Source organism: Lacerta agilis, chromosome 16 (genome assembly GCF_009819535.1).
Source record: "Lacerta agilis isolate rLacAgi1 chromosome 16, rLacAgi1.pri, whole genome shotgun sequence".
In the NCBI taxonomy this organism is placed as follows: Eukaryota; Metazoa; Chordata; class Lepidosauria; order Squamata; family Lacertidae; genus Lacerta; species Lacerta agilis.
The window spans coordinates 20,840,267-20,912,355 of NC_046327.1; the positions used below are offsets into that span (position 1 = coordinate 20,840,267).

A 72,089-nucleotide genomic window follows, 5' to 3' on the forward strand; every position below is an offset into this window, starting at 1 on the left:
TAGCTGAAGAGATTTTAGCAGTTATCGGCTGGTGTGGAATCAGAGATTTCCTCTTGAGGTGCAAAGGTATAATCAGTTCATAAAACACAAAAAACTTGTATTTTAGAAACTTGGGGTAACATTAAGAGTGTAGCGACTTTATACACTTTGCTGTATAATGCAGAAAAACCCTGCTTGTTTGTTTTTTTATCTCACCCTCTATTTATAACCCGTGAATATAATAGCTTTCCCACTAGATGCTTCTTTTAAAAATGTACGTTAGTATTGCTTGGGGTCATGTTTTTCATCAGTTTGTAGAAGATTTGCAACGTAGGGAATTTAATTCCATCTTTCCTGTCCAAACCGACAGCGTTGTTTGCATAAGGCTCTGATCACAAAAAAATCTGGAGGGCATATGATGGTATTTGGGAATCTCATGGAAGGGATGCATGCAACATCACTGCAATTTGGATTCACATTTATGCAAGCCAAAAACAGTAGTAGCTGGGATTTCTCCAACATTAGGAAAATCTAAACTGTCTCTCATTATTCAGTGGAGTCATTCTCCTCCTCAGATTTACTGGTGGAAGTCTCTTGAAAACCACGTTTTGTAATGTGGATGTTTGCCTCCACAAAATTAATTTTTCCGTTCTGGATTTGTCCCATCACTTCCTGTAGGCAACAATGAAAACTTTGATCTCTTTGAATGCAATTAAAGGGCAGCTATCTACCCTAAAGTTCAGCAGCGACCGCTTCCTAAATAATTACATTTTCCATATGTGTATTCCTAGACAGACATCTGAATCACTGCTGGCTTTTTGTATTTTCAAAGGGAATTTCAGCCATTGCTTCTTTGCCCTGGCAGGACTTGTGCTGCAACCTGTGATCTTTCTGCACAGAGTACAACCTGAACTAGGGCAAGTCTCCACAACACCTCATGCATTCCAACAGCAAACTTTACATCGTGCCCATCATTTCTTTTGGTTAACGTGCAGCCAAAACAAGAGTTCAGGTTGAAGTCAAAAGCTTGCTTACTACTATGGCTTTTCAATTAATCCCACAGTAAAGGTATTATGGTACTGCTCATTGTATTCTAATTTTATTGTGCACGCTGCCCAAGAGTTTTACAATTAAGCCTTCTGTAAACCTTTCTTAATAAATAAAAAAGTACTGCTGTTCACATTTCGCAATGCAAATTTGGAAAGTGGGGGAAAGAAGCCTGCTTCAACTTATTTATTTGTGGCCTGCACAGGCAAAAATACAAATTACAGTTCTGTCAATAAATAGTCAGAGGAAAATCAAGTTGTAATATTACTTTTATTCTCAGGTTTTTGTCTTGGGTGAGAATATTTCTTCTTTTTTTCTTTTTTCTTGTAAAAAAAGAAGTCTGTGCTGTAATATGGAGAATTAACAGATAAGCTATAAGTATAGCCGCCGCCCCCCCAATGCCCCTTGCTGAACAATCACCACCCATGTTACACCAAACACCCCTTTTTGGCCTTCCAGAAGTGAATCAAAGGTGGGTCAAAGAGAAGAAAATCCTTTGAGGAATTAAAAACAGCACACGTTTTCTTTGGCAGCACTGCGGTGCGTATCCAGGAAACAGATTTTCCTGTCATGGAACCTAGGAATAGAAAACGTGACTGATTCCAAGGGCAATTCCCCAGCAGTTTTAAGAGGAATAGATTGATTGATTTTGTTGTGCCTCACAGAGCAAAACCTCACCCTCTTCCCAGTAAAGCTGGCAGAGGTCTTCCACCGATACTACCACAACAGGATCTTGTCGAGACACTCTGCCAGCCAAAATATCTTTTGTCTGGCTGCAGTGTCTGTATTGAAATGTCCTGCATAGCAAAAAAATGTTTAAAAATTATATTTGCTCTTAAAAGTTCTCAGACAACTGCAGCAAGTGTTTTGCCTCAGCCGCTCCAGTGCGATGTTGCTGAGTGTTTTTAGTTAATAGCCTGAAAAACAAGGACTAAATGGCACCCATGTTTAGGCTGACATCAGGAAAGAGACAATCTCCCATTGCTGACAAAGATCTACTTTAATAGGTGCAAAAAAACCCTTCATTTTGGCCTTGAGAGGGAAAACTCATGTCAAGTTGTGCTACTCCTTACACAAGTCAGAGCTACCTAGAAAGTTGCACTGAAGAATGAAGGTACACTTAGAAAACTCATCTCAACTAGTATTTGCCAGAAATTCAGTGGTGCTGAAGCCTGGTTAAGCACTGCTGTTTTGGCACTTTCCCACAGAATGACCAAGTTTTGCTGAAGCCTACTTAAGGCAAACCTAAACAATACATTTCTGAAGCCCAAACTATTTTACTAGGTGATGTTGCACCAAATTCTGCTTGTGAACATCTTCTTAGCACATGCTCCTGGTGCACTAAGGTAATTAAGATCTGGGAATGTTCCACTTAAGTTCACACTAGACCTGAAATTGCCCACAAGACCCAAAATACAACAGAAAACTGCAGCCAATCCCCCAATTAACCGTGTACACAACAGTTGTCGAATGGAGTGACTTTGAAGTGGGGGGTGACGGACATCTTTCAACACACACCTACAAAAATTAGCCACTGGGATTCAAAAGTTCACTTATAACACCAGACACATTTGTTGATTAATGTCCCCTTTTCAACCACTTTTCAAATGAGGTATATCTTTTCCTCAGCTAAACTTAAAATTCAACAGCTGTTTTATGATTTCCCCACGGAAATCCACCTCAAATTTACATGTTAAAATGCCCCTACATTTTAAAAAATGTGATGTTTACTTGTAAGAGTGGATATTACAGATTGTTGGCTGCATTTTTCAAACAAGGGAATAATCTCGAGGGTTGAGTAGTGTGGTTGCCTCCGTTCTGTGGCTTTCCTGAACCATTCCAGTAACACCAACAGCTTCCACTGATGTGCTGAAGGTAGACTGTGTTGCAAGATTGGATGGTGGTGTCATAATTAAGTTTCCTAATCCAGCAAATGTGGTACAAATGCTGCTCTAATCATATGGGCAGAAGGTGCTGCCATTGTCAGAATGGCTTAAAGTGTAGTGCCATAACTATACATAACTCAGGCGATGTTTAAAGTGGGCCCCAGACTAATACATTCTTTTGAAAACAAACCACGTTTTGTAGGACACTGCACCAATCCCCACCCCAGCATGATGGACATTATGAATAAAGCCAGTGTGATCCATAGTTGAGAAAAGGAAAAAACTGAGGTCAACTTCGTTGCAACATGAGCTGCATTTTAGCTGCTGGTATTCCAGTGCTTAATTTCAATACACTGAAGGTAAACTGAATTGCTTTCTCTAGGCTCCCAAGTGGCTGGAGGACTGAGGCGTGTCCATCTCCATGCTGCTCTTGCTCCTTGTCAATTATTTCCACTTCAATTCAATTATTCATTTTTCCCCCCTGGTCAATTATTCTTAGCATTGTTTAGGGATGAATGATTCCTGGCTTACTTCACAGCTGTCCACTCAACTGGATACTCCACAAGCAAAGTTTAACTAAAGCTGTATTCCCCCTCTCCACCACATCAACCTGTTCCACGCACAAGAGGGAGAAAACTCAAAACCACACTTGCTTCTTTCAAGTACTGCTTCAACAGTTGTGGAGGCAGAGGCATCCCCAGGAGAATATGTGCTAGTGTTTATTTAGGTGGATTTTACCATGAAACTGCAGTGAAATTGAAGATTGTGTGTTTGTGCTTGTGTGTGTGTGTGTTATGTGTATGTATGTGCACAAAACAGGCATTTAAACAATAGATACATACATGCATTATTTTGACATCACATCCAGAACCCAGCAGCTGATTTAGCACAATCTCCATGCTGAACTTTGTACCCAGTGTCAAAATAATTCTAAACTGCATAGATAATTAAAAACTTAGAAAAATAAAGATTAACACTTAAAAAAAACCACACAAACAAACAAATTGCTGAACAGCAGTGAACTTCAGCAGTGATCCTCTTTCACATTTGACAGACTTGGAAACAGAGTGCCCCCGATACTGCTGTCATCAACGGCAGCTGCGGCTTTTAAACTGCACATTGAACATAATCCCTGAGAAGTTTTTCAACCTACTCTGTTGGCAAGCAGCTCTTCGCTAGAGAATGATCCTGAGGCTGAGGGTCGAGTGATGAATCCTTTAGTCCACCATTCATCTGCAACTTAATATATTACTTTAAAAACCATTTCACTTCTGGGGTTAAGTTATATGTTCAGTCCCTGGGAAAGCATCCATCTGAAGAGGTATTTTCCAGTTTTGATTTCACGTCCTTTTCCACAGCACATTACAGCCACAGAATTATTAATTTCTTCCTATGGGGAAACTGAAAGAAAGAACAAGAGGAAGTTTATATGCAAGAAGGAAATCATAAACATTCCACATATTCATAATTGTCACAAGCAGAGCATTGCCTTTTAAGAGCAAAACTTCTCACATTGTACTTCTCAAAGAAATTAGGGCGTCTATCCATCAGACAAGGCTAATGTTCCCATTTGTAAAAACTTGGGAAGTTACCAGGAAGACTTAGGCAAACACCCCTACTACAGTTCCTATAAAACAGTGTTAAGGACATGTAAAGCCAATTCAAAACACACACACACTCACTCACACACACACACACACACACCTCTCTCCAAAACCACTTTTGTTTTTATCATTCTCAGATAATGCTCACAGTTGGAGATCTTAGTGGCAGTCTCAGCTAAGGGTGTGTGGGGTTGACCATCTCGAGTTTTAAAATAAGCCCTGTAATACTCTTCCCCCTGTTTGTGGCTGGTTATCAGTAGGTGGAGTGCAACTCACTTGCTGCTAGTAGATAGCATCGCATTCTTTGCCAGGCCTGGGATGACCAAGTCCTTTAGCAAACCGCTGGCATATCTAGTTTCTGCTATCTTGGTAACCAATGTTTCCTGGATTTCCACACAGCTCAGCGGTCTTGTTAGTGCTGAGCTGCTGACTCAAGGAAGTTCCTAACAAAACTGACCAGAGGGCCCAAGAAGCCTAAAGACTATTCTCAGCAAAGCAGCAAAAAGAGAAGAAGTCATCGTTTGCTCCCCAGGCCTCTAAGGGACAGCCAAACATAACCCAACCAACAGGAGGAAGGAAGAATACTTCTTGTCTGCAGAGCAACTAGCCTACATTCTACAGCAAGTATTTTCCTTTCCCCAAAGAAGCTCAAGGGGCTTTTAGGAGCTTATAATCAATATCCAGCTGATCCCTGATCCAGACCTTCTTATCCAGATTTTGTGGTGTTATAACTCTGCCTTGCTGAGATTTACTCAACTCCCTCCCTCCATGCTGCCTCCAACACATTGAAGACAGCAAGCAGATGGAAGCCAGCCTTCAAATTCGCCTCCAAAGCAAACCAAGAGGAAACATAATTTGTGCAGGAAGAGACTGTTCCCCTTAAGATTAAACTGAAGACAGGAGCATGTTTTTTAATGGGAAAAGACTGTTCATACAGTTGAAGATACTTGAATAAGAAGCATGTAGTTTGTGGCAAGCTGAAGCTCACAAACTGGGATACAGATTTGTCCCCACTCCTGCTCACCAGATCATAGAGTTGGAAGGGACCCCGAGGGTCATCTAGTCCAACCCCCTGCAATGAAGGAATCTCAACCAGATTACAAATGACAGATGACCAACTGTCATGTATCGGCAGATATGGGGAACCTGTGGTGCTCCAAATGTTGCTACAACTACAACTCCCACCTTCCCCGTCCATTTGCCATGCTTGCTGGAACTAATGGGAGTTGTAGTTCAGCAAATATCTGGTTGGCCAAAGATCCCCCAGTCCTGCTCTCCTGTCACCCATTTCCCTCTGCTTCAGGAAATCAATTTAAGTATTTCTGTTCCAAATAATTTCTGAAGGAGGGAGGGATGCAATTTATATACAAATATTACTTTCTTCTTCTTCCTCTTGCTGCTATGTGATATTAGTGTGTTGGTTTTATATTTGATTGGATTTAGCCGATTACGTTTGTGTGATTGTATATGCACTTTAATCTACCGTAGAACCTTTTTAAAGGCAGAAGGGCAGGGTGCAATTTTACCATTGTTATGGATGAGAACCACAAGAGTCATCAGTATGTGCAAGTACATGCTTAGAGAAAGGGCACGGTTATTCTTCAACAAGCAAAATTAAGCAGGGAAATCTGCACTTGTTGCGTTTAGGTGAACTGATGTCAAGCACTTATTAGGGAGAATTTTCTCCCCAACTCACCTGCCAGCTCCACCACCCTCCCCACAAACTAAGCCAGGATATATGAAACGTTTGAATTATTCTCGAGGACAAAAGAGATCCACTTCTGTCTGCAGACAACAAAGGTTTCTGATCCCCAAGCCTGAGCAGAACCCAGACCTGTACCAGGCTAACAAGACAAACTAAGCTTGCAGCTAAACTAGCCAGATAAGTATCTGCACACAAGCGCAGAACAGAAAGGCTGAGTAGACTTAGCTGATATTTTTGCTTTCCTTTCATGTGAGCAATTTCATTACACAGTAATGAATTTTTCTCCACCACATTCATTTCCCCGCCCTCAATTGTACCAGTTATAAAGCAAGCGTCTAACTTTCAGAGGATAATTAGGAATTATTATATGTAGGGTTGTAAAGTTGTATCCATCTCACTTAATCAACAAATGCTTTAATTAGTAGGTGACAATGTTAAACTAAAGGGGCGGCACATTTTACATGGATGGGGCTGCCTACTAGGAACACACCATGCATTGTGTAGAGGTCATTTTGCTTTTGGCATTGCTGTCATATGGATGCTCTTTCTTTTCAACATTGAATAGCTTTTGCTTCTTCAATTCTACTTTTTTTTTACTTCATTATCTCAAAAAGTACTTAGTGAAGTTTCAGTAGTACAGTGGTGCCTCGCTAGACAAAAAACTCGCTAGATGAAGGCATTCGTCTAGCGGAAGGCTGCCCCGCTAGACGAAAAAGTCTATGGGGGTGCCTCGCAAGACAAATTTTTTTTGTCTTCCTTATTTTTTTTCGTTTTGTGGAGCGCGGCTGTCATTGCCGCTCCGCAAGACAAAAAACCTGCTAGACGAAAATTTTCGCAGAACGAATTATTTTCGTCTAGCGGGGCACCACTGTATACAAAATTAGTTAAATGTACTAGATTGTAAGTTTGTGGGCAGGGCTTGCCTTTCGTTTTAAATTTTTGTACACTACCTTTGTACATAGTATTATTATTAAACAGATGACCTAAGCAGCTGATCATTAGAAGGCAGACAATTAAACAACTAAAATGCTGGAATCCGAGATGGAGGATGTGGCATTCGGTTTTCTGTCTATTTTGAAATAAAAAGGAGAAAATTTTAATCAAACTGTGCCCCAAATTGAGTTGTTTTATGGAATGAAATGTATATGCATTTCTCCCTTTCCCCTCAACCAGTAATATACCGTATTTTCCGGCGTATAAGACAACTGGGTGTATAAGATGACCCCCAACTTTTCCAGTTAAAATACAGAGTTTGAGATATACTCGACTGCAGATTCTCCACCCGGCGTATAAGACGACCCCCGACTTTTGAGAAGATTTTCCTGGATTAAAAAGTAGTTTTATATGCCAGAATATACAGTATTTGTAATAAGCAATAAGCCATGACAGTATCAAAACAAAAGACAATCATTTAATTTTGCTAAGGAAGATTAATTTGGGAACAGATTTTTTGTTCTGCTGCTACTTAAAGAGTTACTATAATAGTCAATGTTATCTCTAGCTCTGGAATTTGCCAAGGAATAAATGTTATAACCAGCCAAAGGTATTCCTCAAGGAAATACCAAGAGCTTGTGAGCAAAACAAAGAAATTGTGGCTATTTTGGATCCCAATCATTATCTGACTGAGAATGTTTTATTTCAGGCTTGTTCACACATCCATATATTATCACCTGGACTCTTTCATGGCTCTTCAGTTAGTTAGTGTTTCCACTGAAAAGTACTGTTTAGAATTGACAACAGTAACATGACAATTTCTACCTGCAATTATTATCTCTAAGAGCTCACACATGCAAATAAACAAGTTATCTTTCTATGTTGTATGTAAACTTGCCCTGGAAACAAAGTGCAACCCTTAGGCCCAGTGGCATTGTGTGTGTGTGTGTGTGTGTGTGTGTGTGTGAGAGAGAGAGAGAGAGCATGCAAAATTATTAGGAGTGCAAAATTTCAACACCCAGTGCTGCCTCCATAAAGCTGTGCGCTTCCATTGCTGAGCTCTGTTGAAAACAGCTTCTCCCTGCGAACCAGGAAGTGACTCTCCAGGCAATGGAATGACTCTTCTTTTCTTATCTTTGTGGCTGTAATCTCCTGCGTGGTGCTGTTAGGCAGTTTAATGTGCATGCATACTCTGTCCGTTTCCCTCCCTCCCCCACCCCCTCCATGTGGCCCCGGGCCCTGACAACCCATGCTACACCACTGCTTAAGCCATCTTTCCTATTGCTTTAATGGCAATCAAGAGATTAGCAGAGAAGCTAAGGATATTCTCATTGCAAGAATGGCAGGTCTCTTCCCTGCAGAAAAGGCCAACTGCAGGTGCCTTGCCCTTGCAAACCCTGAGTAAGCCCTGAGGAACACAGCGACAAAGTCAAAACTTACCCGAGTTGCCAACAGTTCCTTTTCAGCGGATATATCTTTCAGCTACATCTCAATAGCGACCACACCGAGAACAATCTTACATTCACCAATGGGTCCAAACAAGTGCACAATACAGGTCCACAGAGTTCTCAATCCCAGCGCATCGCTGTCAGTCAACAATGCTCTCATTTCCGGGCTTATGAAGCAATTAAAACCACCCAGAGTTTTCAGACTGTCTTGTATACAAGTTCCAAGAGCAGCACAGGATGAGGATGCTTTGCTGTGTTTCTTGCTTCAATAAGCCTCCGGACAGAGTTCTTGGAAACACACCACTCCAACCCCAGCCGATGGTAAGGATCAATTCAGGCAGGCTACAGATTTGTGTCCACCCCAGCGCACAGCCTTTCAGCACACCAACTCCCATTAATCTGTGTGTTTGAAGAAGACAGAACAGAAATTCTCAAGGTTCATGGTGCTAAGAATCCCAAAATATATATTCACTGGCCTTCTGAATGGTAAAACCATTATCAAGAAAATCAAGGACAGTTAGGCAATTAGCAGGGAGAGCACCGTTGTGCTCCTGTCTTTCTGGCCGTCTTCTCACAGGCATCTGGTGGGTGACTGAGAGAACAGGATGCTGGACTAGATGTGCCATTGGTCTGATCCAGCCAGGCTCTTCTTAGAAGAAGAGAAGAGTTTGGATTTGATATCCCGCTTTTCACTACCCGAAGGAGTCTCAAAGCGGCTAACAATCTCCTTTCCCTTCCTCCCCCACAACAAACACTCTGTGAGGTGAGTGGGGCTGAGAGACTTCAAAGAAGTGTGACTAGCCCAAGGTCACCCAGTAGCTGCATATGGAGGAGCGGAGACGTGAACCCGGTTCCCCAGATTACGAGTCTACCGCTCTTAACCGCTACACCACACTGGCTCTTAGGCAAAACATGCGTGTTTACTTGGCATGAGAAAATGCCTGGCTGAAGCAGACTGCCTGTTCAACTCAGCATTTGGTTTCCAACAGTAACCATCTCTGGGAAGTTCACATGCAGGGCATGATGGTGACTTGACAACCATAAGAACAGCCTGCAGGATCAGGCCAGTGACCTCTCCAGCCAAGCATCCTGTTCTCATAGTGGGCAACCAGATGGCTCTGGGAAACCCGCAAACAGGTCCTGAGCACAAGAGCACTCTTCCTCCCTGCACTTTCCAGTAACTGGTATCAGAAGCATAGTAAAACACAGCCATTGTGGCTTATCCTATTTGTCTGACCCTCTTCCAAGGCTTCCAAGTTTGTAGCCATCACTGTCTCTTGTGGACGTGAATTCCAAAGTTTAAACTATGCCCTGTGCCAAGAAGTACTTTCTCCTGTCTGTCCTGAATCTTCCAAGATTCATCTTTATCAGATGGCCCAGGGTTCTAGTATTATGAGAGAGAGAGAGAGAGAAACATTTCCTATCCACTTTCTCTGTACCATAATATAGTTATCCTGCATCTGTACATGTCTGTTATCTTCATCTACTACTTATTTTGTTTGTTTCTTGCTTTATCTAGCCCAGGGCAACCCAAAGCAACTTACCGGTACAACCAAACAGACAGATAATAGACCCTACATAGATTCATTAAAAAAACAAGAGGAAAGAGAAATACTGTACATTAAAAACATCCTGCTCACTTCTAGAAGGCCACAGATAGTTAAAGGACAAAGGCTTGGTTATACAGGAAGGTTTTTAGGAAAGTATTTAGGAAAGCTGTTTGTTTGCTATGCATCTGGACATGCCTTAAGATACTGCCAACCAAATTTTGCATGGTGGTTCCTGAGCTCAAGGAGCACGTTTCTGCCTGTTTGGATATAACTGGACACCATTCCGAATAAAGATTGTGGACTGGACCTTTAGAAACTGCACTGATTTTTTGCTTTCTTAAAATTCCTGAGCAATTCCAGGTACGAGGTTGCTAGTGTCAAAATGTATTTGACAGGCAAATCTATCGTGAATCTCTTAAAAAAATATTTTTTAAAAAAATTAATTGAAAAATTCAACAATAATACATACATTTTATAAACACTCATTCAAACACACTTTCATGATAAAAACATGAATCTCAACAGAGGTTGTCTGAGTAATAACAGGACAATGTATTGGTTGATTTTATTAAAACCCAACCTTACTTACAGGTAAGCTTATTAAAATCTACATATGCATAAAGCCATTCCATAATGTTACAATTTGAATAATGATCAACCACTCAAGTTGCAATATTATTTTTTAAATTCACAGGTAATTTTATTAGGAGGATTTTATGGGTTGCTGCATCGAAAACAAAGGAGACTAGTAGGATCTTCGGACTTATTGACAGTTAAAACTGAATGTAAGTCACCTAGAGGCAGCTCTGTGTTAGGCAATTACCAAATTTATTATTTACTTTAAAATGGCTTCATAATTTATTTAATAATGGCTTTAATAGCTTAATAAGTCCTGGTACGTTATGGGAATGAACAAACATTTATTATAAATGAGCAGCTGAAGCAAACAAACCTACGTTTGCTTTGGAGGATATTTCAAAACGGTTTGCAGAACCGCAACTTTCTTAATCCCAAATCTAAACTGGACACTACTTGCCCACTCTGTGCATTACTGACATAGTTCTTTCATGCACATGTCATCAGAGCAGTGTGGGCACTGGTTCTCATGCAAAAATAAACCATGTGCCGCTAACTGCGAGATGCTCCTTAGTGAGGTTCTTTTTCTGCCGTGGTTGACGTTTGCCCAGAACAGGAGTTGCAAGCGGATTTCAAAAGCACAGATAAACGGAGGCTTTTAAGGTGTCAATTCTGCAACATAAATAAGCAAAACAAAACAAGGAACCCTCATGAAATACTCACCCTCCACCAAAATTCAGCATTGCTGTAGCGATCTAGCCTAAAAAACAAACAAACAAACCTAACACTGCAAATACCTTCCCATTCACAAAAGGAAAACAACATAGCTGTACCTTTATTTCCCAAGCTGTGTTGTCCAGGTCCCACCAGTAATCAGAAACATCTCTGGGCTGTACATTTCCAATAATGCTTAGCAAGGGCTTGTTTGATTAAGGGGTGTTTGGTGTGTCCTTATATAGGGGCAAAGGCAGGTGTCTTCCAGAGGTTACTTGGAACAAGGGCTGATCACTGTCGGTGTAGGGGGGTAAACCAGAGCCACATTCACTCGCTCGTTACCGTTCTTCGGACAGATGATCTCAGTCACTCCCTCTGGCCTGGGCTGACTCAGCAATTCTCCTGCGGGGAAACAAGGTAGAGGGTGTTAAGACGACCATGACACATCTTGCCCCAGGTCTCAAGTCACAAGAAGGGTAAGTTCCCAAGCATGGATAAGGAAAACACAACTCAAGCGATCATTAACTGCTTGAAGAGACGTAACGTAATGCAAAAATGTCACCCGACACAATTATCGTATTGACAAACTGAATGTCTGAAGGATTATAAGCAAGACAAAAGCAAGCAGCTGTCATCATTTCCCCTCTCCAATCACCTGTACCACCAGACAGATGGATTCTAGAGATCTTTATCTAGAATCTGAACATTTCATGCGTGCACTCCCAAAGTCTAATGAAAGAAAGGCTACAGAGAAAAAGAGAGATTGCCATTAGGATTTAGGAGTAGATGGGCGCTGACTCAATGAAGGCTTTAATAAATGAATTAAACGATACCTGCCATGAGCAGAATTGGTAAGAGCCAGACACACAGTCACACTTTAAACCCCTGCCTACCTAGGGGTGCACTGAATTCAGTCTTCCTTCTCAATGGCCTCGGAAGAGAGCCATGGAAAGTGAGAGAGGCCCTCCAGAAACCCTCTGCAATTCCACATGCCTTTGGATTCAAGCACTTTTCTTAAATTCTTCTAGGGATCAGACATTTGTAATTTCCCCTAGGAAATTATCTATTTTCAGCCCAGACCTTTCTGTGCTAATGGCTTGCAACCATTTCTCCTCCTCAAATTATTGTTTCTTCAGTGCAATCGCAGAGTAAATAAAAAAGGCAGTTGCCTGTTTCTAAGGAGCTGCTGAACACCTTTCAACAGTGTGGGAAGATAACAAGAGGGGGAAATAAATGAGAGAGACTATGGTAACAGGATAGGTGAGTAAATGCAGACAGAAGAGGTGATTTTTGATGAGGAGGTTTTCCCAGGTAGGCCTGGGATCCAGATGCTGACATCTCCCTCCTTTAGATATTTAATAATTAAAGGTCTTGATCTATATATCCCCAATAACTGTAGGCTCTCATGAATGCATTCCAAATCTTTTGTTGTATCTGTTCTCCTCTGGAGTCTCTTTAGTTTCTTTGGGTTGCATCCAACACAGTTACCTGTACACCCTCAAAAGCCGCCCCAGAGGGCACAGGAAGAGGAGAGAATTAACACAACTCTTCAAGTCTTTCAAATGTATTTCAAACAATGTTATATAAAAAAATACAGTAGCCAACCAGTCTTATTAGCTGATAATGAGTCAACATTTAAATCAGCTAATAATAACAGAATATGTGTACAATGCTTCCAAGTGTACAGGGCACTTTATAGAATTAATACCAGCAAAGAAAAAGAGGGATTATGACCTAATAGCTCAGAGTCATGGGTTCAAGTCCCATGTTGGGCAAACGTTTCCTGCATTGCAGGGGGTTGGACAAGATGACCCTTGTGCTCCCTTCCAACTCTACACTTCTATGATTCTATGATCTAATGAGCTTACAACCCGGAGTGCCATATTGCTGGATACAATGAAAGGAGAAGGGAATACAAATTAATGTGTCAGACGTCAAGTGGGGGAGACTCAAGTTCAAATCCCAGCTTTGACCATGAATCTCACTTGATTTCTTTTGGGCCAGCCAATGTCTTTCTGCCTAACTTACATCACAGAGTGTCATGGGTGTAAGTGAGGAGTGGAATGTGGGGGGAAGAACGCGCCATGTACACTGTGTTGTGTTTGTTAGAGGAAGGGTGGGACACAATAGCATTAAATAGCACTGTTACGAGAAGGGGGGGGGGAATCCTCCTCCCTTATTCCCTAAGGAAAGAAAACAATAAAGACAGAAATATTTAAGAGTTTGAAGATTCTTTAGTTTAAAGGATGGAAGATGCTGTTCACACAATTTCATTTGATGTTCTGTGCTAAACAAGCCAGAACAACATCCTCAGCAATTCCTGCATCCAGCCCCACAACTTCCAGGGCAATTTAAAGATTTCAAAGGATGGAAAACCCTTCCACCTAATTTTCCCTCCGGTAGTTAATTACGGTACTAATTTGTCCAGACTACTGTGACATTTTATTTCATGAAGCAATAACTAGCTTTATGTAGGGTTTGTTATTGCATTTCGCCACTTCTGAATAATCCCCCGTAAAAAAGGACATGATTACCCAAGGCAATATGAATGTTAACAGCCTGCAGACACAGCTTGCACTTTGGAGTCCCCAGAATGGGTGAGGATAAAGAGTTTGATAAGGAGCATTCGTCCTTAAAATGGCAAGCACATGCGATCCTAAAGGAGCCTGTCACATTTAAGACTCAAAAGAAAACTTGAAGTGGGTGGAGACAGTTGTGACAAGCCATAGATATTAACATGGTATGCCACAACTTTCCCCACATGCAACAGTCACCACTGGAACTTATCATCTGTCTTTCCTATTGGGGAGCTCTGGCTTGCTCTCCCTCTTCTGCATTTGCATCCTCTCTTTTGTTCTTGCTCATGTTACTGACATAAGCTGGCCTTGCAAATAAGCCCAGAGAAGCTACAAGCCGACAGAATTTTTTTAAAAAACCACTGAAGCCTCTACGTTGCCTGTGATCAGAGCTGTGTGTGTGTGATGGCAAGATCCCACAGGAATGCAAAGGGGGGGGGAGCACAAAAAATAGTACTGGGTGCACAACTTGGCTTCTCGTGACACTCAGCTTTCATTAAAAACAACAACACCCCAAATTCTTAGTCATTGCAGATGTAAAGATATGCTTGAAAGTGGTCCTTTCCAATTCTACAATTCTATGATTGCGCACGCAAGCACACACACAACCTTTCCAAAGGTCGTATTAATCTCAGGGTTGGGAAGGTCACATCACTTTGGGTGGGGTGAGGCTTGTGTTTTGACAGGATGATCAAGGGTCCTCTGAGCTCTCTCCCCCTCTTAATTACGGTAAAAGAAAACTAAACTGCAGCTTCAAGCAGCTGATTGACTGTACTCAGCAGCTTGGCTGCCTTTCTTTTGAAAATGTGGGACAATGGGAACAATGGTAGGTGAGGATATTACATTTTTTTGCAGGGGGGGGGGAGATGGCTGCCCCACCCCCTGACCACTTTGTCAAAAGGTATGTCTCCCCTCCCAAAAGTGAAATTTAATTTACCAGCCCACCCTCCCAAGTCTCTGATATTCTTCCCCTCTAACAGCTTGGAGAATAACAAATGGTCCTATGAAAGGGCTGTTGTTGTGTGTGTGATTACCCTCGGTTTCTCTGAACAAGATTTTCCGCAGTTAATGTAGTAGACGACTCACCCTCATCCCTACTTGCAGAAGCAGAATAATATATTGATTCATTTCCGCGAATAAGTTTTAAAATGCATAATAAATTAAGCAAAATCAATAGTGCAAATCCGCTCAATTTGCATCATTTATACTGGGGGCGAGGAACCTGTGGCACTCCAGATGTTGCATCATGCTGGCTGAGGCTGATGGGAGTTGCAGCCCAACATCTGGAAGGGTATAGCTTTCCCACTCCCCAATTCGCACAGACCACAGAAATCCATTTTTAATTTGCAGGATTTTTATATTTGCAGCACAGAATACTCATAACCCAGCCGACCTTATTAGGCATAATATAGCTTATACCTATTTGAGTCATTAGTGTTGCATATGGTATGCAGAGTGAGCGGGTGCAGATTCGTCTCCTGCTGCCATGTTTTTCCCCCCATTTTTTCCTTCCATTTCCCTTGCAATTCTGAAAAGTACACTTGGCACCTTGGCCAGAGTTTGTTTGCTTATTTGATTTCCGTACTGCTGCTCCTTCCAACTGGGAATCTGGACATGTCAGTGACCTATATGCTGAGGATGATGATATGTTCTGGTGGAGGACGCCACATACAATTTAAGACGAGTTTAATAACAGCCGCAGCAGCAGTGGCGTCTGGGATGATGACCACAATGATTACATTTCTGAGTAGCATGCAGCACCCTTATTTGTTTCTCTGTGGACTGTTTCCCCAATCACATTATCAAGCCTACCACATGCCCGAGTAATCAGTGCCAAGCATTATATAAACTCATCTTTTAAGGGGGGGGGGGATAACAATTTTCCTGTTCTGCTGAACAGGAACAGTGGAGTCCAAGAGGAATTAGAAATGTTCTGCAGATGAAAGTCAAGAAAGGTCACATTGCCAGAAGGAACTCTTGGCTCCTTTTCCTCTCAGTGCATTAAGGGAAAGCAGGGGCACAGGGCAGGAAAGAGAGAAGGTGGCACACACACACACACACACACACACATATCCCTCCAGCTTTTTTCATCGAGGAGACCTTTTGCAACCCGTCTGTGTTTGGATAGTACATTCTTTCTGAGGCATGTCACACACAATTGGAAACCCCAGCCCCTGACTGCAAGCTGTTTCATAAAAAATGAGAGATGATACAGAAAGTGAAGGAGCTCTTCTATTGCCAAGCAATAGTCTCCCTCTAACCCACCAACCCACCCACAAAAACACCCCAAGAACCCAGAGGTACAGACTGAATATTTTTTTGCTCTTTCAACACTGGGATGCCAAGTTGTTTTACTGCTTTTATTTTTGCATGTGGAATTGTATTGACTTTTTAAACTGCTGTGCCTCTCGTAAGAAAGGAGGGGGGACGGGACAGAAAGAAATATTATAGTAAGTCAGGGTTTCCTAAAGTGGTCAATACGGATCCCCTGGGGTTGATGGGACTGTGCAGGGGATGATTAAAGATCTGGGGCTGACAAGGGCCGAAGGGTGGGAAAGAAGTTTATGAGGTATACTGCAAAAAAAATTAGAAATTATGAGCCTCGGGCACGTACAGAGTTCCTTCTCAATGAGGAACCTCTGTATTTAATAAAATGATTCCACAAAACAACCGCATCAGACCATTCTGCTTTACTGCTAAAAAATTGTGTACACGGGTACGCTTTTACTTTTTATTACTGTATTTCACTTTTTTAACATTTTATGATTCCTAGTGATGTCAACTGGAGATTAGTAAATGTTGATTACTGTACTTTTCCGTGTATAAGCCTAGGTTTTTTTTCTTTAAAAATTATGTTAAGAAAAGGGGGGCATCTTATACATGGGGCAATTTCCTCCCATTTTCTTAATTTGGAGTCCCCCCAATAGGGGGCTTCTTAGGGGGCGTGTTATACACAGAAAAATATGGTATATGCATTGCTGATATTCCTTGACTGTATTCCATTTGCATTCCTAAGATTCTGGGTAAAGGATGACTTTATCAACTCATCAAGGGGTCCATGAACTCAAAGGTTTGGGAAACCCAGTTATAAACAAACAAAACGGGTGAGCCACTTCAGTGACTGACCTCTTGGGAGCCAGTTCGTACATCCATATTCAATACCTGTCTTACCAGCATGAATGAGCTCATTGCAAATTCATCGGCACAAACAGGACTTCTGTAGCATCGCAGACACAGTACTTTCTCAATGATATTACAGTGGTACCTCGAGTTACAGACGCTTCAGGTTACAAAATAAAATAAAAAAGGTTACAGACGCTTCAGGTTACAGACTCCGCTAACCCAGAAATAGTACCTTTGGTTAAGAACTTTGCTTCAGGATGAGAACAGAAATTGCATGGCAGTGGCACGGCGGCAGCAGGAGGCCCCATTAGGTAAAGTGGCACCTCAGGTTAAGAACAGTTTCAGGTTAAGAACGGACCTCCAGAACGAATTAACTTCTTAACCCGAGGTACCACTGTAAAAGGCATTTCAGTCCCTATCTACTTTTCTGGGTGTGGGTCAAAATATCTGCACTAAGGCCAACCACATTATATGGAGCCTTGAGAAAATGAGGGTCTGAACTGCATGGCTGGAGCCAATACTGATGGCGGTTTCAAGTAACTTGTGGAGATTCAGCATATGGAACGAAAGGGGCCTGTTGCTGGTTATAATACAGAAGGAGAGTGTCTGTACAGGAATTATAACTTACACACATAAGCACACAGTTCACTATGACCCTCCTCTCTACCACACACACATTGCACTGCAAAATTATTACATTTTACAACTAGTAAACAGAGGCAGGGCAATCATGCTGCCTCAAACTGTACTGCTTGTACCCACTTAACCCAGCATGCAAAAACGCCTTATCCCAAGGGAAAATGCTGTTTGAAAAGCTCTAGGTTGGACTTAAGGTAATTGCCAGGCCACGCAATTTTGCCAATGTTGATAATGTATTATGTAACTGATTTAGAAAGCACTTATTGCTGATGACTGAGCAAGGTCATCAGACTCTTCAGCTGAGCTGCTTCTGTCCTGCAAGAATGTCCATACAGAGGGTGGAAAACAAGACAGAAATGAATTATGGGGAATATAAAATTAATGCAAGGAGGATAGAGATGCAGTTATATTATCCACCCACTTATACAACAGGAACTCCACAAGTGCAACGAGACTTTGGCTTCTCTCCTCCACCTGCACCCTCCCCTGGCCAAAAAAGTGAACCAAAATAAAAAACCTGCTCCAGGGGTGCCCAAAGCAAAAGGTGCTCATTACCGACCATAATCACAGTTAATAATTTTACTAAGATCATAAGCTAGAAATAATTGTGTACCTATTTAAATACGCTGGAAGCTGCCCAGAGTGACTGGGGCAAGCAACCCAGTCAGATGGGCAGGGTTCAAATAATAAACTATTTTTATTTTTAATACTTCAACATGGTGATCTCCCCATGCAGTCTGAAGGAACTGCGCTGACAGATGAAAGGGGGCGCGGGAGCGGTAATAGTGTTTTACATCATGAATGTTACCTCAGTGTATGATCAATTACTGCTCAGTGTCAGACACCTTGCCTCATGACAACGCTGGATTTCTCCAGGTGTGTCGAACCGAGGCAATCAGGGCCAGTTCCACTGTCCAAATCAGTGACGTCTGGAATAGATTGGGCTGCCATCTTGACTCAAAAGGCTGTCCAACGTTACTGAAATGCAGACAAAAAAATCTGCTCCAGTTTCTTCTCTCCTCCTACTCTATCTTCAACCCCAGGTTTAGGTCTCCTCTTCCTGCCTTGGGACCTCTGTAGTCTTGGCCTCACCATTTTCAATCCTCAGATGTTTTCACAAATTTAAGTTCCCAAAGCTACAGATGGAGAGTATGTGGTTAAAGCGATTACCATTTCAGGAATGTGTACGGGCCCATTCAAAACATAGTCTTGGGTGCCATAGAACTCATCTCCCTGAGCATCTCAGTTTCCCTTTGTTTTGAAAGTTATCCTTTATGGGTGCACAGATATGCCTCCAGGTGAAAACAGACTACAACTGACGAAAATTTCAAGTGAGTTTGGGCGACGGGGGCTTCAGTGCTCCTGCAAAACTACTTATTCATCCTCATGTCTAGCAGCAGCAGAATTATTCTACAACTTTTACCATTTTGCATAAGTTATGCTAAAAGCATGCATACTTGGCATAATTTATTCAGAAGTCAGCTTTCCGCCTTGCCCCAATTAACACATATATACCGTATGTAAATTACAGAGTATGCACGGGCCAGAAGGAATCTTTGCTGCACTGGACGGAGCAACAAGAAGACATTCTGGCACCCAGGGCAGAAATTCCAAACCACCATTTTGCCATAGTGGTAAAAAAATAAAATCTAAATAAATATTTTGTTGGCATTTAAAGGGTATCCCAAAATATCTGTCTGCAGCAGGCCCCTCCTCACTGTGCCTAAAGATATGATTGGTACAGCGTAGATCAAAACATTGAAAGGAACTGTAGGCAAAGAGGCAGCTCTTCCTCTCTGCCAAATCTCACAGACTGTCTTTGCTATATCCAGCTACAGCATCACTGAAACAAGTAACATCTGGAAACTAAATAAATGTGTCGGGGAACCTGTTTGTGTCCAGGGGCACAGCTGCCCCTTCAAGTTTCAGCAAGTCATGGCAAATTATCGTCAGACATTCATCATTTATGACCAAAGTCGCTTTCATACTGCATCACCAGCTGCAATGTTATCACTGAAGATGAACTGGAAAGGTGCAACAGGAGAGAGGGAGAGAAAGAAAGGGGAGGATTCTGAGACCAAGCAAAATAAAAGTGGAAGGACCCACTGGACCTCACAGGGAGAAAATAGGTTCTGAGAGAAATCAAGAATGGGGTTCTCATAGTCAAACACACTACTTTGACCACTGCTGCTTGTGTGTATGCAGCCAGTAAAACATCTAACAAGCAACCACATAAAAAGGCAGTGTAAACAGAAGAGTCCATTTTGAAGCTATTTAAGAATTGTTTTTTTATCATTTAACGCCTTGGGAAAAGAGGCCATTTTATGCCCCCCTTTTATAAGAGCTAATTTTGCTTTCCTTGAAGTAGTACTAAGAACTTCCAGCCTTTAAAGGATTTCTGCATCTTAGTCAAGACTATAGGCGACCTGAGAACAGGGGTGTGGCAGGGGATGTTTGGAGCATTCGACAGAGGGGATGTGCAGTGCTGGGAAAGGGGTGGGGGAGTAGAGTGAGTCACATTCATCATACCTTGGGCTCTTATCCACAAACTAAACCAGGAATTCATTCCAAAGTCTCCCTCTCTTCTCTTGGACGTCACCGTGGTTCAATCAGGGAGGACACAACTACAGTAGGGATTCAGTTCTGCTTCCTAATCTTTCAACCTCTGTTATCCAAGGTGAAAAGCATCACCAAGGTGATGATTAGCACTGGATCCATGACTACGTCACACAGTTACCAAGAGACAAGATCTGTGCGCACCAAGACTCCAGAAATTGTTCTAAAGCTCATTATCTCAAAGATTGACACTGGCATTGCAGGCCCCGGAAGACATTTTCATGAGTTCTCCAGACATAAGGGAGGACTTGCATGAACACACCCATGTCTTTAAAGGTAACAGAAGCAGCAGCCCTGAATATGAATGGCAGATCTACTTTCTCCTCCAACTACACTTTCATAACCTGAGACACAATCTAACCTGCAGCACAATCATGCCACATAACTTTTATGAAACAGTACTGCTTCAGACGACAGAGGACGAGATGGTTGGACGGTGTTCTCGAAGCTACTAACATGAGTTTGACCAAACTGCGGGAGACAGTGGAAGACAGGATTGCCTGGCGTGCTCCGGTCCATGGGGTCACAAAGAGTCAGACACGACTAAACGACTAAACAACAACAACAACTGGTTCAAACTGCAGACGGGACATGCTGGATCTGAAAACCACCTTGGAAAACTAGCAAGTCATTGCCCAACCCCCACACAAACCCAAATTCCAGCCTGTTATTTTAGAACAAAGGGCAGCTCATAAATCATTTTCTATACAGATAAATGACATTTCAAGACTGCCATGGCCCTGACAGTTGCAGTATTTTGCAATGCACATGGATGATGCATTCTTAGGGAGGCTGGGAAGCGAGACATTATGGTAGGCAGGAGTGTTTTTCGAAATTACTTACCACCTCACATGCACTTTCTATAACAGCCTATCCCAAACCTGGTGCCCATCAGATATTTTGGACTATAACTCTAATCAGCCCTAGCCAGAATGGCTAATGGTCAGTGATGATGGGATCTGTAATCCAAAACAAATGGAAGGCACTACGACAATGAAGATTGCTCTATACATAATGCAATCAATGCTGCTGCAGAAATAAGCACCACTATGCTTCTGCATTAGTGTTAGAGGACTGGCCAAATGCGTGCAATAATATTGCCACTTAAAGGCCTTTCACATTTCTCATTGAGTTAAGTGCTCTCTCTCCCCCTTTTCTCTGTACAGTCAAGTTAATGGAGCATCTCTATATTCTCTCTCCGTACCATCTCTGTGTCGTTTTGTACTCTGCACTGAATTCAAAGACTACAAGTTGGATGGTGGAATTATCATTGAAAGTGGTAACTCTTTGGTAACTCTCCAAGGATCCGTGGATTCCCTGGAACAGAGTTTGAAGAGCCACAGGTCTATCGTACTCTGAAAGTCGTCATAGTTCCCACTGAGGAGGTAAAACCAATACAGTCGTACCTCAGAAGTCGAACGGAATCCGTTCCGGAAGTCCGTTTCTCTTCCGAAATGTGGGTGCCGTGGGAAAAATTGTGTTTATTTGATTCCTATTCAAGAGAATTACTTTATATATAGTCAATATAGGCACAGAGTTAAATTTTTTAACATTTTCTAATGGTGGTGTGCCTCGTGATTTTTTTCATAAAACAAGTGTGCCCTTGCCCAAAAAAGGTTGAAAAACACTGAAGTACACAACTGTTTCCACCTCTCTTTATTGTGGGAATGGAGAGGGAGTGCAGAAAAAAGCTTGCTCTTCAGTCACTGTGAGGTAGCAAGTGATACTCTAATAGGCCTTGAAAGTTCGCACACACATCTTTAAACTTTAATAGAACAGTTACTTAAGCACAGGTAACATACACCTGTCTCGGCGGTTACATTTCACTTTCTTCAGGAAGCTAATGGATAACAAGAGGGAATACAAGAGCATGGAAGGGAAGGATGTGGGCATAACTCAGGATGTGCTGGTAGTTTTTCACGCTACAATTACTGTTTTACGACTGGTATTTTTAATATTGTATTTTATTATTTGAAGTTCACAAAGTGCCCAGAGAATCATGCCACCGGGCAGCCTACATAAATATCACAAATAAATAAATCAAGGCATGGCACCTTACAAATACAGGGATGAACCCTGACCCTGCCTTTCCAGGGATGGGAGGCAGGTTTTGGCATTGTGCTTGCCTCAAAAAAGATCTTGCCTCAAAAAAGATCTGTTGCATTCAGATGAACACATCTCATCTGAATAAGCCCAGATATGTATGAGTGCTTTTGCCATACAAGCAGTCCCTTCACTTCTCCTTTCATACAAGCAAGTGGACAAACAAGCCAGAAGTTGCCCAACCAACTTCTGAAACCATTAACCTGTTTGGAAAAAAGCAGGAAACTATAGTTTATGGAACATTTCCCAGTTTGCATGAGGAGGATTTTATCCACATTTGCTCATTTTATCCACATTTGGTTATTATTACTCAGCTTTGAAGACAAACATAATTTTTTTCCAGACAGTTTCAGGAAAAGAGTTCTGCTTATGGCATGTATATTCCTCTTGCTTTTGCCTCTAGTAATCAGGTTTGGCAAGTTTTTTAACTGTTTCGATATGAACGTTTCATGTTGCCTCTGATAGACACCACGAGAAACAATGCTTCTCTCAAATTACTTTGAACTTTCTTAAAAAAACTACTCAACTGTCTCTAGTAATAAACATAAGGTGAGATGTTCATGGTGGGATCAAGTGACAGATCTATTTTGACAACATAATACTGTGAGGTAAGAATCTAAAAAGATGCTCAGACAACTTTTCAGATCACGATTTTCAGATTCTTGCTCTCAATGTATTCAATATGCTGGGAGCACTAATTCCAACAGCCTAATCTCCAACTATGGAATACGGTCTTGAATAATTATTACAGAAGAGAAACACCAGCTGCTTGTTGTAGGTATTCAACCCACTGCATGTGAGCAACACACATGTGGCTCACAAGTAATGAGTGACACAAAACTCAAACCATCTTATTTACAAAATGTGACATTCACACTGCATTCTAAACCTCTTCATTGTTCTCATATGAAATCAAGATCAGCTTAGCTCACAGATGGGGGCCAATCTTAATTAATGATGTTTGGCATTGTTCTATTATGTTTTATCACGTTACTGTTATTTATTGTTTGTAAGCCGCTTCGGCATTCATTTGAACGAAAGTGGCATAGAAATATAACAAACCAAATCAAACATTTATAACAGTGCTTTTGCACAGCTCCAAGTTCTCCTCCACGTATTTTAGTAAACATTGCAACAGAGTAAGTCTGATCTCTAGACCACAGAAAAGGGACTGTGACTGAGAGAGAGGAGCTTGTCTAGGGTCAACTTGATGAAATCTGAACCAGATATTTCCTGGCTCCCAACTCAGTCTCTCAGCCCCCAAACTGCCCTAGTTCTCTGAAACAGCAACAGTGCTAATAGTAGTCCCAACAGAAGAAATCTGCTTCTCATTACATATATTTGAATGGTTTTTGTAAAGGAATGCATTATGGGGACAGAGCAGGCAAAGAGGTAGCGCTTGTCACCCATACCTACGGCATTTCAGTTTCATCATAAAGAGAAGCTTAACATTAATTAATGCAATTGCAAAGACTACAGATCTCCATGTATTTAAGGAGCTCCTGTTCACAGGACCTTATCTCTGAATGAAACTCTCCTTTGATGAATGGAGGTTCTTCCTGTGCACCGAGCAAGACATTGTGGTAGATAATGCCATATGCCTGCAATAGATGTTCAGCTTTAAAAAACACACACACACACACACACACATTGTGACTTCCTAATGAATGTTGATTGTTGGGGAAGAGCTTTGATATTTCTTTTCTTGTAAGCAGCAAAGGAGTGTTTCTTCCCAGAGAATGCTTGGAAGGCACATGATGAAAATCTACCACTGAAGCTAAGCAGGACTTGTCCCATATGCTGCCCGGATGGGAGACCACCTGGGGTGCTGCATGCATGCAAGGCACTTTCTGAGCTGTTCAAACATGAGCAGGGTGTGAGAAGTGGCATAAATAAAGGCATTTCTAAGTATACAGAACCAAAATAATTGTGTAGGAAGTCTTCCAAAGCGATACTTATTGGAATGAGATCAACATTACTTTTGTCATTGTATTTCCACCTCCATCTGTCGACGGAAAAAGTAGTGTGCTGCCCGGGCTTTCACAGATGGGCTTTTAGAGAAATGCTAGCAAGCAAGTAATTAGTGGATCTTAAAATAGGGAGGAGTGTGTGCATAACCTAGTACGAATAAGCAGAATGCAGGTTTAGATGAGACAGCAAAATTTAGAGGTAACATAGCACAGCAAACATGAACATCGCACATGAAGTTGGATGCCACTGGCCTGGGCATTTAGTTTCAGTCAATGCCCTCGTCTCCCCCAAAATAAAACCAACAGGCACTGGGGTAGGTCTAAAAGGGGCATTGAGATTTAAAAGTGATTTAATAAGTTTACAATGAAAAGGTGACAAGTAATAGGAGGCATTTCAGAAAATGGCATTAACGAGAACAAAACCGAGCATAGGAATGCAAGGGTTTTTTGTTTGTTTTTTTAAATGACTACTGCCCTCTCATCATTGTGGTATTATTGGTAAGGGTAACCTCATCCTTTATATTTGAATAAGCATTTAAGAGTCTGCCCTACGAAGCCCTGTAAAAATGAAAGTAATCTATATGAAAGACAACAACACTGAAATTTCTGAAAACTGGAGGTTTGAGAAACTAGCTAATTCTGAAGCAGAACCCAACATTATGAGTGAAGCTTCATTTATGTTTATTGAGGAGCGGAGGGAGGCCAGCTGTTCCCTTAGCATACTTAGCAACACCATTTAAAGCCAGAGCCCTGTTCTCATGACATACTGAGGGTGAATGGAGGAGATGAATGTGCAGTTGGTTGCATACTGGCACGAAGTCGACTAAGTGTATCCCACTGTATAGGCCTTGCTTTCTGCAGGTGGGAAATCAGGTTTCTAGTTCACACAGAGAGCCCCATTCCTATGCATATACAGTTGTAGATTGGGGTGAATGCCTGCCGCTGTGATTCATGTTCTCTGTATATGCGTTCACTTACCCTGGAGACCTCTTTGTACAGGACTAGGGTGCCAGGACTACCAATGTTCTCATGCTGGACCAAGGATGAAAGGTGAGCCGACGATGGGTTAATGTACTTTAGTACAAGCGCCGAGATCTGAGACAGCCTAGTGGTCAAGTATGCAAATGCAAATCTTTCATTGGTATTAACTCGCAAGTTAGTCTTAAACAAACCATTGCCTCTCGGTCTCAGCCAAAGCCCAGTTAGTGGCTGCTTCAAGGTTTTGTAGGAAGTACTGAGATACTGTACAATATGAAATGCTTTGAGCAGCAAAAAATATAAATAAAAAATATAAATGCAATATAAATGCCAAGCATCGCCTCTCATGTGCAGCTTTAGAAGTATTATGACTGCTGACTACTATTTTAACCTATTTTGATCTATTTATTCAGATTTATTACCTTGTCTCTCTCTCTCTCCTCTCTCTGAGACAGTGTCAGCAACAACCATTTTGGAATACGAAAATCATGACATTTAAAATACATATTCTATTATTTATACACCCCGGTGTCTTCAGTCTTTTCATTCATATATATATGTCTCGGTGTGTAGAATTTTTTAAAAAAATTAAGTGAAGTTTTCACAATACAATTAAAAGAACTAACCTACAAGAAATACAGAAAAGAAACTAAAAACTGTTTTTTTCCTGTTTATATATTACAATGCTATAATTAAAACATCTTGCATCATTTCCAGAAAATACCAAGATCAGATATTGGCTAACTTCCAGAGACAATGAACTGAGAGCTGAGCAACAGCCACTAGGGACACTTATATGCCTCATGATTCTTATCCGCTATATAAAAGGTGCCCTTGTACTGCCTACAAAAGGAGAGGAGAGGTTTCTTTGCTATAAAGATTCAAGTTCCTTCAAGTCTTTGCAAGGTCAAAACCTGCAGTCGTAAATCATAGCCGGAACAGACCATATAATCTACTGAAGCAGCGGCAGGAGACCCTCTTTCAGACTGAGGGCCGTCCTCTCATATGTGAAATGTCTGGGGACTAAATGTCAACATGGGGCAAGGCCTGAGGCAAAAGTTAGCAGAGCACCAAATGGAAAATTTTACATTTGTACAACAGTCTACTTTCTACACAGACTCACACACCCCTCTCTTATATTCCACCCAGGCCAGCAAGTGGCATTATAGGAAAGTGCTTGCAGCGATGCATCCATGTTGCCCCCTTGATCCCTTTCCTTCATGGTTAATAAAATCTACCCAGCAGGGCATGTTTGGGTGGGTTCGGGATGTGGTGAATGCATCATTACAGGATGAGGTAGTTCCCACTGTTCTGAAAGTGGTGGTGGCACAACCACTCCTAAGAAAGCGCACCCAGGAAGAAGAGAAGAGTTTGGATTTGATATCCCACTTTTCACTACCCGGCTAACATTCTCCTTTCCCTTCCTCCCCCACAACAAACACTCTGTGAGGTGAGTGGGGCTGAGAGACTTCAGAGAAGTGTGACTAGCCCAAGGTCACCCAGCAGCTGCATGTGGAGGAGCGGAGACACGAACCCGGTTCACCAGATTACGAGTCTACCACTCTTAACCACTACACCACACTGGCTCTTCCTGTCCAAGTTATTGGCCGGTTTATAATATCAGTGGGTGTTTCTTCTAGAGTTTGGATGGATGCTTTTATTGTTCCCAAATCAATGTTATTGTTCTTAGAGCTTGTTCTATCCTGTTTTACTGTTTTGACGGCTTTATGCTCTGAGTATCCTATACAATCGGCGACAATGATGATCGTGATTCAAGGACACGTCCCAGTTAGGCAAAGCCATTGAAAGAGGATGAATAGTAAGTCTAGTGAAGCGTGTGGCCTGGGAAGAACTGTGCATGAGGGCAGGGTGTCACCTGAAAAGAGTCCTGAGGGCCAGAAAAGAGATTCTGGAGGGCCACATTTAACCCCTTGGTCTGAGGCTGGACTAAAGTAGCACCTACGTTATCAATATGGACTTCAAGGGTAGTACTGCATACAGCACATTGCGGTAGTCTAGCCTTAGAATTTTAAGTGATTCTGCCTCTTACCCTTGCTTAGAGATGTGAAGGCCTGGGGAAAATCCCAGAAAAAAAATGGGAAATAAGCAGCCACACTTTTGTTCTGTTTTTTTGTTTTTGTTTTTTAACCTCCAGGCTTTCACATCTCAACCTTTGCCTGATCAACTGAGCAGAACCTTCTTGCCTTCTGCACTTTAGGCTTCAAGAACTGACCACAAGGATCTGGATTCAGGCATGTTTGTTCACGGCCTTGAAAGATACACATTTGTTGCACATGCAAAAAAGAAAAAAAAAATACACATACAATGGAGCAGAATAACACCTTACTCCGAATCTTAGCAGTCTCTCTGAGTGCACTAATATAAACACTGAACCAGATGGACCATTAATGAAACATTTCTCCCCATGAGAAATTATCTGTCATGTCACTGACATTTTCCTGCCAGGTATGAAAAGAATAATAACTGAATAGTCATGCAAACAAGCTATCATCTCAAGCAGAAACCTTTCATTGCAGTCACGTTATATGCAGTTAGGATATCAAGCTAGACAAGACAAGTTTGGTCTTATTTGGAATACTACCAGTCAGCTCCTGTTTTCAAATGGGCCAGTGGCTGCTAAAATGTTAAAGGAAAATACCAGTTTACCATCTTATAGATCAGCCTTCTGCTCTCTCTCGGTGGCAATGTTTTCCTTGCCCAATGCAAGAAAGAAGTGTACCAAACAAGGCAAATTCCTTTAAAATGAATGCATTTGATTAAGAGACTTTTAAATGTACTGGCAATGGCAAACGGATTAATGATGTCATGCATTACACAACTGTGGTTACAGCAGGATAAAAACCATATCTAAAGCAATTTCACACGGTCTTTCACCTCTAACTGCTTTCCTGTAAAAAAAACAGTCCAACTTCAGAGATGATTATCTGGAAAGTGACTTTACGCATTGTGCTAAGATTCACCCAGTTTTGCAAGTTACAATAATTATGCAATCATGTAATGGCGGTTAAAGTTAAGACAGATAGAACAGAGAAAAGAGCACTTTAAACTGCACAAGGCATTCTTAGGAATCATACACTGAGGTTTTTAATCCTTAAAGTGAAATGAAATTTCTTCTGTAATTAGTGGAGCTGTACATCTATTTCAGTCATTCCAAACCCTTCCCATCCACCAACCAGGTATTATATTTCAACAAAGCAATTTTCAAGGGAAAGATGGCCAGTATGCTACAAACGGGAGCAATGATTTAAAATTACACCCCACCTTTTTTAAAAACAAGCACCCAGTCTTCATTCATTCTGTCATAGAATGTTGTATATCAGGAGTGAGAAGCAACTGCTGTCCTTTCCAACTGTACCCCAGACTGCAGCCCGTTTACTTTGCTCCACAGAATTCAATGGGGTCCACTGAGATCCAAGCCAGCCCCTCTTCCCATAGTCTTTCCCTTATTTTCCTGTGCAGGTCATGTTCCTGTACTTTGTAATACATGAGATTTTGGTGGATTTGAAATTCAGTTCCCTTGTATTTCCAGAGTGTTTTAAATTGGAATGAAAACAGTCGTTTCCCATCAAAACCCTTTAGTGACCCCATGTCGAAAATAAAGACATTTGCACCCACTGTATTAATACTGCAAGGGACTATTTTATGTGTTCTTATGACCAACAGGTGGTGGAAGGAGCGAGCCGCATTCCAGTGAGTGAGCCTGTCCCTGGCTATAGTACTGCTGTTAGCCCTCTCACTGTTCAGAGCTGAAGGAGTTAAGGGGCAGAGGGATTAGGAGAGGGAGGCAGGGAAGATGAAACAGGTTTGAAAAGGCAACTGAAACCAGCTTAGGTTAGATTGCTCTTCAAAACTATTGGGATTTTTTTATAGAGTAAATGAAGGGATTTCACTCTTCTGAAATTCATCATTTACAACCTTAAAAGGGACACAGGTAATTTTCACCTATGATATCTGCTGTGGTTGATTTCAAATACTGCCCACGTATATCTTAATCTGTCCCTAAAAAGTGTTAGGAGAGGCATTCAATTTTAAATTGAAAGGAAACTGAAGGAAAATAGAAAATGAAAGAAGAACTCATCCTAATAACACAGGGATAGTAAATTGTAGACAGATGGTGGACTTTGAGAAAGCCCCCCCCCAAGAGTTTAACCAAGCCAAATTTAAATCGAAAACTCAGAAAAATACCAAGATTTTAAAGAGAATCAAGAAAATTAAAAATACTTTACTGGAAAAGCCAAAAGAAAATGAACATAAATAAGGGAATGTGAAAGGGGGGGGGGGAGAATCAAGTTTTATTTACCTTTCGAACTAATTAGTCTTAGGATGAAAAGAAGGAGCACATGGATATCAGGTCTGCTTAAAGAAGAGGAAAAATGAGTATGGAAAACAAGGCATTTCTTTTAAAAGGCAACTAGAGAAGTCATTTCATGAACGGAAAGTTGGCTTTTTTTGTTGCTGAAGCTAAAATGTGCACGTGGGGGGGGGGAGAGCGCAAAGAAGATAAGGAGAGGACAAAGCCGTTCCTTCTAATTTCATGTTGGCTCAGGTTGCCTTGGAAGGAGAAAAAGACAGGTACCGGTAAGTTAAAAACTTGCTGAAAAGCCAAATAAAGCATTTTGAGGATGAGCCTGCTGATGGCGAGTGGAGAGTGCTCAGGGACATGGCAAGTCCAGGATCCTGTGGGAAAGTGCTTTCTCCGAAGGAAGTTCCTGAGAGTGGCTAGAGTGCTGGATTAGGACCTGGGAGACTAGAGTTCAAATCCTCAATCTGCCATGAAGCGCTCTATCTCTCAGCCTAACCTACCTCACAGGGTTGTTGAGAGGATCAAATGAGGAAACAGACTAGAACATCAACTCCACTAAGCCTTTCCAGCAGAACCTGCAAGATTATGAAAAGATATGGGATATGGAGCGCAAAAGGTAACTATAGAATAGGCGAGGCAAAATTATCCCTGATGCATAACGTGGCTCTCTGGTGGTAATAACCAAGGTTTTTGGATTTTATTTTATGTTTGCTAAGCATCTTCTCGGCACAGCTATTTAGCACATAGCTCAGACAACACAAAGCGTTGACTTTATACAAACAAAAATGTGGATCCTCCATCACTGAAGGCGATACCAATTTACCAAAATACCAATTTTAAAACCAAGTCTAGCAGTCAGCTTCCTTTGCCAGTAACATCCCACCTGGAAACTAGTGCTGCAGTTGACAGAAGGTAACTATTAAATACTTTGGACTTTTCAGTGGTGGCGACAGGTGCGGATGTATTCTGATTGAAGGGCTTCTAGGTGAGTATTTCGCACTTGGCTGGAGAGAAAATCTCTTTTCCACCTGCAATTCTTGTGCTGAGACACTTTAAGGTCGCAGTGAGAGGGATCATCACAGCACCTTGGGCTCATTGGAGGAAAAGCACACAATATAAATGGAATAACACATACAAACCGAAGCTCCCAAGGAGCTTTTATTGAGCGATTTTGGTCATTTAATTTTTTTTTTAATAGAAGAGCTAAGCATGTCAGATGTGGTTGTCACTTGAGCTTCCAGCAGGAAGAACCTTATGCAGTCAGGACACAGTACAGATCCTTTCCTGTGTCACTGCCCAGTGAGGTCTATCTGCTGGTGGGAAAACCCTTATTCTTTTGCTCCAGCTCTTCCTTTTTACACCCCTGAGAGCTCAGTGTATCTAAAGCAGTTGATGCACCGTGAGCTCAGTTCTTGCTACATCAAGGAGAACCCTGCAGTAGATGTTTGAGGGGCACCTGCATTTTGACTGTCCTGCATTAGGTAATCTGCTGTTTCCCCCCACTACTCAGTGATCTTTTTCAGTGCAATGCTTTGTACTGGTCTCTCCTTTTTAATCTCTTCACCCGCTTCATGAAAAAATGACAGCCAAAATGCCACTCTGACGGAACCACATCTAGGTGAGTATCCCTTGCTTGACTAGGGAGAAAATATCTAGTCAAAATGGTACTCTGTGATTCCTAATTCATTTTAAGGTTGCGGCAAGACGGTTTGTGACCTGTTACAACAAAGGATTCTTCTGTATCTTCCCTAGTCAATCAATAAAATGGAGCCTTCAATTCTGGAATATGTCTCTCCCGAAGCTGCACACTCGGTGGAAGAAGACGACCATCCCAGATAGAAGGAGTGTTTCTTTTATCAGTTAATATACAGAGCCAAAAGAAAATGAAGATAAATGAAGGAATCCATTTTTGTATACCTTTCAAACTAAGGTGTCTTTAGATAAAAAGAAGAATCACATGAAAGGGTACATGGATATGAAGTCCGCTTAAGAAGAGAGATGATGAATAAGGAAAACAGAAGGCATTTCTTTTAAAAGGCAACTAGAGAAGTCATTTCATGAACGGAAAATTGGGGGGGTTTTTTGTTACTGAAGCTAGAAATGTGCGTGTGGGGGGGAAAGGAAAGACAAGGAGAGGACAAAGCCATTCCTTCTACGGTAATTTCATGTTGGCTCAGGTTGCCTTGGAAGGAGAGAAAGACAGGTACCGGTAAGTTAAAAACTTGCTGAAAAGGCAAATAAAGCATTTTTTGATTTGGCTGATCTGGCTGGCTAGGCGGGTGTCCCCTCCCTCCCTCACCGCTCCATGTGTGTCCTCAGTGGAAGAGGACAACCAAGCCAGGTCGAAGGAGTGTACCGTTCTTTGGTCAAGGGTATACAATAGCTGCGCTCCCCTGCTAGAACCTCCAATCTTTTTTTCCTAAGCATCTTCCAAGAACACTATTTAATACATACTGCAGCGCCTTACTTGGATGTGTCTGGAGTCTTGGAAGCTTGACTACCCTATATTCTCCTACAAATGGACCTTGAGATAGTTTAGAGGCCCTAGCAGGGGGTGAGGAAGGGAACACCCACCTAGCCAGCCAGATCAGCCGAAGCAACCCTGGCAATCAATGGGGTGACAGATGTCGCAGGCAGATCGCCCTCACATCCTCTTCACCTGTCACTTCTCACTTTATCTCTATTGTGTTCCGTCTGCAACTCATTGTGCTGAAACTCTTTCAGGTTGCGGTGACAGAGTTGTCAGAAGAGGCCCTATTCTGTGTCACCACAATGAGGCTCAACTGCAGGTAGGAGAACACTTCTTTTGTTCCAGCTCTTCATTCCTTCAGGCTTCCCAGAATTCACTGTACCTGGTTAGAGTTACCTGCATTTGGACTGTGCTGCTTTAGGTAAGTTCACATTCCACCACTCAGTGGTCTTTTTTCAAGACAATGTGTTTTGTATTGGTCTCTCCTTTTTCCCATTTTCTTTTCTGCTGGTCTCTTCACAGGTCTTTCCAAAGAGCTCCCAACCCTCAAATGAAGCCAGCTCTTCCAGCAGTCCCAGAAGTCAAGTCTTTTGTTACAGCTCCTCTTTTCTTTAGGTTTCCCAGAATTCACTGTACTGAGTCATCAGAGGAAGCTCTATTCTGGGTCACTGCAATGAGGATTACCTGCTGGTAAGACAAACTAGTGACTCTAGATTGCAGCCCAACAGGAGGAGCTACCAGACACATGAAGTCACATCTCAAATGGACAAACAAAAGGGTGAACATTGAGCAATCTTCCCTCTTTCCACACCAAGCTTAATGGCAGAGATTTAAGTCTGAATGTCATCTCTCTGTGTTGCCTCTGTAGATCAACGGCTTATCCAGCTTCAAGCAAAAATGGCAGTCAAAATGGTATTCCATTGTTCAAGGACATTTAGGTCAGTACCCCTTGCTTGACTAGGAAAGAAATCTCTTATTGTGTTCCATCTGCAACTTTTTGCGCTAACACTGTTTTCTGCTAAGACTCTTTCAGGTGGCAGTCCCTGACTTGTCAGAAGTGGAAGCTTTTGCAGCAGATTTCTTCAGAACTCTTAAGGTTTTTCTTTTTCCTGAGAGAACATTTGCAGAGTGTTCTCTCAGGTTTTGCTTTTTCCCTTGTTGCATTGCTAAAAAAAAAGCAAAAGACACTGGTGGTCGGCGCTCCTGGTTCCCAGGACGGGGTTCAAATCCCTGCGGTGTCCATGCTTACTTCCAATGCAATTGCTATGTCTCTCTATAACTCTCTCTCTCTATCTCTCTATGTCTATCACTCACTCTCTATCTCTCTCTGTCTCTCTATCCCACACTGCCCAAATAACGATTGCCTCCTTTTTTCTTAGCCAAATTATTAGCATGGGAAGGTGGTGACTTCAGTGAATAAGCTTGGTTGTGAATTCTGCCATGGCATCTAAGGACCAATTCAAGCAACCTTTGCACTGTGCCTGCTGCTCTAATGATGCTCCCCTGATGCATCACCAGCGAGTGTCTAGATCAGTGTTTTTCAACCTTTTTTGGGCAAAGGCACAGTTGTTTCATGAAAAAAATCACGAGGCACACCACCATTAGAAAATGTTAAAAAAATTAACTCTGTACCTATATTGACTATATATAAAGTAATTCTCTTGAATTTTTCAATTTTTCCCACGGCACACCAGGCAACACTGGTCTAGATAGGCTGAATCATGTGGGTGCTTCCTATCCTAGCATTCCCAGGTACTAAGGAGTACTACTTCCCTAGTACTTTTTAAAAGAGAGTCTAATTTCACATCTTTGTTTGTTTAGGAAACAACACACACACACACACACAACCTATTTAAATTATGTGGAAAATGGACAAGGTCTCAATGACAGAGCAACTGGTACCACATGCACACATTACACACATTAGCAGAACAAGCAGGGCAAAGACAGGGTGGTCAGTGTCCTCCTTTGGGGAATACTTGTGTCCATTTGAAGGGCTATCAGAAGGTTAGGATAAGGACAGGTGGCAGGATAAGATTAGGATAGGGACAGGGTAAGGACAGGTGGCAGTTCTTTATATGATGACCTCTATTTGAATGGCTTTAAAAGCCATTCTTGTTTAAAAGTAAAGGAAAGCAGGGGCCCAGGAACTGCCCATCAGCAGCCAGCACCTTGACAGAAGGCTGAGCACATGCACACAGGCCGTGGTCTTCCTCACTACAGTGAGATGTATTGTATTCTGCTATAAAAATTATAGGGTGATATCTAACATTAGTCATGCATTAAAATGCATCCAGCTAATTCATACTCAGATTCACTGAAACCAATGGGTCTACTTTGTATGACTCAGTAGGGTAGTAATCATTTTTAAATGTGCATCTATATATAGCATTTGCAAATCAGTCTCCTCTTTCTTTCTTTTAAGCCATGTGTCAGTGGCCACTATAAGCAAAGAGGCCAATTTCTGCAATTCAGAGAATCTAGCTGGAGGCTGAAGGGGCAACAAAGTTTAGTGAGCAGGAAGAACCTGTGGAAGGAAGCAGTTCAGACTCCAAGGCTGAAGCAGAGGAGGGGCGTCAAGAGGCAGCTGAGGAATCCAGGGAGTCTCCCTCTCCTGCTGCGACATGCTCCCCTCCAGCCTTGTCTCCAATAACGCACAGAATAATGAGGAGAGTGGAACAGAGGCCAGAGATGCTCAGATGCTGTTTGAGACTGCTTGGGAGAGGAGGAGCCTTAGAAGGCAGGGACTGTCAGTCCTACAACTGCTCCACAGGGGCAAGACCTACTGGGAAGTGAGGCTGAGATGTATGTTCATTTCCTTGAATAAAAAGTTGACTGAGCACTGCCAGCTGGCCTTGCTTCTTCATGCTGACCTGCATCTGACTCCAGCCCTGGCAGCCTGGACCTTTGTTTTTCCCCTGATCATGGGAAGTGCAGTTTGACCCTAACTCTGCTTAGAAGGAAGTCCCAGTGATCTGGCCAGTGTGCTTTGGGGGCACAGCTATAACACAGTGGTGGAATGCATGTGTTGTATGGAGAAGGTCACATATTAGGTCCCTGGCTTTTCCAGATAAGGCTGCTGGAGGAAATGCTTAGAGAGACACTGTCAGTCACTGATACAATGCCAGATGGGAGCACTGGCCTATTTCAGTTATAATGCAGCTTCCTTTGTTTCTATGCTTAGGGTTGCAGCCATGAAGCTCAATTCCACGGATGAATTTGGTAGGGCTTCCTCCCAAGGAAGTATACACAAGTTGGCAGCTTTAGGCTTGCAGTCTAGGAGTAGCCACAATGGCATGATTCATAGAATCATTGAATTGCAGAGTTGGAAGGGATCCTGAGTGTCATCTAGTCCAACCGCCTGTGATGCAGGAATCTCAACGAAAACATCCATGACAGGTGGCCATCCAACCTCTGCTTCAAAACCTCCAAGGAAGGAGAGTCCACCGCCCTTTGGGAGAGTCTGTTCCACTGCCTAACAGCCCTTGCTGTCAGAAAGTTCTTCCTTACACTTAGTCGGAAAGGCCTCTATGAGCATATATGTGCATTGTTGGCAACCGATGCCACACAGCATGGCATTACCATGGTCCCCTACTCTAAGTAAGTTGATATGAGAACAACAAAAAACAGGACATAAAATCATGCTTGCTCCTGGCTTATTTTGACTAACTACAGTCAAACCAGTGTGGATGTCATGGGAAAGTGTGGTTAGTTTAAAATCAAAACCATGTCTTTCTGATCTCTTCTAGTGGCATGCAAATGAAGAGAAGCATACACGCCTGACATATGTGCAGACTCATTCACGGAAAATGAGATGTTTTTCACAACTGAAGATGGGATAGGTGCTCTAGAGTTAAGCTGTAACAGCTAGCCAGTGCAGTTTTGGATGGGAAGGGATTAACACGGAACCTGCTGTCTCCCAGCTTCCTGCTGAAACTTACAAATGATCAACAATGCAGCTGCTTGACCCAGGAACCGTGAACAGACGCTATTCTGTCACACAAGGCTGGTTACACTCACCCTGCTACACATGTTTGGGAACACGAAAGTCAATGTGAGCTCATTAAGTATTGCAAATATGTGGCGGCATTTGCAAATTTCTTTAGGGTCTTTTGTTTTAAAGTGCAAGGCTGGAGTATGATTTCCTTCTAACTGAGACCATGCTACAAACAAAACACCTCAGAAAGTCCTAAGAAGAGGGGGAGCACAGGGTTCTGGAATTGCTCCTGGGAAAGTACCGGTATTTCAGTGGCTCAAACATTACTAGTAAGGGTGCCAGGGATTTTGAGTCGCAAAGAATTAATCTTACAAGAGTACTTGCAGCAGGTGAGTGAGTGGTGTGCAACACTAGAAACGTAAATACAGTAGCACCTCGGCTTACGTTACCCTCGGGTAACGTAAACTTCGGGTTATGAAAGCGGAAAACCCGTTAAGTGTTTCACCACGTGCGCAAGCTCAGAAGCGCTCTGTTGCAGAAACCTTGGGATCTGACCAGAGCTCCGGAACAGATCCCATCTGCAACTGGAGGTACCACTGTAAACGCTTTTTCGAAGATCAAAACTTGGGTTAATGGTTAATGAGTGATGGCTGCGTTCCTAAACACATTTACTTGGGATTAAATACTACTGGACTGACTTCCAGGACTGTGCTGTGTTTATCACTTTAAAGTAAACATGGAAGTTGCTGTTCTAAATTGGGGGAAATTATGCTAATATATTTTTTAACTCTACAATAATACTGAATTTAACATTTTAAAAAGCTATAATACTTTTTCATCTAGTTTTCTTCGTGACCACCTCTTTGGCCACCTCATGAGAAGAGAAGACTCCCTAGAAAACACTGTGATGTTGGGAAAGATGGAGGGCACAAGGAGAAGGGGACGACAGAGGATGAGATGGTTGGACAGTGTTCTCGAAGCTACTAGCATGAGTTTGGCCAAACTGCGAGAGGCAGAGAAGGATAGGTGTGCCTGGCGTGCTCTGGTCCATGGGGTCACGAAGAGTCGGACATGACTGAACGACTGAACAACAACAACATGCTAATATATTTTTTAACTCTACAATAATACTGAATTTAACATTTTAAAAAGCTATAATACTTTTTAATCTAGTTTTCTTCGTGACACTGTAGTTTGTGTAGCATCAATTATTTTGACATACCTGTTTCTGAGAGGCCTGTATCATATGATATTTGGAATGTAGATTAGACTTTTGAAAACTAAAGAGATTTTCTTAGTATAGTTAAATGTCAGCTTTAGCCCTCAAAGCAGCATCTTTAACATTACAGGATCAGCATTCTCCTAGATATTTTTAGTCCTCAGAATCCATCTGCATGACACTTCGTACCACTGGACCTCTTCTCCTTTCACTCATAGTGGTATCTGCGTATTATGGAGGCTCTTTGGAGAGGTTTAGTTCTTCTGTCGTACCATGCCTCTTCCATGAGAGGCAGCAAAACACTTTCAAAGATTATGTTTCTTGTATTTCATAGTCAGCTCTCTGATGCAATGGCTGGATTCTTGAGTTCTGAAGATTGAGATGAGCTATATAGTATGAACAACTTCATTGATTGCTTTCATTTGGGAGAAAACAGACTTAGCTTCTCCTAAAGATGCAGTTCCTCATAAATTTAACAAACAAAGCAGCTTCATAAAGTCTAAGTTGTCTCCCTCCATTGCTGTTGTATCTGAACAAACTGTGAGCACAATGCTCTAATTCAGAAACCATCACAACTGTTGACAATAATGTCTCTATCTCTCAACAATCCCACAACTTTGCGCGTCAAACTTACATGTTTGATACCTGCACAGGAACCTTTTTTGCATGTAGAAAACAATTCAGGGTGAAGGCTAGGCTAGAACCTTTATCCTTTATGTATGAGCTACCGGTAGTTTTCTAACAATCAGATCTCATACATGTTTACTCAGAAATAACTTACTGATTCAGAAGGATGTACCACCAAATAAGCATGCATAGGACAGCAACACAAGTTCAGGGAATTGTTTGCAGAAAATTTTACTAGAGTCTCAACGTAGCCAAACCACGCAAGCATACAGTATGTGTTGTTACATGAACTAGAAAACGGTCTGCATATTTCAAGAGAGGTGTTTCATGACTTTAGCACAAATTAATTAATCTGGAAGAAACATAAACCCTAAATCCTACCCTTTTAGTCACTAAATGGGATTAGGACTATAATAACCATTCCACACTTTACAAAACTTTCTCAAAACCACTTAACCAATCAGTTAACTCCTTAACCCACTCCTCTTCTCATAATCCGGGTGACTGCAAGCAGCACTCTTTGCATCATTTAGTGACTCAGACAGCATGCACTACATTCTTTAGTCTAGAATATATTCAGACGCACAATGAGACAATTGTAAAAAGACAGCAATGCAAATCCTCAATGGGGTATCCAAGAGAGTCTCTGAAATGTGCTTATCTCATTGGTAGTCTTCTGCATGCTCCTTTATCATATGTCACATCAAGCTGTCTGGTGTTCTTAAATTGACAAGGCATACCTAAAACCAGGACTCCAAGTTCAACATAAAAAGCTCAGGCCTTAAAGTTAGGTGGCCTTTTTAACATAGAAGATCATTCTTAATTAGGGTGCTCAAAATAATTTTTCTGACCATTTCCTAAAATCTACACACAAACCCTGCCCCTGGCCCCATAGGCGAATATTCCAGTTGGCAAGTATTGGGGACTATGCTTTCCCCACAGTGACCCTATCATGTAACACTATTCCTATAGGGCAGTGCTAACTTAACCTGTGGCTGTTGGACTCCAACTCCCATAAACCCCAGCCAGTATGGCTAACACATCAAGGATAGTGGGAATTAGAGTTCAACAACACTAGAGGGCCACAGGTTAGTCACCAACATTCAAAATTCACTTTGCAGCTGGCTGGTAGCCACTTGTGACCAAGCGAAGATGCCCGGTCACCAGGATGGCACATGACCTCACCATCTGGAGGTGCATGCCTGGGGATACTTGAATCTTTACTGTTTTTACATAGTAGCAACACATCCTGTAGAATTATATTTTGTCTGCACAATCAGAGTGAATTTCAGGAACCAGTAAGTCATATTGGAAAATGTGACTTTTGAGCTGTCTGGCTCAAAAATGTTAACTAGGCATTCCGTTTTGGCAACTGTAACACTGGTTTAACGAGCCATTTGGTGCCTAACTATTATATCTGAGTTTCTAGCACTGTTAACCATTCCCTGCTCTAGGGTTTTCTATATTGCAACACTCCAATGCCACGTAATTATGGCTCCCCAGAAAACAGTTTTTAAACACAGCACCAGCTTTGAGAATGCAGGCTCCTCTCCAAGGGATCCCTTGCCTCTTTCCCTTGTCAGACTTAACCTAGGTTTAGTCACCAATCCAAGCAGAACCCTTAATATAAACTATGGTTCTACCATAAACCTGAAACAGATACCATGACTTTAAGTGGATTTGTAAACCACGGTTTGCACTAACCGCTGGGCTTCACTACAACCAACTGCAAGTAATATGTAGTCATGCTCTGAAACGTATTTTTTTCTTCTTTCTTTTGAAAAGGAAAGAGGAACACATTTCCAAACAAGGTGAGAAATTCAGAATGAAACAAAGGGTCTCTCACCAGCTGAACTATTTAGGCCTGGACCAAACATATATGAACTTCACCAATCTCTTCCCAGGAAGGAGTTCCTCTGACCCCGCAATCTGTAACCCTTGAGGAAGGGCTTTAGCTCACTGGCAGAGCATTCACTTTGCATTTTAAAAGCCCCAGGATTCAATCCCCAGCATTTCCAGGTAAGGTTGGAAAGCTTTCCTGCCTGAAACCCAGGAAAGTTGTTGCCAGACTATGTTGACAGCACTGAGCTGGATGTCCAACGGTTTGACTTGGCATAAGATGGCTTCATCTGTATGTTTTTAATCCAATGATGAAGGTGACCTGAAAATAGCAGAGCCTTTAATCAGTATCCTCTGGGCTCAGAGGGTTCATCTTGTCCTTGAATGATTTCAGTGTCTGGTTCACATTTTCAGTAGTTCGCATATACTTAAAACTAAAATCTTGTTTAGTAGTTATCTGCAGATTTATTAGTGCCTGATTGCAATTTTTATATCTATCATCAGAAAGCCAAAATGGAGGGGACACCCATTTCCAAAAAGCACTTTAGAGAGGGATAATGAACTTTGCTCACAAACAGATGCTCATTTTCTTTATGGGATGATTGACTTGGTTAACAAGATACTATAAATTTAAGAATGGCAGGAACATAGCAATGCGCTGAAGGGATTCTTAACTGTGTTGTCTGAGTTATTGCCCCTTGTTATCATTGATGTGTCTGCCACAGTCAATACTCAGATTGTGACCACCCTGAGGGCAAAGAACTGTCATTATTGCACTGATTGTCCTATGTTAAGTAATGACAGGCAAGAACACAAGCACCAGTGCTTTTTTCCAGAAAAAAGGTGCCGGTACTTACTGTACCACTCAAAGGCACACCCGCCTCACTCCCAAAAGGAACGCTCCCACTAGCTGGCTGAGGCGCATGCAGCAGCCGCAGAGTCTCCATTGGTGACATGGCGGCGCAAGGAGATTGGAAGAGGGGAGGGAAACTGTGCCTGTGTGGTGGGATGAGCCACAGGAAGTGCCTTTCTCACGTAGCCTATTTCCCTCAACCGCCTCCTCTCTGTTCTCAAAGCTCATTGGCTGCTGGCGCCTCCTGCCTTTGCAAATCACGCCTCCATAGGCTTGCAGAGTTGCCAGTCACTGCTCCTCCCCTCCTAACTCATCCACCAAGAAACCAGCCAGTCACCTGTAACAGCCTCTCTCTGTCATTGGCCAAATTTGAGTTGTCTGAGGAGGCAGCTGAGGCAGGGGCCAGGGTTAATTTCTGGCAATGGGGTTGGTTGAGCAACAGCTAGGTGGAGTGCGGTGTTCATCACCAGCAATGCTAAGAAATTGGAGTAGGCGGGAAGGAGGGAAAGGGGATCCTGGAAGCGCTTCCAAGGCACAGATGATTTTGCAAATGCCAGCCATTGCTCTCCTACTTTAAGCTGTTGAAAAAAGGTGCCAGTATTGCGTGGCGGCACATAACGCCGGAAGAAAAAAGCACCGAGAAGCACAGAAGATCTACCAGACATTGGCTGCTTTCTCTCTCTCTCTCTCTCAGAATCACAAGACTGCTATGGAGGAAACTGTGAAGTCCTACCTTTTGGAGACAATATAAAAGAACTTGCTGCATCAGATTTGCTATGGGCAACCATGACTGACCCTGTAATGTTGACAGCAGAAACTCTACCTAAGAGCTTCACCCTGCAAATCGACAGGGGCCTGCTGCATTTACAGGTGCAGGAAAAAGCAAGCTTTATGTCATGAATCTGACCAGCGAGTCCTCTGAAATGACTTCTACTGATGCTTACTTCCAGCAGCAGCAGCAAGCCAGGTCAAAAACTAACCACAGTCTAAGAAAAAATCCAATCGAGCCAAAACACACATTTGAATAAGAGTAAAATTAACTCATCCCCCCCTCCATCTTTATGAAGTACATTCCCAAGTACTTTGTTGAAAGAAAAGTCCCATAAACACATTGCTTATTAAGGTCAGAAGTTTGACTTGATTTTATGCCAACATACGCTCCGCTTGCCAAAAATACTCTTCCGGCGTTCTGACTCAGGTCTGCATTACTAAAGCAGGAAAGTATCAACTGGTTACACACAAGTAATGAATTCAAAACAAACCATCATCAGAAAGTCTCCAGCTATCTCACTGAAGAGAAGTTGTGAGTCACCACTGCAACCACAATCTCTTTGTGTTGGCTGTCCTCTCGCCTGCTCCCACAATTGAAACCTAGACTAGGGGAGGACAGCGAGGCAGTCATTTTGCAACTCTCTCTTGCAGCGAGTGACTCAGAGTCACTCTTTGCTGGGGCTCAGAGGGGACCACAATAGTGGAAGTAGCTTTCATAATTAAGGAAGAAATCATTCCAGCAAACCAGTGCATCTCTCCCCCCCTTTAATTGCCTCTCTGCATAAAGGTCATTTGCAGTGATGCAAACTTTCCAGAAAAAAGCTTGAATTAGGAGACTTTTCCTAGGGCAACTTGCACTATAAAATGTTCAGTTTTCACCCCCCAAAATTCAGATGTCCCTAGATAGTGTGTTCAAATTCAGCATGTTTATTTGTCCTGCATTTAGGAAACAAAACTGAAAACTAAGAAGTTTCAAATACTGTATTTTCAAATATTCTATTATCAGCTGACATCCATTCACTGCTGCTAACTGACTTATGAAATAGATTTTTTTTCCCATGGAAGACTGCTGGAGTCATTTTCTGCTCCACATCACTGGCTAGTATCATGGCGGGGAAAAGAACCACGGACAAGTTTGTCCAAAGAGGGCCTGAATGACTTTTCAGCGGCTCCCTTTGAATTCTACAGGGATAAAGCAAGCTAGGGCAGTGTTAAAAGGAGACTAAACCTGAACAGCTTTCAGGGTTGCCGGTGTACGGCTGCACGATAGCTTGGGAGAAATTCCATGTTGTTGTATTCCTCTAATGGCTCCACCAGTGCACACATTTCAGCTTGCCCAACAGAACAATCTCCCCGCTCTGTCCTCCATGCTGTTCAAGGAGTTCTCCAGACACCCCAGAGCCAATGTGGGAGGGCAACTAGGGGGTGGAGGGAGCCCTGTTTCACTAGGGCAGGGTGATCCAACACTTAACCTTTGAGGCCCTTGGCAACATTTGATGCCCCTTGTGCCACCTTCCTAAAGCTGGGTAAGCGATATGCTGGGCTTTGGGAAGTTGTCAAATTTTGGCCTTGTTCCCCACCCCCCTGCATGACATGGCAACGTGTAGCCCGTTGGTTCCATGCTCTTGCAGCCCACTTGGTATGAAAAGTTGGACCGCCCTGCACTAGCAGAATGTGTTGCCCTGGCTCCCACAAGCACACCTACATAAGCTGGACCCGGCCCATTATCTTTAAGATAACTGATGGGGTTTGAGAGCGGCACAGCTTCCCATAGAGGGCATCCACACCCATCCCCACTATCGCCTCTGGTCAACATTTGTATTGAAACAATACAGAAACCTACCAGACTTGATGGGAAAGGGGGATGAATATACATGCCATATGCAGTAATCCTTCTTGTTGACCTCTCTCAACATTAAGAAACCAAAAAAGCAATTACCTCCACCTAACATTCCCCCCCCCACCCTTTACAGGCAATTTTGGCGAAAATTCTAACATCAAATATTATCTGGGGTTTTTAATCTTAAAAGCCAACGATTGAAACACATCCCCTAAATCAATTTGCTTTGCAAGTATTCCAAAGTATTAAGAATACATTCACATACTATTCATCAGGTCTGTGCAACGCACAGGCCCACCCACCATCTATTGTGGCTTTCCCAAGGCGCTCCCCCCCCCCCATTTTCCCCAATACACAGCATTTAGTCCCAGGCAGGGGCGGGAGTGGGCGGGCAGGGAGAATACCAAATACTTGTCTGGCTGCAATATATGGTTTCTTTTGGAGGCTTGTTAAGATTCAAAGCAACAACATATGTGAGCACACACATGCTGCATACATAGGAAGTTGCCAAACTGACTGAAGGAAGAACAGAATATGGAATCCAATGAAGAAATAAACATGAACTCTCTATGAAAACATATACAGGAGCCAGCAGAAGTAAATCAGTTCCTTCGGCTGTTTTGTACACCAGCATATGCAAAAGCTGCACAAAGGGAAGCAGAGGGGGATTATGTCACAATGCTGCCTGCTAAACACAGCAATGGGTGGGAACAGATGATCCTTTGACCAAGTGACATAATTGTGAGAAGGGTGCATGCCGCTGACAAAGTGAGGCTATAAAAATATGCCAGGTATCACTGTTATTCGGGCAAGATGCAGACAGCCATTTTAACCACACATCCCGATACATATCTGTGCCTGATGTTCACAAAACACCAACTTACCACTTGACTGGAAAATACAGGTGACTAATATGCTTCATGGCAACAGAGTTTTCTGGGGGGTGTATTCTGATCCCCTGTATGGACTTATTTGCATCACCATAGTAAGAATTTCACCGCCTACATCAAAGCGCAGGTGAATCCTGTATTGTTCTGCCAAGTGCAGAGGGAGAATTTGACATTTTCAACCCTGACCAGAAATCTGGAGGGAACAGAGAAGTGCAAAGATTCCTCGCTGCTGGGCAGGATGGAACAAGGATTCTGCTGGGCAGAATACAGGTAAGCAAACTTATCCTGGGGTAACCTCTCTCACCTGGAAGTAGTCAGGTTTCTAGGTGAGATTACCTGCATCATCTTGCAAAGCGGCAAGCAGCTGCAGAAAGACAGCCTGCATCTATCTATCCACCTGTTTACGAGGCAATTACATGTGCACACTCGATATTAACCCACACACACACAACACCTGAGCATTAAAATATTCTTACCTGGGAAAGTATGCGGGTGGGGCGACCCTCTTTTAAGGCACTTGGAACAGAGGACATGCACAGTATAGTACAGGCCTGGCCATTCTTGAAGCAAGACATTCAGTTCTTCCACTAATGGGGTTATGGCTTGCCAGGCTGTCCATATATTTGGTAAGGATGCATGACTAGCGATAGACAAAGTATCTGGCTGCTGGGTGCCCTTGGCAGGTCTATAACTTACTACGACAGGTACCTTCCCCCTGTAGGCATAGATCTGGTATTTCCCATCAGACCGCTGAACCACATGGCTGTTGATCTGGACGCTATAGCGGGCGAAGAGCCCCGGTGGGAAGATGAAAGGGAAGCTGTACTCAATCTGCAGCTGCTCAGCAACAAAGGACTGGCCACCCAGGTTGGAGCCATTGATCCACGCCTCTGCGTGGGGCATCTCGTTCTTCACATAGCAAGGGAACTTGTACCATGCCGTCGCCCCGTTCAAGGGCTTGGACTTGGGCTTGTTGACGCAGTAGCAGAGACCCATCTTCTCCAACAGCTCCAGGATAAGCTGCAGGTCCTCTCTGCTCTGGATGTGGGGTTTGAGGAGCAGGCGAATGACATGGGCGGGGAGAAGCCCGTGGAGCAAAAACCCTTCCACATAGTGGTGGAGCTGCGTGGCCTTCAGCTCGTCCACGTGGGCACTGCCAAGCAGTTTCTGGAGCAAGACCGTGGCGTCCCGTTGGCAGAAGACGTTGAGGATGTCAATGAGCCTGGGCAAGTTGTGGAAAACGTATTCCCGCAGGGTGAGGTGCTCCTCGAAGTAGAGCAGCTTGCCGCTCTCGTGCAAGTAGGAAAGAGCGCTCTGGAGACGGTCCTCAGTCAGTCCTGCCTGCAGGCCGAGCCGAGCTGAGTCCCACCAGCTGAGCCACAGCTGCTGAGCCTGTGGTTGGAAGTGCAGCTCCTCCAGCACCTGCCAGGACCTTGGCAGCACCCGGTGCAAATTGGGAAAGATGTCTCTATGCTCGGCTACCGAAAGGAGCTTCTCTCGCAAGCGGCGTACCTGGCAGCAATCCCAGCAGCTGATAGGCAGCACCGGGGAAAGGATTTGCGGCCGGTGGTTGAGCAAATACTGGAACTGAGCTTTCTTGCGCCGCAGGTTCTTGTCCGACACCCCGTAGAAGGCAACGTGGGGGCTGGAGCAGCGCAGGTCGAAATCCTGCCCCAGGGCTTCGTCTACCTGCTGGGCCAGAGTCTGGAGGCCCTCGTAGTCGCACTTCTCCTGCCGGGAAATCTGGCGGTGGATGTCTAAGCACTTCTCTTCCACCTCCCGTTCAGCGCACAGGTCAGCGTGGGTGCCAACCATGCACACCACGGCATGTGGCACCTTTGCCCCTAGCCAGTGAAGGAAGTGTCCCACGGAGGGGTAAAAACACTGTGGCACATACGTGCTCAGGTTCACCACCAGCACATAGAGGGCTCCCGGAGAGAGGAAAAAGGGCTGGATCACGTCGTAACTTGGGTCTCCCGCCAGCTCGTACACAATGAAAGTCAGGCCCCTTTCTACATCTGCAGTCCAGTCTGTCACCTCTATGCCTTTGCTGCTGCCTGGCAACCCTGCTGCGTAGGGAGCTGGGGGCATAATGGGCCGCAGGAGAGGGTAATATCCTAAGTGCGCCTCCCCATTTATTTTTGGAGACGGGGCCAGCGGAGCATCGTCCTGCCGCTCAGCAGCAAAACATCCCACTTGGGTCTGCCCAGCAGCTTTTGGGGAAGGGTAAAAGAGCATGTCCCACTGCTCACCGGAGATACATCCCAAATGGGAACATTTCAGGGTCGAAGCTGGCAAAGGGGAAGCCTCTGGCTGCTCGACAATGGGGCGGCGGTGTGGCTGTGCTTTGGGGGAAAGAGGCTGAGGGGGCACATCTCTTAGGGTCTGCATGAAGCACCCCTTAGTTCGAGCTCTCCCAACGTCCTTGCAGGCTGCAGCGAAGGACAGCTCTCCGTGCCCTTGTCCCTCTTCCTCTTCCTCCACGAGGCACTTCCTTAGCAGCGTCTTGCCTGCGTTTTTCAGGCCCATCAGGACCAGCTTGAGACGGGGCTTGAGGGCAGGCTGGGAGTGGGCCAGCTCCTGCTGATAGGCCGCGATGTAAGGGATGCCCTTCATACAGACCTCGTAGGGTGGCTGAATCAGAGGGTTGTCTTTGATCTTCCAGAGGCTGATGCGGTTGAGTTGGCCAAAGCCCTCGGGCAGGATGGCGATCTGGTTGCCCTGCAGGACCAGCTCCTCCAAGTGATGCAGCTGGACGATGGAGTCGGGCAGGTAGCGGATGCGGTTGTTGTCCAGCCACAGAGTCCGCAGCTGGCACAGCTGGCACAGCCCAGCGGGCAGCAGAGTGAGCTGGTTGCGGCTCAGGTACAGCTCTTCCAAGCCAGGCAAGGTCAGCACAGCCGCGGGGAAGTCGGCCAGCAGGTTGGAGGAGAGGTTCAGCATCTTGAGGCGCTGCAGGCCACCAAACCCAGCAGGCAGGCCTCTCAAGTGGTTCCCGTCCACCATGAGGCTCTCGAGGGCCCCCAGCTGGCACAAGCCTTCGGGCAGGGCGGCCAAGCCTGTGCCACTGAGCCACAATATCTTCAGGCGCCGCAGGGAAGCGATGCCCTCGGGCAGGGCCCGCAGGTGCCGGTTGCCGGAGCAGTCCAGCTCCTCCAGGGAGCCCAGCGCCAGCAGCGCCTGAGGGAAGGCGTGAAGCTGGTTGTGGTCCACGTCGAGGGCGCGCAGCTGCTGCAGGCGGGCCAGGGCCTCGTTGGGCAGGCGGCTGAGGCGGTTGAAGCTCAAGTCTAGCTCCTCCAGCTGCCGCAGCTCTCCCAAGGCGTCGGGCAGCGCTCCGTCGCCGCCGGCGCCGAGCTGGTTGTGGCTGAGGCTAAGCTTGCGCAGCCCGCGCAGGAGTGCCAGCGCCGGGCCGTCGTCGCGCAGGCAGCGCAGGCGGTTGTGGCTCAGGTCGAGCTCGGCCAGGCGGCCCAGGTGCCCCAGGGCGGCGGCCGAGGGCAGCCTCGCGAGCCGGTTCCTGCGCATCGAGAGCACGCTCAGGCTGCTGCCCACGGCGGCGCACAAGCCCTCGGGCAGCTCCTCCAGGCCGCGCCCGCTCAGGTTCAGCGTCTCCAGCGGCGACGGCGCGAGCGGAGACGGCGGTTGCTCCTGCTGCTGCTGCTGCTGCTGTAGCAGCAGCGAGGACTTGGGCTCCGGCTCTGCCTGCGGGCCGCTCTCCTCCCGGGAGCCCAGCTCCAGCTGCCCGAGGTCGTTCCGCAGCTTGCCGGCGCGCAGGGCGGCGTCTCGCCACAGCCGGGCCGCTTCCTCCGGCCGCTCCGTCTCGGCCATAGCGCCGCCGCCGCCGCCGCAGTCCTTAGGGCGCACCGAGGCGAGAGGAAAGATGGGCCCGGGCACCAGCGCCGCCGCCGCCGGGCTCCCCACTGCAAGCCGGGCCTCGCCGCCGCAAGGTAGCGCGGGGCTTCGCCATGGAGGAGGCTGCGTGCGTCTTGCGCTAGGCAAGGCTGGTGAAGCGGGCGGCCGCAGGGATGTCCTGTCCGCCGCGCCTCTTCCTCCGCCGCCGCGCCCGGAGGAGCATCCTTTCTCCTGGGCGGCCGCTCCCAGCAAGGCGGCGCCGGCGGATTCCCTAACCGGGACTGAGGGGAGGAAACAGGAGGAGGTGCCCGTGGCGGCGGCGGCGGCGGCAACGGCAATAGCAGCAGCAGCAGCAGCAGCGCCGCCCCTCGGCACGTCAGTGCACGCCTGGTCGGAGCCGCCCTTGGAGGAGGAAAGGGCGCGCCAGCCTGGAGCGGAGGCTTTTCCTCGCTTCCCTTTACTGCCGGCTCACATCTATGAACAAGGCTCGCCGTCCTCTACAACACCAAGGTCCTTCGCCCCCCCCCACATAAAATATTTGAGGGGGGCCAGCCCCCACCCCACTTGATAGTCATTGCCATTCAAATGGTGTGTGCCTGCCGGAGCCACGATTTATGTTGGCGGGGAGCAGGCTTTATGTGGGGGCCAGAACCTCAGTTAAATATTTTTATTTATTTAGGGGGGCAGCTGCTCCCCTGGCTATACCCATGCCTGTCCTATGATTGATTAGGTGGGGTGGGCCTTACCTGATCCCCCCCCCCGCCTCATATTTTATTCAAGTTGGCATTCCTGACATCATCTAAGGTTCAGACCTACAGGAAGACAGGGTGTTCTGGAGACTGGTGTGCTGCAATGTGAAAGTTCCGTCTCTGTAAAAAAGGTAAATAATAATAATTACATTTGTGCAATTATATATATATGGCTGCCCATTCACACATGCAAGGCAGAGCCAACCATTTAGTAGAAGTTGAGAGCTTTTAAATTCATTTCGGGGAGCGCTCCATACCTCTCTGTGTGGGTGTTTGTGAACTGGTTCAATCCATGGGGGAAATTCTCAGGAACAATACTTAACTGCCAGTGTGGGGGAACCTTTGGCCTGCTTGGTGTTGCTGAAGTAAAGCTCCCATCAACCCCAGTATGTGCAGCGACCAGTGACCAGTGACTGAAGTTCAGCAATATGGCAGCCCAAAGGTTCCCGACACCAGCACTACAAAAATAAATGAGAGCAACATAGGATCACTACTGCAATTAGACAATGGCCTCAGCTTCTTTTCCCTCGCTACTTTGCCCAACCCAAGCTTCTTGAGTTCTCTTGGTTCTATTCCCACTTCCTTGTAGGGGAAGAAAAGATGGCAGTTAACTATTAGAGACCAAGGTTCACACAGGTGTGTTTATTTACTTTTCACTTTTATCATGCCATTCCTCCAAGGAGCTCACATTCTACCTCACCCCAGCAGCCTTGTGAGGTTAATTCAGGTTGAGATATGCCTATGATCATCCACTGATGATCCGTTGTGATCCTTGCATAGGGGAAAAATAAACTTTTATTTAGACTAGAAAGGGTTTCCAGTCTTCCTTAAAATATTCTAAATTTGTGTCTTTTTAACAGTGCCATCCATTTTGCCATCTCTGCAATATGCCAAGATTTTCATCAGGCGATCATATCAAAGGATATTGTGAGTTGGGCCCACCTGTACCTGGAGATGCCAGAAACTGAACCCGGGTCCTTCTAAATGCTAGGCACGTGCTCTGCTCACTGAGCTACAGCCTTATTTTATGGTGGACAACTACCAGGACACCCTTGACCAATAATCTGTCCTGTCTAAGTAAAGTTAGGGTCAAGCTGCACTTCCCGTGATCAGTGGGAAAACAAAGGTCCAGGCTGCCAGGGCTGGAGTCAGATGCAGGTCAGCATGAAGAAGCAAGGCCAGCTGTCAGTGCTCAGTCAACTTTTTATTCAAGGAAATGAACATACATCTCAGCGACACTTCCCAGTAGGTCTTGCCCCTGTGGAGCAGTTGTCAGGACTGACGGTCCCTGCCTTCTAAGGCTCCTCCTCTCCCAAGCAGTCTCAAACAGCATCTGAGCATCTTTGGCTTCTGTTCCACTCTCCTCATTATTCTGTGCGTTCTTGGAGAAAAGGATGGAGGGGAGCATGTTGCAGCAGGAGAGGGAGACTCCCTGGATTCCTCAGCTGCCTCTTGACGCCCCTCCTCTGCTTCAGCTGTGGAGTCTGAACTGCTTCCTTCCACAGGTTCTTCCTGCTCACTAAACTTTGTTGCCCCTTCAGCCTCCAGCTAGATTCTCTGAATTGCAGAAATTGGCCTCTTTGCTTATAGTGGCCACTGACACATGGCTTAAAAAGAAAGAAAGAAAGAGGAGACTGATTTGCAAATGCTATATATAGATGCACATTTAAAAATTATTACTACCCTACTGAGTCATACAAAGTAGACCCATTGGTTTCGGTGAATCTGAGTATGAATTAGCTGGATGCATGATTTTAATGCATGACTAATGTTAGATATCACCCGTTTTATAGAGGAATACAATACATCTCACTGTAGTGGGAAAGACCACGGCCTGTGTGCATGTGCTCAGCCTTCTGTCAAAGTGCTGGCTGCTGGTGGGCAGTTCCTGGGCCCCTGCTTTCCTTTACTTTTAAACCAGAATGGCTTTTAAAGCCATTCAAATAGAGGTCATCATACAGAGAACTGCCACCCGTCCTTATCCTGTCCCTATCCTAATCTTATCCTGCCACCTGTCCTTATCCTAACCTTCTGATAGCCCTTCAAATGGACACAAGTATTCCCCAAAGGAGGACACTGACCACCCTGTCTTTGCCCTGCTTGTTCTGCTAATGTGTGTAATGTGTGCATGTGGTACCAGTTGCTCTGTCATTGAGACCTTGTCCATTTTCCACATAATTTAAATAGGTTGTGTGTGTATGTGTGTGTGTGTGTGTGTGTGTTGTTTCCTAAACAAACAAAGATGTGAAATTAGACTCTCTTTTAAAAAGTACTAGGGGAGTAGTACTCCTTAGTACCTGGGAATGCTAGGATAGGAAGCACTCACATGATTCAGCCTATCTAGACACTCGCTGGTGATGCATCAGGGGAGCATCATTAGTGCAGCAGGCACAGTGCAAAGGTTGCTTGAATTGGTCCTTAGATGCCATGGTGGAATTCACAACCAAGCTTATTCACTGAAATCCCCACCCCAAAACCCTCCCATGCTAATACTTGGGGAAGTGAGGGATATAGGGGGAAATAGAGGGGCATGATGGTTGCATTGGAAGTTAGTAAGGACACTGCAGGGACTTGAACCCCATCCTGGAAACCTTGAAGGTGGTGCTTGAAATGGTCCTTTGGTTCAATGGTGGAGTTAAGAATGAAGCTCAGTCACTGAAGTCACCACCCTCCCATGCTAATACTTTGGCTAAGAAAAAAGGAGCAATCGTTATTTGGGCAGTGTGGGATAGAGAAGGATTGAGAGGGATAGAGGCATAGAGAGGGATAGAGAGAGATAGCAGTTGCATTGGAAGTAAGCATGGACACCGCAGGGATTTGAACCCCGTCCTGGGAACCAGGAGAGCCGACCACCAGTGTCTTTTGCTTTTTTTTTTGAGCAATGCAACAAGGAGAAAAGCAAAACCTGAGAGAACATTCTGCGAATGTTCTCTCAGGAAAAAGAAAACCTTAAGATGTTAAGAAGAGCTCTTTGGAGAGACCTGTGGAGAGACCAGCAGAAAAGAAAATGAGAAAAAGAAGTGATCAATAGAAAACACATTGTCTTAAAAAAAAGACGACTGAGTGGTGGAATTTGAACTTACCTAAAGCAGCACAGTCCAAATGCCAGTGACACTCACTTCAGGTACAATGAAGTCTGGGAAGCCTGAAGGAACGAAGAGCTGGAACAAAAGAAGAAGTGTTCTCCTACCTGCAGGGGAGCCTCATTGTGGTGACACGGAATAGGGCCTCTTTTGACAACTCAGTCACCGCAACCTGAAAGAGTCTTAGCACAAAGAGTTGCAGATGGAACACAATATGTAGAGATTCAAGCTTTTAAAGAAACATATATATGGCACATGCCTTCAGTGTTTGAGATACAGTGGTACTTCGGGTTACAGACGCTTTAGGTTACAGACGCTTCAGGTTACAGACTCCACTAACCCAGAAATAGTACCTCGGGTTAAGGACTTTACTTCAGGGTGAGAACATAAATGGTGGGGCGGCGGCAGCGGGAGGCCCCATTAGCTAAAGTGGTACCTCAGGTTAAGAACAGTTTCAGGTTAAGAACTGACCTCCAGAATGAATCAAGTTCTTAACCTGAGGTACCACTGTAGAGATTTTCTCCAGACCCAAGCAAGGGATACTCACCTAAATGTCCTTCAGTGGTAGTGCATAGAACTATATTAATACTATCATTGTGATGTAGTGTTTAGGGTTTACTTGTGAGGTATCTCAGCCTGTCATTGCCTCTGAAAATACTAGAGTACTTGATAGTTACCTTCCTTCAGCTGCGATGGTCGCTTCAAAGTGAGAAGTGACAGGCAAAGAGGATGTGAAGGCGATCTGACTGCGACATCTGTCACCCCAATAATCGCCAGGGTTGATTTGGCTGATCTGGCCAGCTAGGCTGGTGTCCCCTTGCTACCTCATCGCTCCATGTGTGTCCCTCCCAAAGCTGCGCACTCGGTGGAAGAGGATGACCATCCCAGATAGAAGAAGTGCACCATTCTTCAGTCAAGGGTATATGATAGCTGCGCCCCCCAGCTAGGACCACCAAATAAGCTCAAGGGTCCATTTGTAGGAGAACGTAGGGTAGTCAAGCTTCCAAGACTCCAGACACATCCAAGTAAGGCACTGTACTATGTATTAAATGGTGTTTTTGGAAGATGCTTAGCAAAAGGTTTGGAGGTTCTAGAAGGGGAGCACAGCTATCGTATACCCTTGACCAAAGAATGGTACACTCCTTCTATCTGGGATTGTCATCCTCTTCTACCGAATGCGCAGCTTCAGGAGGGACACACATGGAGCAGTGAGGGATACAGCATAATCCACCCCCTTAGCGCATTTGTCAATGAAATCATAGGCCATGATTTTAGAATTATTACTACCACAGCCACATTACGTATCGGTGATAGGTTTGCCTGCCCTGTTGCATAGTTACCTTTTGACGTCCGTTTCCCATTTATTTTGTCATCTTGTCGTTGCTGCTGGAAAGACCAGTCCTTTCAGTACAGCTCTATAACCTACAAATGTTTGTTCCACCTCCACTGGAATCCTCCACTTGCAAGACACATTGGAGACATATTCCAGAGTTGAAGGCTCCATTTTAAGATGGGAAGATACAGAAGAATCCTTTGTTGTAACAGGTCACAAACTGTCTTGCCGCAACCTTAAAATGAACGAGGAATCTCAGGGTACCATTTTGACTAGATATTTCCTCCCTAGTCAAGCAAGGGATACTCACCTAGATGTGGTTCCATCACGGAGTGGCATTTTGGCTGTCATTTTTTTCATGAAGCGGGTGAAGAGATTAAAAAAGAGAGACCAGTACAAAAGCATTCCACTGAAAAAGATCACTGAGTGGTGGGGAAAAACAGCAGATTACCTAATGCAGAACAGTCAAAATGCAGGTGTCCCTCAAACATCTCCTGCAGGGTTCTTGATGTATCAAGATCTGAGCTCGCGGTGCATCAACTGGTTTAGATACACTGAGCTCTCGGAGGGCTGTAAAAAGGAAGAGCTGGATCAAAAGAAGAAGTAAGGGTTTTCCCACCAGCAGGTAGACCTCATTGGGCGGTGACACAGGAAAGGATCTGTACCGTGTCCTGACTGCATAAGGTTCTTCCTGCTGGAAGCTCAGGTGGCAACCACGTTTGACTTGCTTAGCTCTTCTATAAAAAAAAATAAGAAATGACCAAAATCGCTCAATATAAGATCCTTGGGAGCCTTGGTTTGTATGTTATTCCATTTATATTGTACGTTTCCTCCAATGAGCCCAAGGTGCTGTGATGATCCCTCTCACTGCGACCTTAAAGTGTCTCAGCACAAGAATTGCAGGTGGAAAATAGATTTTCTCTCCAGCCAAGCACGAGATACTCACCTAGAAGCCCTTCAATCAGAATACATCTGCACCTGTCGCCACCTCTGAAAAGGTGCCACAAGTATTTTATAGTTACCTTCTGTCAACTGCAGCACTAGTTTCCAGGTAGGAAGTAACTGGCAAAGGAAGCTGACTGCTAGACCTGGTTTTAAAATTGGTATTTTGGTAAATTGGTGTCACCCTCAGTGATGGAGGATCCAAATTTTTGTTTGTATAAAGTCCGTGCTTTGTGTTTTGTGAGCTATGTGCTAAATAGCTGTTCCTAGAAGATGCTTAGCAAAAATAAAATAAAATCCAAAAACCTTGGTTATTGCCACCAAAGAGCCACGTTACGCATCAGGGGTAATTTTGCCTGGCCTGTTCCAGTTACCTTTTGCGCTCCATATCCCATATCTTTTCGTAATCTTGCAGGTTCTGCTGGAAAGGTTTAGTGGAGTTGATGTTCTAGTCTGCTTCCTCATTTGATCCTCACAACAACCCTGTGAGGTAGGTTAGGCTGAGATATAGAGCGCTTCATGGCAGACTGAGGATTTGAACTCTAGTCTCCCAGGTCCTAATCCAGTACTTTAGTCACTCTCAGGAACTTCCTTCGGAAAAAACACTTTCCCACAGGATACTGGACTTGCCGTGTCCCTGGGCAGTTACTCTCCAGTCGCCATCAGCAGGTTCTTCCTCAAAAAATGCTTTATTTGCCTTTTCAGCAAGTTTTAAACTTTCCTGTCTTTCTCTCCTTCCAAGGCAACCTGAGCCAAAATGAAATCAGAAGGAACGGCTTTGCCCTCTTCTTGTCTTCTTTGCTCCCCCCCCACATGCACATTTCTAGCTTCAGCAATAAAAAACCCAAGCTTTCTCTTCATGAAATGACTTCTCTAGTTGCCTTTTAAAAGAAAAGCCTTCTATTTTCCCTACTCATCTTCCCTCTTCTTTAAGGAAACGTCATATCCATGTACCCTTTCATGTGCTTCATCTTTTCATCCAAAGACTAATTAGTTTGAAAGGTAAATAAAACTTGATTTCCCCCCCTTCACATTCCTTCATTTATCTTCATTTTCTCTTGGCTTTTCCAGTTAAGTATTTTTGATTTTATTGGTTCTCTTTAAAATCTCCACCTTGGTATTTTTTTCTGAGTTTTCAGTTTAAATTTTGCTTGGCTAAACTCTCTTCTGGGGGACTTTCCAAAGGTCCATCATCTCTCTACAATTTCCTGTCCCTGTGTTATTAGGATTACTGGTAAGTCTTCTTTGGTCTTCTATTTTGATGGATGGATCTGCCGTTTTCCATTTTGGAGAGTCTGTGCCAGCGATTCCTTTCCCAAGTTGACATGAAATCCTCCAGCTGTTTGTGTTTTTCCTGCCGCGTCGAGGGAGACGTACTGCCCAATGGCCGACGACCCTCCTCCGCTGTTCTCCACAAACTGCACCTTGGAGACGATGATGTTGTCCTCGAGGATGGAGCCACAGCCCGTGCAAACCGCATCTCCGCGGGCCGAGTCCACCTCGATCTCCGAGCTGCCGCACACAGCGCACACCTGCCCGCTGCCGCCCGGCATCTTTGGGCGCGAGAGGCAGCAGGGAGGCAGGCTCCCCTCAGGCCCAAGGAAAAACCTCGCTGCCGCCGCCTCGCAGACCGGGCTGCCGACCCCTCCGCCCGCCCGCCCGCCTGCTCTCTCTCTCACCGCCACACGCTCGCTCTCCCCTCACGGGTGCTTCAGTTTCCTTTTAATTTAAAATTAATGCCTCTCCTAACACTTTTTAGGGACAAATAGCTGATTAAGATATATGTGTGCAGTATTTGAAATCAACTACCACAGAGATCACAGGTGAAAATTACCTGTGTCCCTTTTTAAAGATGAAAATGATGAATTTCAGCAGTGAGATCCCTTCATTTACTGTAAAAAAAAATTCCCAATAGTTTTGAAAGCAATCTAACCTAAGATGGTTTCAGTTGCCTTTTCAAACCTGTTTCATCTTCCCAGCCTCCCTCTCCTAATCCCTCTGCCCCTTAACTCCTTCAGATCTGAACAGTGAGAGGGCTAACAGCAGTACTATAGCCAGGGGCAGGCTCACTCACTGGAATGCGGCTCGCTCCTTCCACCACCTGTTGGCCATAAGAACACATAAAATAGTCCCTTGCAGCATTAATACAGTGGGTGCAAATGCCTTTATTTTTGGGCTGCACAGTTGGAAAATTAATATGGGGTACAGTTGTAAAGGACAGCAGTTGCTTTACACAACATTCTATGATAGAATGAATGAAGACTGGGTGCTTGGTTTTTTTTAAAGTTGGCTTTAAAAGAAGGAAAGAAAGTGGGGGGTAATTTTAAATCATTGCTCCTGTTTGTAGCATACCAGCCGTCTTTCCCTTGAAAATTACTTTGTTGAAATATAATACCTGGTTGGTGGATGGGAAGGGTTTGGAGGACGCCATTGACCAACAGTCTCTTCTGCCTGCCCCCATAAGCACTCTTATTTTAGTCAAGCAAGTGATATTCTCAGAGAATATGCCTGAGTGGTTCAAGGAACAGATTTAGAAGTGATGAAAAGGAAGATATAATTCAAGCTAGTCCCCCTTCTTGGAACTGAAGGCCTCAACATAATTAGCAGCAACGATTGAAAGCAAAGCCCGATATGGACATTCTGTTTGCTTTCAGAGATCACTGCAGTTCAGGTTATGCTGACTAGGAAAAGGTTTGAACTGGACCAATGAATGCAATTTAAAGCCACGAGACAGCGCCTCCTGCTTGTTTGGTAGGAGTTACCTCAAGAAAAAGTTGTCTGGACTCCTGTGCCTTTTAATAGTTGCGCAGATTTTCTCTCCCCTACATGGCAAGCCGTACCAATCAAAATGCCTTCTTCTGTTCCACTATTAAGGAACACCATCCTCTGCATTTCATCCTAGCGCATTGGTTTAAAATGTAAAGTATAGCATTGCTGACATATGGCCTTCAACAGCCAAGCTTTTCCATTCAGACATGGTGGGTATGCAGCCTAACCCATCTGTAGCACAAAAATGTAGATTTCCCCAATCCGAAATCATTCATACTCATCCTCAAGATGCTGCTTTCAATTTAGAGTGTTTCTAGATCCTGCTGTTTATGAGGTTGGATGTGCCTACTTGTTATGTTTTTGAAAACCCTCCTCTTCTTTAGGATATCCACATATTTTCCTCCCTGCACATGGTCCAAGTGAACGAAGAAGGAAGTGGTGCTTGTAATCTTGATATACACCCACTCACAACATCATTGGGCAGATGTGGATGTACACACCCACACCCAAATTGTCAGGACTGCCGACAACTGTTTTCAAATGGACACACTGCAGGGGAATAAAAAAATCAATCTACAATGAGCTTTCAATTTTGGAATGAAATGAGTGTTTTCACTGTGTACGCACTATACATTTAAAGATGTTCAAAACACATTCCTCCAAAAACAATTCCCACCACTCTTAATCTCGGGGCTGTGGGTTTGAGCCCCACGTTGGACAAAATATTCCTGCATTGCAAGCGGTTGGACTAGATGACCCTTGTGGTCCCTTCCAACTCTATGATTATAACCCTTAACAAACTACAGTGCCCAGAATTCCATGAGGGAAATAATGTGCTTTGAAAGCACAGGGCAGGTATCACTTAATGAGTCCCATCAGCAGAAGACATGCACTAGGAGTAGCCACAATGGCATCATTAATAGAATCTTAGGATTGCAGAGTTGGAAGGGACCCCGAGGGTCATCTAGTCCAACCCCCTGCAAGTCAGGAATCTTTTGCCCAACGTGAGGCTTAAAACCACAACTCAGAGATTTAAGAGACTCATGCTCTGCTGACCTATTTGCCTTGGCAACTCCATTACCTAGATGATAGGGCATCACTTCGGTCCCACTAGCACAGCTGTGTGACTTCACCCCTGGAGGTGCACTCCATTGTCTCTTGAGACAGAAGGATGCCAACAACTCTCAGAAGCCTTGACAAACTACAGTTCCCAGGACTCTTTGAGGGAAGCCATGACTGTAATGGTATGATACTGCTTTTAAGTGTACAGTGCAGGTGGGACTTTAGTTGGATACAACTACAACTCTTGAGTTTATTCATTTGGTTTGCTCATAGGACATTTATGTGGCATGTTTAAATCACCAAGATGGTAGGCTGGTCACTTATGCCAACTCATTTGCACTGCAAGGCTGGCGCTCAACTGGGGCAACCCATAGCAAGCCCTAAGGAACAACACATTTTCTTTCTTGCTGTAGTCCTGAAGTCAAAATGCAGAGGCATAATTGTGTTGAAGAAAAACAGCAAATAACGTGGTACTTTTCAAGATGAAAACAAATGCATCTGAGGCATCTACACAACCCTTTTGCCTGATTTCGTATGATGTCCCTCTGCTTTCAGTTGGGGGGGGGGAGAGAAAGAAGGAAAGAAAGCTGTGGTTGGCCACAAAGAAACAATTCCTATTCTTTTCCTATTCCTAGCATCAGCTGGGAGCAGGGGTGCCAACTTGAATAAAATATTGGGGAGCCCAGGTAAGCCCTGCTTCACATAACTGATCACATGGCATGGCACATGCACACCGCTTGACTGGCAATGCCCATCAACTTGGGAGGGTGTGACGGCCCCTTCAAATATTTTATTGGGAGGTGGGAGTGGTTTTAATTAACACCGCTCTCTCAATCCTGAGTGAGGATGGATTTGGCAGGGGGGCATGGGAATGGCTGCCTCAGTAACAACTCCAACGCAAATAATCTGTGTTATCTGAGCTTGCAAATGCACCCAAGAAATGTTACGATGAGTGGCTCACACACTAATATAAACGGATCTCTTTACCACAGTGGGCATCTCTCCCTCCTTCTCTCTCCCTCCTCTGTTTCCCTGCCTAATGAGCAAACAGTTTGCTGCAGTACACCAGTAGGATTTCCTCTCTTCTCCCCCTCCCCTTGGGAGTCTGCTGAGTGCTGTTGAACTGAGACAGTTGTGTATATATTATTCATGCCTCTCTGAAACGCAAAAGTAGGTGAGCGCTTGTATAGAACACATAAATACCACAAAGCGTTCCCCTTTTCGTGCAGACAGGAATGGAAGAGATTTTTGGGGAAATGCCTGGGCAGCACATTATTCTCTTGCTGTCTGCAGCAAGAGCAAAGCCCTTAAGAAAAATCCTTTCGTCCTCATGCCCAACTAAAGCACAAGATTGAACTGTATTTTTTCCTGTTCATCCCTTCTCACTTTCCCCTCTCCCCCCCCATTTCCTTTCCTACTGTTTTCACCCACTGTGGCAATTCAGCTCAGAAGCTCCTCAGTATACACAAATACACACACCTTACACCTCTCAATAAAGCACCATATACATGGAAGACGCTAAGTCAACTGGTAGATTTATTAACTTGTTCATTATTTAAACAATAATTTTAATACAATTCATTGATAAATGATGGTTGGTGACTACTGTTACAACAAGCTGCATGAAGTGTTGCCCTGAGTTGCAGGTACAAATACACACACGAGGGAGGGAGATTGTAACGAACAGTAGACATTCACACAAAAACACCACATCAAAGGTTCATTCACCTGTGCGTCTTCCAATGCAACATATATTGTCATTTGCCAACAATGCCTGCTATGGTGCCCAAACTACAGTGGTACCGTGGGTTAAGAACTTAATTCGTTCTGGAGGTCCGTTCTTAACCTGAGGTACCACTTTAGCTAATGGGGCCTCCGGCTGCTGCTGCGCGGCCGCCATGCAATTTCTGTTCTCATCCTGAAGCAAAGTTCTTAACCTGAGGTACTATTTCTGGGTTAGCAGAGTCTGTAACCTGAAGCATCTGTAACCTGAGGTACCACTGTAGACCGCTTGAGGCAGTTATCTCACAATAGGGCCTCCTCTGCAAATAAATACTATGAGAAAGGTGACTATAATCAGAACAGTAGGTCTAGATTTGTGGCTATTTCTTCCCTGCCACCTCAGCATATTTAGCAGTACTGTTTTTTCATTCAACCAATTAACATAATTTCCTTGTTTCCTTGTAGTGGTAGCGCAGTGAGCCTTTTCTCTCAAGCACACTCATGTGTAGTTAAGGCAAGAGTTTCAGTTGGCAGTTATTTTAAGTGCTGCAACTATGCATGGAGTTGGGAAATAACCGATAAAGCCCAAGCCAGGGAAGTGATGTAGCCCAGGGCCAGGGCATGCTGAGAAACATCCCACAGCAACTGAAAAAGGATTATTGCATGTGGATCCAGTCCTGAGATTAAAGGCAGAAGTTGATTCTCACAGCCAGGTTGACTTACAGCCAATCCTATGCATGTTTATTCGTTTCAGTGGGACTTTTTCCCCAAGTGAGTGTGCACAGGATTATGGTCTTAGGCAGGGATCAGCAAGGTTTATCTTGCCTGGGCCGGATCAGTGCCCATGATTTTCAGCGTCTGTGTGCAGATGCGATTTCCGGCGCCACAGAAGCGAGTCCCCGCAATGCGCTGATTTAGCGCAGCGTGTGAGTGGGCTGCTCGGTTCAGGGGGCGGCTTGTGGGCCAGTCAAACGACCTCTGCAGGCCACTTCTGGCCCATGGGCCTTAGGTTGCTGACCCTTGGTCTTAGGTATTCATTACCTTTCTATCCAACTCTTCCTTCAAGGAACTCAGTTTCAGTTTCTTCACGTCAAGCAGAGGTATCACTGAGCTTCTTTGATACTGCAGCTCAGAACAGGACTCAACCTAAGAGCCCAGGTTAAGGTGGGCTCAGTTCTCAACAAAGACCTGTTAAAAGGAGAAAAAAACTTGTGTGCACGGAGATATTTGGGGTCCTATGTAAAGAATCGGAATGCAAACACACCATAAAGCATTATATTTGGCTCACTGCATGACCTGACTGCCCCTTCAAACTAAGTGCAAAGGAAGGCATTACATTTTAAGTGTGCTTGAAACAGTACACACATTCTGAAATATCTTTCCAGAGTGCTGAACGTGTGTTCAGACCAGTGGTCTAGCATGGATTGCCAGCATCCAGGCCTGCACAGGGCGGGGGGAGCAGGAGTGAGGGAAACAAAGTACGCATGCGCATTCAACTGCCTAACAGTGTCTGCATCACCCAGGAGATTGAAGCTGCAGAGATAAGAAAAGAAGAATAGTTTTGTTGTCTGGAGACATCACTTCCTCATTTGCATGGAGAAGCCGTTTTCAATGGAGCCCAGCATGCAGCTGTATGCAGGTGGCACCGGGTGTTGGAATATTGCGCCCCTAGCAATTTTGCACCAGGAGCAACTGCCCCTGTGGATCCCCCCGCGCTGTGCCACTGGTTCAGACTCAATACTGTACTTAAGTTGTTACAACTGCCATCAACCTTAAGATGTCAAATGCTCTCCAAGATTGACTGATGCCACAGCTATAGCACTTCCCATAGCTTTAGCCACTCGAGATCAGTTTTCAGATTGACATTAAAGTGACATTCTGCATATGAAGCATAGTGGGTGGCCAGCTGAGACCTCACAGAGGAACCACTGTGTTCCAGATAGATAAATCTTCACTCCTATATACGTTTGGCCCAGAGGCAGTCGCTACGCATTTCTGGGCATGCTGCCGCTTGCAACACCACTGATGGCTAATATTTAAACAGTTCCTCCTGTTTAGTCTAGTTCAGCTGGGTGTTGCCTGAAAAGCATTCTGTTATAACTTCGCTTGCTACTGAGATATGAGTAATCGGTCACTTGGGTGGTGAGTTTAAACCGGATGCCATGACTGGCTCTTGAAACTTGGAGGAAGAGAAAATAACTTTGGCCACGGCAAAATCAAAACAGAAAGCAGTTCTGTAATTGCAGCCTACAGGTATCTGCAGCAATAAATGATTTCCTCTGTCAGTTTGGCCAAACTCTTGCTGGACAAAACTGAAGCGGCTCTCCGGAAAGCACAGAAGCACTTGGAATAAACATACGGGGCCCCCCATTAAATATTGTTTAATGCTCCCATTTCCTGCATCAGGAAAATGTTCAGGAAGCAGCAATTCATAGGGACAGTTCCCCTAGTAAGGAGAGAGCACTGGAGCGTTATGGTACCTGCCATGGAAGGAAGCCTTAAGACGACAGCCCATCCAGGACACTATGCAAGAACTTTATTCCCTCTCTTAAAAAAGAAAGAACAGCAACAGAAGCCTCCAGCGTCCCATAGAAACTGAGCTACGTAATGGCAGTATCCTCATAGTGCTTTTGCATATACAAACTGATCAGGCAGGCACCTACAGCAGTGTATCTCCACCAGGGGGGCGTATGAAGATCTCAGAGCAAGGGGTGTGTGTGTGTGTGTTTCCAAAAATATGTATGGTATAAGTAAATAAAAAAAAGCTAAACTATATTAAATTCTAAAACAATTAAGTACATTCGTATCTTGGAAGTCGAACGGAATCCGTTCCGGGAGTCCGTTCGACCTCCAAAACGTTTGGAAACCAAAGCGTGGCTTCTGTTTGGCTGCAGGAAGTTCCTGCAGCCAATCGGAAGCCATGGAAGCCCCATCGGACGTTCTGGTTCCAAAGAACGTTCGCAACCCGGAACACTCACTTCTGGGTTTGCGGCGTTTGGGTGCCAAAACAACCGAGTACCAAGGCATTTGGGATCCAAGGTACGACTGTATTATGTTTGGAAGGTGAGAAGTTCATATGCAGCTAATTGCATGATCTGCACATCAATAGACAGATAGATAATACTTTATTCGGCTATAAGCCCACAAGGTAAAACAAATCAATAAATAAAAACAGCATTTTACATTCTAAAATATGAACTAAAATATTTCAACGCATAATCTCCTTCGCATTACGTACAAGCTCCAGATGTACCGTATTATGGCCTTAAAGATAAAGATGGAACATAGAGTTTACTAGATTTTTAATAGTCATGAAGCATTCCTTGAAGTTTTTTATATGAAAGAACTGAAATCAGGAATCTGGCAACCTGTAATGTTCTATAAGAGTCAATGTCCTGGAGTAGATAAGCTAGATGCAATTCAGGTGGTTTAGCAACAATTTCCAGAATGATTGAACTCAGAATCCTTGATCAGGGAACAATGTATAAAGGGCAGTTTAACAAGATATGGTAAAGGGATTCTATTGATTTGTTATCACATGCGCATAAAACAGAGGTTTTACCATTAGAAAATCTATTGCTCAGAACATTTGAGGGGGACACATTAAATCTGGCTCTAACAAATGCGAATCTGTGCGACGCAACTGATAAGGTAGACAGATATGCACATCAATATGGGCGCACGGACGTTCAGCATTTTCATGTGAGTTGCGTGCCATTCAATATACACAGCATAGCACTTCCTCCTGCACAGTATGGTTAAACAGCCACTTGTTTGTTTCTGCTGTTCATTTCCATTAGTTTATGAGAAACACTGATCTGGAGGGTCAATGCTAACCCTGGGAAGGATAGTTCTGTAACAGGGCAGAGATCTTTTACATATACTTTTCAACAGCCCCCACTACAATTCCCAGGTGTCTTTGGTGGAACCCATGGCAGTTAAACAGGGCATTAAACCAGTACAACCAGTAGTGGGTGGTGTGGTGTGTTTGCAGAGTCAACTCTCCAAACACGGACATCACTACAGCTTACCTGGATGAGCCTGGAAGTGGGGCAAGGCAGAGTAGCGGCAAAATCAGGGATGGTGTGGATGCACTGGTGGGAGCACTGGATTGGCTCTGCTTGTGCATTCTTGCAGCTCCAACCACAGCACAGCACTGCCCTGCCCCACCCCAACCCCCCTGTTCAAGTGACCTGCAGTGATGCCAGCACTGAAAGGGCACATCTGCCCAACCACACTGGCCACTAGGTAAAGGTACCCCCTGACCGTTAGGTCCAGTCGCTGACGACTCTGGGGCTGCAGTGCTCATCTCGCTCTATAGGCCAAGGGAGCCGGCGTTTGTCCGCAGCTTCCGGGTCATGTGGCCAGCATGACAAAGCCGCTTCTGGCGAACCAGAGCAGCGCACAGAAACACTGTTTTACCTTCCCGCTGGAGCGGTACCTATTTATCTGCTTGCACTTTGACATGCTTTCGAACTGCTAGGTGGGCAGGAGCTGGAACTGAATAACAGGAGCTCACCCTGTTGTGGGGATTCGAACCACCGACCTTCCGATTGGCAAGCCCTAGGCTCAGTGGTTTAGACCACAGCGCCACCCGCATCCCTACCCTGGCCACTACTGAGTCTTAATTTTGTGATGTGCCCTTAAAACACACAAGCATACAATTTCCCAAGCATACTATAATGAATGGAAATGTATAAATAACTTCAGAAATATATCACAACCATCATGGCCAAAATGTAGCAGTGGAAATATTCCTGTATTAATAAATAAATAAGAGAGGACTTGAGCAAGTGCACCCAAGTTCATGTGAAAAAGCCAGCTACAGCCCATGTCTACCAAACTTCTTGCATTCTTTCTCTTTAGAGTTCTTTACTTGGAGATTCAGACACAGGCAGTTCAATCTACTGCACTGAACCAAGTGAGGTGCAAGCTATTTCACAAGACCGCCATGAATGGCAAGTTTTATCCTGTGCTCATTATTGGTCTTTGCCAAACCAGTTCCAAATTGTTCCAGGGCAATCTCTATCTCTGGCACTTGAAGACACTGGAAGACTCTTCCCAGGGTCAATATATTAATGAGCCTATAGCAAGAATGAATTTGGCATCACATCAAATTGATTCCATAAAATATTGAAATGATTGAATGCTGAACACCAAAACAACTCATAAGTGCAGCATCATGCTTTGCAAATGGCACATTCAAGAGAGAACTACAAACTGTGTGGTTTGAGGAAAGTTTCAGTGATGGGATCCCGTATCTTGAAATGAGAATTATTCTCAAAGAAGAACAAAATCAAACTGTCAGAGGCTTTATTGGCAAATATAAACAAGTCAGTGGTGATTAAAAACCAGGATCAAATGAGGCAAATGTTACTTAGATTTATACATTCCTGAATTTATCACTTGCTAAAGATTTATCACTTGCTAAAGAGCCAACCCTTTCGCGCCACTCATCTTCCCTCCGCCACCTGCCCTGGTGCTCCTGTGGGCCAGAGAGCGGAGCGGACGAGCTCACTCTGCCTACCCACGAGAAGCAGCAGCAGCAGCGGTGGTGGTGGTGGCGGCGGCAGCCTCTGGGAAGGTAAACGCAACGACTGGGGAGGAGGACTACTTGCCCCCCTTGTCTCTTCTTCCAGCTCCCCCCCCCCCCAGTGCTGCTTCTCCGGCCCTCCACAAGGTCTGAGGGACAATGGACCAGCCCACGGCTAATTTTTTTTTTTGCCAACCCCTGGCTTAGTGCGTATGCAGCCATAGATTACTACATGGTTGATGTGAGCAACCTTGTCATAAAATTGCATTTGCATGTTTGAAGAGAAATGAGGTAAGAGCAGGACAAATTTCTGGGCAGCATCCATAAAAAATCAGTGATGTTGTTCACTTGTGCCTAAAGAAGCCAGGGTGGCTATCTAAAGAACTTTTAACTGATTTAAGATTTAAAAGGGATATGTACAAAAAATGGAAAAGGGGGGAAGTCACCAGAGAGGAATTCAAACAAATAGCCAGCAAGTGTAGAGACAAAGTCAGAAAAGCTAAAGCACAGAATGAACTTAGGCTTGCTAGAGAGGTTAAAAGCAATAAAAAGGGCTTTTATGGGTATGTCCGTAGCAAAAGGAAGAACAATGAAACAGTGGGGTCACTTAGAGGAGAAGATGGTGAAATGCGAACAGGAGACAGAGAAAGGGCAGAACTCCTCAATGCCTTCTTTGCCTCAGTCTTCTCCAAAAAAGAAAACAATGCCCAACCTGAAGAATATGGAGCAGATGATTCAGCAGGGGAAACACAGCCCAGAATAAGTAAGGAGGTAATACAAGAATACTTGGCTAGTTTAGATGTATTCAAGTCTCCAGGGCCAGATGAACTACATCCAAGAGTATTAAAAGAACTGGCAGAGGTGATTTCAGAACCACTGGCAGTAATCTTTGAGAATTCCTGGAGAACAGGCGAAGTCCCAGCAGACTGGAGGAGGGCAAATGTTGTCCCTATTTTCAAAAAGGGGAAAAGAGAAGACCCAAACAATTACCGCCCAGTCAGCCTGACATCAATACCAGGAAAGATTCTAGAGCAGATCATTAAGCAAACGGTCTGTGAGCACCTAGAAAGGAACGCTGTGATCACTAAAAGTCAGCATGGGTTTCTGAAAAATAAGTCATGTCAGACCAATCTGATCTCATTTTTTGACAGAATTCTATGATTCTATGATTCACTTCATAATAGAGTGGTCAATTGAATTGACAAAGACCATTTGTCAGCAGCTTCTCCTACCTTAAAACCAGCTGTTTTGTTTCAGCTACACAGGGTGTATTGGATTAGATATGCACGGAGAGATTTTTTTTGAAATTTTCTTTCCCCTTTGAACAGCTGATCCACATGCCACACCACAAAATGCCCTTGAAAAATCCCATCAGTTCTCTCAAAGCAGAGTGTCATGCAGTACTGTATGTGTGCGTGCATGGGCGTAGCCAAGTTTTTTTGTGGGGCGGGCAGGACTTTTGTTTGGAAGGGGGCAGAACTAAGCTATCTGAGACACGATTGGTCAGTTAGTTAAGTATTTTTATTTATTTACCTGATTTGGGGGGGGGGCAGCTGCCCCCCCTGCACCCCATGGCTATATGCATGTGTGTGTGCATGAGGGAGGGCTGCTATTGAGGTTTGAAAGTTTAACACACACACACCATTTGTGTGCCAATATCATTGTGTGGTTCTCTTTAACCTGGACGAACGATGCATCAACATGGAAGATGTTCACACAAAGCCCTCACTTAACAATCCGAGTCGATATACGGCACTGTTTGTTTACTTGGAAGTAAGTTTCACCATGTTCAGTGGGGTTAAACCCATGTTAGCATCCACAGGATTCCAGTCTTACCCTTCTTAGGCTGCAGTCCTAAGCATACTTGGAAATAAGTTGCACAGAAATAAATGAATGAAGAATCAAGCAAATAACAAGCTGAAGGGCAAAGTGTAACCTGAAATCCCATGCATGCTTCACTGGGAGTCAGCTTCATTGAAAGCACAGAGGAAGTTATTTCCAGTTAAACATATACCCACTCCTTAGTTTCCCAAGTAGGGAGAGATTCCAGCAGAGATTCATGGAGAGTTTCTTTTGTTTTGTTTAATTTGCAAATATACAATCAGAGACAAACGAATGGATAGCACAGCTGCTAATCCTGCATCAGATTTGCAGAGATTTAAGAATGTGTGCAGCCCTGGCGCACACTGTACCAGTTCCAGCAACAGTTTCAGCCAATTTGAGTAACAAACTGGGTCTCAAACTAAAATTCCCCTGCTTTTCCCTTCCTTCTCTCCCTCTCTCACACAAAGAGCAGATTTTAGAACCTGACAACTTTAGAAAGCTGCCCCCCCTTTTTTTTTTTAAAAAAAAGAGAGTTTCTGGCTCTCAAGGTTGCAAATCCATACTTGGAAGTATGCGTGTTTGTGACATCTGCTAAAACCACAGCAGCCAAAGGAGAAGCTGCAGAAGATTATTAGTGTGGGGGGCTACATCCCCTCCCTCTATCAGAAGCAACTACGCAAAATAATTTACAGAAATGTGCTCACTTTGCACAGCATATACAGGCTTTCAGAAGTCAGCCCTTTTCAGTGCACAAGTCCAGAGTCAAGTGGGCAGTTACTAATGCTACATGCTTGCTGCTTGCTTGAAGAAACGCTGCAATGCAGCAATGGCTGGGCAGCACCAGTGCGAGTCACATGACCAATGCATGTGCCCATGCGGTGACTGCTGGAGTTCATGGCCTGGGCTGCCTGCAACTCTGCCTGCTTGTTTGGGGAGGGGCTTTTCCTAATGAAATGTCTGCGATGCACTGGGAGACTATAACTAGGTAAGACAGCCAGGCCAGTAACAAGCAAGCAAGGCCGGTGCCAGCTGCTGTGCTACCGCTGCCCTCCAGCAGCTGCTGCCTGAATTCAACCACCTCATTTGGCCTATTCAAAAAACCAGAAAAACAACAACCCACCCACCAAACCACATCTCCTTTTTCCAGCCCATGACATGCCAAGGGCGACAATAGAGTTGTGGTGTGTGCTTACTCTCTTCTAAACTGGGACTGATGATCTCATTTCTTGCAGTGTCTCATTATTATGGAGCTCAGCCAAGCTATTCCCATCTATACTTTGTCCAGGACTTTCAAAGGACTGCTAAAATTGGTGATGTGTTTTGCTACTGAAATTGCAGATCCACCAGTAAAATGACCTCAGGGCTGTTGTGTTGATCCTTTGCAATAAAATACAGCATGGCCTAATAAAACCAAAGCATCAGATCTGGAGGGGGAGGGGAGCCCAGCTGTTTGACTGATGTCTATAGATGAGATTAAACAGCTTTGAGATTACTTTATTCATCCCTTTCCACGGCTGACCCACTCTGTTTTGTATTTTGTCATTCCCAAAGGGAGAATGGAACATTTATAAGTGCAGGCTAAAAACACTGCACACTTAATAAGGAGATAAAAATTAAAGCATTTATTTAATCCTGTTGCAAACTGGATCGGTTTTCAGCTCCAGATGGTGTCCGTGACAACACAGAGCGGGGTGGAGTGGGGTGTTATTCAACTAGAAGCAAAGGAAAGAGAGGTGGGCAAGACACATTCTTTTCTGTACCCTGCCTCATTCCGAAACTTCTTCACCACTTCCATCATTCTCTATCCATTTCAGAGGCCTGTACCTCAGGCAGAACAATAAGAATCTCAAGTGGAGAAATACTTGCCTGCAAAGCAGAGGTTGGAGGACCATCTTTCATGGACACTTTAGTTTAGATTCCTGCATTTTAGAGGGTTGGACTAGATGACCCTTGGGATCCCTTCCAACTCTACAATTCTATGGTTCTATTCTATGATTCTAATTCAATGGGAGGTTTTAGCCTTCCTTAACCATTTTAAATTCACATCCATGGAGGGCTTATGAGGTCATATGTCACGTGCTAACCCTGCCTCCTCCATCCTGACCTTCCTGCATTGGGCAGGAAAGTCTGAAGGGGGGATTCTGAGCATGCTTGGTTGAACACACTTACCATCCTCCCTGCACAGTCTGATTTCCTGAACCCAGGGAATATTGTTGGCCAGCTGTTCCTGAAGAAAGTGCCCCCACAAAGACTTGTGGCAGGACTTGAATTTGCAGTTTGGGGCAGGGGAGGAAGGAGGATGGCCCAGGGACAGCAAGAGTTAAAAAAAAAAAAAGATGAAGGGGATCCGTGCTGTGCCAGTGGGAAATCAGATCCAATGCTGGAATTGTGTCTTGAGGCCCTTTGTGCAGCCTCTGGTCCACAACAAGACGGGAGACCAAAGAGAAATTGAAGGGCTCCACGAAGACTAAACCTGCTGACCAACTTGTACTGAGGCCTTTGTGAAACCCCAAAACAAAAAGTCATGCAGGGAACTCTAAGTGGTTTTGGATGATGTATAGACCAAATCCCAAATAGTGTTTAATGTTGTAACTTGTGGAAATAGTGTTTAATGTTGTAACTTGTTGTGGATTCCCCATTTCTCCAGAGCTGAAAGTCCAAAGACAGCTCTTCAGAAATGCAACACTAGCAGTTTCAGCTAAGTCAGCTAGAAGCCCTTCTTCCTCCCTCCTATGTCCCCATACCTCTTCCCCTTCCTCCTCCTCTTTCCTCCCCCCCCCCCGTCCATTTAAATTTGCAAAATTGCTGCTTCTCACACACATGCCCAGCAGTGCACACATCCAAGTCTCCACCCATCAGGTTAATTGTCCACTGGGCGGGTGGGCATCTAGAGCCATTAAATAAGCATCAAATTTCTTTTGTGAAAGGCACTGACCACCCATTCACAGTGATGAAGCAAGCCAAACATAGAACAATATATGTAATAAATGCTTCATTGTACTACTGAACATAATTCCAGTGATGCCTCAATTCAAGGCAGACATTGACAAATTGGAAAGAATTTGGAGAGAGATAAAAGGAAAATGCAAAGTCTAGAAGGGAAGCCAGCTGGAGAATAGAACGAAGGAATCGGGTGTAATTTGCCTTTGGTAAAACGAACGGCACACTGAGGTTAGAGAACATGTTGCAGTTGAAAAATATTAGAAGCCTGAAATAAGAGGGGGGGGGGGGAGAAATGTTGACCATAACTAGTGAAGTCAGGCCAAGGAACAATGACAATGGTGATGTACACACCAAACATTTAAAGCACGCAGACACACACATCCCACCAAGTCCAGGGAACTGTGATTTGGTAAGGGTGATAGAAATTGTAGCTCTGTGAAGGCTAAACTATAGCGCCCAGATTTTTGTGTGTGTGCAGGGGGTACTCACAGGGCAGTTTACATGCAAGAACTAAGCCAATGATATCTATGAATGAAATTACTTGCAGCTACATGTTACAAGTGCCTTCACAATCAGGAGCTTACTAAACCCAGTATTACACTCCTATTTTCGGAATGTGAAGAAAACAAAAGAGAAGCCATTCTCAAGCAATACAATGGGTATTGGGAGGTTTCAAATTCAGGGTCTTCCCTCAGGTTTCTTATATACACCACTTGCTCTTCCCCTCCTTCCACTGCTCTACCTCTGTGCTTTTAGCCCACCAGGTTTTGTACTTCTGGTCATCTCCTATACAGCTCTGAAGTGGGCTTAGCTACCCACCCCCGCAGATCCTCCATCTACAGAGCCTATGTGTTAAGTTTTAATCCAACTCAGACTGATATATTCCTTTTCACAGAAGCCAGGCTGGGAACATTTTGTTGCTGTCAAGCTTTGTTCCTTGATCAAGCCGGAACTTGGAATGTTAATGGACATTCCTCAGCATCTCTCTGACTCAACCAATCAGCATCCAAAGTTTCCCTGGCACAAAAGAAATGCAATATAGATTTCTGAGATGATTATATAACTCTCCAGTATTACTGTAGATCATTGCAGGCCTGTACCAGGAACTAAGCTGGCTCCGAATGCAGAAGAAATGTAGAAAGCTGAAGCCAGCCAAGTTTGTGGCGTAAGATTACTGTGCAGAGCCAAGTTTAATCAAGGGATTACGGTAACAAAGTCATTGCTTGGCCAATGGAATGAGTACAAACTGGGTTACTATTTCATTCCTTGACTTCTAGTGTCATCCTATGCACAAGAGAAAAAGGTGGTCAGATCCCTGCAGAATATGTGACCCACTTAACTGACTAACACGCTTCTAATATGGCAGGCCATCAGCGACACAATAAATCTATTTTTGCAGTCTGAGATTACAAAACAAAATAAATCAAGAGGGTTATCAAACACCTGACAAGGCACAATGCATGGTTTAGTGCAGAGATAGCCAGCCTGTTGATCAACTCCAACTCCCATCAGCCCCAATCAACATGGCTTATAGTCTGATGATGGTAGTTGTAGTCAATGGAATTTACCCCCAGGTAAGTGTGTGTATAGGCCTGCAGCTGGAGTGAGCTCTTGCTACTGCTCTATTTCCTTCCCTTGCAAACTCAGCTCTTGAATAGCCCTGAGGGTTCCACTCCCCATTAAAATTCTGTCCCATGACAAAACAAATATCCCATGCAAACCAAAACTTAGTGATGTGTATAAATTATGCAAAGGGAAAAGATCTGCATTGTTAAAATTTTGCCTGTATATTTACATATGCGTTCTTCTACTCCTACTCAAGGAGGAGAGCAAAGGGGGGAGTACACTACCCAGAACTCCACCCTAGGGCAATGTGCAAGATACTCAGCCACAGTTTCAGCTTCTGATGCTTTGATAGGCTTCAAAGCATGTCAGAGATGCCTACTTGCATAGCTACAATGGATAGAAAATAATGCTTACTTTTCCTTAATTATTTTTGTGGGGTGGGGAGGGGGAGACAAAGCTGAGATTCACAGTTTGCTACAATTCTGCACTCAGTATTG

General features: G+C 44.3%; 2 protein-coding genes across 2 annotated transcripts; both read right to left on the reverse strand.

The window, feature by feature from the left end:
• Nucleotides 1–1,277: 1,277 nt before the first annotated feature.
• MFHAS1 (malignant fibrous histiocytoma amplified sequence 1) lies at nt 1,278–48,386 on the reverse strand. The gene is made up of 4 exons (XM_033172804.1): nt 44,694–48,386; nt 11,562–11,844; nt 8,595–9,001; nt 1,278–4,313 (listed from the first exon to the last, which is right to left on the reverse strand). The coding sequence occupies exons 1-2, from the start codon at nt 48,040–48,042 to the stop codon at nt 11,714–11,716; spliced, it is 3,480 nt and encodes a 1,159-aa protein (XP_033028695.1). The 5' UTR covers nt 48,043–48,386; the 3' UTR covers nt 1,278–4,313; nt 8,595–9,001; nt 11,562–11,713.
• A 7,040-nt stretch (nt 48,387–55,426) lies between these two features.
• Nucleotides 55,427–55,741, reverse strand: LOC117061130 (transcription factor IIIB 90 kDa subunit-like). Its single transcript, XM_033173813.1, has one exon. It carries the CDS (start codon nt 55,724–55,726, stop codon nt 55,427–55,429), a length of 300 nt encoding a protein of 99 aa, XP_033029704.1. The 5' UTR covers nt 55,727–55,741.
• Nucleotides 55,742–72,089: the final 16,348 nt, after the last annotated feature.

Excerpts from the sequence above, each read along its gene's own strand:
- MFHAS1 (XM_033172804.1), bottom strand. The coding sequence starts at position 48,042 with ATGGCCGAGACGGAGCGGCCGGAGGAAGCGGCCCGGCTGTGGCGAGAC. Across the intron at positions 11,845-44,693 it reads CCACCCGCATACTTTCCCAG|GAGAATTGCTGAGTCAGCCC; the intron begins GTAAGAATATTT and ends GTTTCCCCGCAG.
- LOC117061130 (XM_033173813.1), bottom strand. The coding sequence starts at position 55,726 with ATGCCGGGCGGCAGCGGGCAGGTGTGCGCTGTGTGCGGCAGCTCGGAG.